Genomic DNA, 69,742 nt, shown 5'->3' with positions numbered 1-69,742 from the left:
AAAAAATCTTTTAAAATCATATAAAACCACAAAGATTTTTTTAGGAAAAGCAGAAGAATTAAAAACCACAAGTAATCAGACACTTACATTGTAATTAAAGGTAGAGATCAGTAGTTTTAACTGTGCGTAACTGAAGCCAGACTTTAAGACCATATTTACTCCCTGAAATAAAATGGCATTGTTCTCAGACAGCTTTCCAAAAACTAACGTGAGGCATCCGGGTTTCAGAATTTTACCTCCATTTTGGCTGCCAAGTCTTCTAGGGAACTCGGATGCTCTTGTCTTTGGAAGTAGGCAAGCAAAGGCTGGTTCAGTTTTTCCATCTAATGGTGAGGTTTTGAATTATCACTCGTTGTTTCCCCCAGAACATGCATTTTCTTGCCTTTTCAGAAGTTTCCGAGAAGTTCATGCGGCTTCTTCAGAAAGCGACCCAAAACCCCAGTGTTCGGGTTCTGCCAACTCTCTCGTTGCCTTTGGCAATACCTTTTTTCCCACGTCACGTGTTTATTCTGGACATTAGTCCCTGTCCAGTGTGTTCCCGCTGGGAGGTATTTACATGAGGATCCTTTCATGGGCACATGTTACAGTGGGAAGAAAGCTGACTGCTCAGTTAAGGTACAGCTGCGTTTGGGAGTTTGAGGATAAAATACTTAGATGTGTGTCTTTCTTTTTAGTCAGTAGAGCCTACTGAACTCCAGTACGAACCTGTGACTGTCGGCGCAGGAACTGTTGATGCATCTGCCCCTGAAAAAGAACCACCACCTGCCAATATCCCTACTGCCATCAAATATCAAGATGACAATTCTTTAGCACATCCAAATGTAAGTGTGTCAATGTTTATCTTTAGAACAAGACAGCCCACGGATAGCAGGTTCACGAGACCTAAGAACCATTTTGCTGTGCTGGTCATCAAATAATCTGTGGCCTGAAGACCATTAACTGCCAGGCCACTCATGGGCTCAGAAAGGATCACGCTCCTTGCATCAACCGACAGAATAATCACAAAAGAAGTCGTTCACCACTGACATAGTTTTAGAGTTAGAAAAAAAAATTATAACAAAGCAGCAGACTAATTTAATGCAGGGGAATCTAAGATCGTGTTCATATAAAAATTCTGGAAAAATTTTGTTCAATAAAAATTCGGAAAAAATTGCTTTTGGTTTGTGTAGTGGGAAACCTGAGGGAAGACTCAAACTTGCCCACCTTGCCAAATCAGAGAGTTTTAAATACATGACAAACTTAAGATAATTTTAAACCATTGTGGCTAAACTTACGCAAGTTCCTTTGTGAGCACTTGTAATTGGAAACAGGAGTACTTACAGTAGTTTTTTTAAGAATTAGCAAGTTAAAAATGACTTGCAGTAAATAAACTGATGCAAGTTCTGTATCACGAACATGCGCTAACAAAGATCAAGACCTGTACAATATGACAAACTTGCTGTTTCAGGAGGAGACTGATGTTGGAATGTCTTGGCTTTCCAATTATTAAAGTCTCTACCTTTACTAACGTGTTTCTTTCACCTTTGTAGTTTAACACCCTGATGCAGCTGGGCCTTTTCTTTGGGCACTGAAATAGACGATACCCATTTCAACAGATTATAACAAATAAAGAGAAGGTTAATGAGTTGTGTTGCTTTTCTTCCTCTCCCCTTTGTCTCTCAGCTGTTTATCGAGAAGGCAGAAGCAGAAGAGAAGTGGTTTCAGAGGCTGATTGCTCTTCGGCAGGAAAGGCTGATGGGCAGTCCGGTGGCCTGAGCGAACCGCCGTGACCATCACAAACCAGTTCTCCACGAATGCTAAGAAATCCTACCATGAAATTGTTTTATTTTTCTCTTTGGAGGGGATTTTAATACTCAGTATGAGTTGTACAGAGAATAAATATTTCATCTGAATAAACAAGAATGTTCTATCCTCCGTTTTTCTCCCAAACTCATTGCTAGGTGACTTGTATCGCTGAGCTACCCGCTGTAGATGGGAAGGCTATCAGGGCAGTGTAATTTTCTTTTTTTGTACTGAATTCCTTTGGGGTGCAAAAAACCTGACAGCCCAAGGAGATGTAATTTTATACCTCCCAATCAAAAAAATATATATAACCATGTAGCAGTTCAAAGATAAATGAAAAAATAAGACTGTCAAAGTTCCGATTTACCAGCGCTCAGACAGTAGGAGTACAAGCGATACCACCCTGGGCTGCTACATCTTCTGCAGCTGGAGGAGGGTTCAGGGCAAATGATATCGCTGTTATCTCTTCTTCCTTCCGTTCCGCGTTGCCGTAGCAGCTTTTGAATCCCAAACATCTGTGGACAGTCTCCTTGCTGAGGGGCTCTTCTAAATTGATGCATTCATCTGCCTGCTCCCGCCTGAGCCTGGTTCCTCACTTCTCGTGGGCTGGAGAGTAAAGAAATGTTTTACATTTCCTTGAACATCTACCCACTACTGTTAGCATCCGGGAGTAGATGTAAGGAAAAAGACATGTTATCCTTTTAAACAAATCTGTAAAGTTTTCAGCAGGTTTCAGGAAATACTATTTTCTGAACAATTTTAAGCACATTAAAATGTTCGATAATCTGGAAAAGACAGCTTTCTATGAACTTTTAATGGGAAATAATATAAATATTATTGTGTGTAATAGTACAGACCTTTGTTGAACAAGACTAATGGCGTACCTATTTCTGTATAGAGCGACTGTCTTCAGTCTGTGAAGCTTCCGTTTGTCCAAGTTTGACTTTAAAATAATAAGATTAGTCCTATTTGAACATATGAGATTTATCCTGAGTATACTTACAAAAAAAAATCTGTCCATCATCCACCTACATGCCAGAGATCCACCAGATAAAATACTAATGTATTCTGAGGCATCTAGCAAAGCTGGGAGAAAACTATTAAATAAGTAGGAGACTAAAATAAGCCCCCCACCTCTGGACACACCTCATGGGGAATTACCTGCATCATTTAGTGTTACTTTCCCTTGTTCTCAGATCTATGGTGAAAAAAATAAGAGGATGATTCTGGAAATGTACTTCAGTTGTCTTTTTTTTTTTTTAAGATCACTGATGTAAAAGGAAAATGTATTAAATTTGCATTCTAACACGTTTTTACTTTTTCTTTAAGAACAGTGTTAGTTTTACTTGGTCCTGCATTAAAATGGCAAGCTGTGTTTCAAGACTACCTTGTCTGCAACAAAAAGTGGAAAAAAAGTTGTTGCCATTGTTTCATTTCAGCATTTTCAAATGGTAAATATTTGAAATTGTTCTGTCTTCTCATCTCCTCCTCTGTTTCTTTCGTAGTAAATAAAAACCATTTAATCTCCCTGTAAGGTACAGGTGTAAATTCCTCTTTTTCACCCATTATGCTGGATAATTTTTGGTATTTTTATTGGATGCAAATGATTCCTTTTATGTAATTCACAACCCTATAGGATAGTAAAAAATTCTACAGACTGATCTATTGTAAGTAAATCAGACCTAGTGGTGATAATAGGGTGTGCTACTATTGCTTATGAATCAATAACTAAATTTGTCCAGCAAGTCCATGCTGGGGGAGAATTGTGAGGAAGATCTCGAAAGAAAATGGAAATAGCATTTAGATAATCTGAACTGAATAGAAATATGTACTGAAATATGCCAAACATAATTTGAAACACGGAGCAAATCATTATAAAGTTGATTTTTATAGTTCCAGTTGCAGATTAGTGATCAGAATTACCAATAAATAATTACTCAGAACTCTGCAGTTTTCATGAAATACATAACTTGTTTATCACCCTGGTCTCTGTTCATTTAAGAATAGAGTTTTTTCTGGTTTAGGCCCTATATTCTGTCACCCTATCTCAGTTCCTGCTTTGAACATTCATTATGCATATTTGAAGTTTATGAAGTTAATGGTGCTGGGAGATGAAGGAATTGTCAGGATGGAGTTTTTGCCTGGATACCATCTGTTACAAATTAGAAAACGTACTATCCTCCTCACAAACCTGCAAGTTCATACAGTAGCGATTTCTAAAGATGCCTAAAGCAAGTCAGTGATGCTCACATGTGCGTCCTGGAGGTGAGAGCTCCTGCGGAGCTGAGCAGCCACCTTAGCAATGCCAGATGTCTTGCGAGTGAGTTTGAACCTTACTGTGGATCCCTCGCTGGGTACAGCTACACCGAAGATTCAAAACACTGGTCATCGAGATGCAAGTGGCCTTTTGGAAGATCCACTTGCAGGGAGGCTCAGTGCTTTCCCAAGCTGAGCCCTATCGAAGGAGCGCTGGATCAGTGCTCTGCCTTGCTGAAAACCTGCTGTCACTGATTCCACAGCCTAAACCTACAGCAAAAATAGACACTGTTCCGCTGCGCTTGCTCCTGCGGAGTACAACAAAGGTTGTATAAGGCCAGTCGTAGGGTTGTAAGTGTCAATGTTTAGACTGCAGCACTCTTGCTTCAAGTTGTGTAAACTATTTTGCTTTTACTTGAATAGCATCCTGTGATAAATTATTCATTTTCCCGTCAAAGGTAGGCAGATGTTTGAGTATCAGAAAGGAAACATGGAAGAAGGCAGCAACATCAGAAATAGACTTCACTCTCTAACCAGCTATGCATGACTGAGGAGAATTTTGACAAACTTATTGACTAAAATTATTTTACAAGACTTGGACGCATTATAAATGGACTGTGTCCAAATACACGTGCACTCCACGGTTCCACGCGTGGGGCCTTTCTGCTTGAGGAAAAGATAGCACGTGCTACCTAATCACCCAGATAGAAATTTAATTAACTATGTCGTAACATGGACATGAAACCCATATCAATGTGTACAAATTAATTGCCACCAACCTGGAAAAATGCACTGCTGACTCTCAACCCACGCTTCTCTTGGTCCAAAAAAGAGTGACACCTTTCGACAGTGATCCTACTTTCTTATTTCTTTTGCTTCTGAGGTCTTCTGATGTTCTTACATTTAGCATTTATGACTCTTGCCTAAGTTTATATGGAAAGTTAATTTTTGTTATATTTTCTCCTTTGCTCTGTGCTCCTGGTGAAAGGGAATGGATTCCTGATTAAGAAAGGGAAAGAAACAGCTGCTTGTTAGTTATCCAACTAAAACATCGGCCTTTCAGTGGTGTTTTGCAGTCTGTAGAGACAGCAGTGGCGTGGGTTTGTCATTCAGGATTCGTGGCGGGGCGTCTCTGATACAATCGGCTCTAACACAAAGTTCCTCCTAATGCCAAACTACCTTAAATCTGACTCAGACAAATGGTGTGTAGGAGTGAAAAGATAATGCTGTAACTTGAGCCATTCAGACTTCTGGTAGTCAGCAAAGACCTCTACCCCTAGAAATTACATTAGCAAACTCATTTCACTTAGCCTGCTGAACAGCCACTGTCAATTAAAATCAAATCAGGCTGATTTTGATTTGATAACTTTTAGGTAGAATGTTCACTAGCCCTTTCTGATTTCTTGAGTCATCCAGCATCTCCACAACTATTTTTTGTTATGGTAATTGCTTGGCAAGGAGCCATGTTTAGTTTTTAAATTATTATTGTTACAACATTTTATAAAGATTTTTGCTACTAAAATGATGGCATCTAAGAAAACACTGCCAGCCGGGAGGTTAAATTTTGCTGCTTGTGCTTCAGTCGCTCTGATGTGAGCGGGACTGAATAATCCCAAAGGCCATTTTTCTATCAGTAACCCAAAACCAACCTTCTCGATGATTACAGTTTTCCATTTGTCAAGTTACAAGAAGGAAGTTATTTTTAGTGGAGATCCTTGAACTCTAGAGACCTGTTTCAGGAGAGACCAGCTTGAACCTATGACTTAATCCACATATGACACAGGGCTGAGGCAACCATTCAGCTTGCAGCAGTAATAAAAAAAGCAATGCTAGAAGTATTATTATTCCAGAATTTAAAATAGTCACCATTTGTAATTTTCACTTAGTGCAGCATTGCCTTACTTCTTTTTTCCTGATTGTTCCCTCCCCTCCTTGTCTCCCTCCTTTGCTAAAACCTCAGAAAAAGAGTAGCAGTGGCTGGGCCGGGTTATGTGACGCTGGGGAGCAACACTTAGACTCTGAGTCACTCTGGAATTGCCACTCCGGGGTGAGATGTGACACGATACATCTAGTCTTTCTGGAAGGGAGCAGGAGTTGAAGCTCAGCCCAGAGAGGGGAGGAGGGAGCTCAGTACTAACATGAGCGCTGAGCTGTGCTTTGCTTCCAGCTGAGCTCCCCCCATCAAGGTGTGCACCTCATGAGCTGGAAAAGGTTACGCCACGATTTAAACCCAGCTGAAAATTAAAATCACTACTTGGCTATCATTTTGCTTCTTCAGAAATACAATATAATATGGGGCTGCATGGTTGCAGGGATAGTAGTGATATGAGAAGTCTTTCGGCCCTTGGGCATCGTTTTTGAACGCACTATTTTGAAAAGGCTGTAGTTTAAAAGGTGTCGTCTCTGCCGAGCTGCCACAGTAAAAATCTCATTCCCACTAGATGTCTCTGCCGTCCCAGAGCTGTTGTCACACTGAACATCAGTGGCTGTCTAGAAAGGCCATAGAAATGAGATGCACGTACTCTGAACTTGCCTTTTTACTTCCTAACCAGAGCTGGAGTTAGGGTAACAAGACAGCAGTATGGCTCGTAGGCTTCTGTTGCCTTACAAGCTACCTTTCCAAATAAAAAAATACAGCTCAAAAAGGGAAGCCCCAAATATTTACTGTCTATGTGGTGCAGTGCCTGGGAGAGTCTATAGGAAGGAAAAGTGGACTCTTCCCCTCCCTCATCAGCAAAATCGGCTGCCGAAGGCCGTGCTGCCCCTCACTCCCCAGCACAGCTGGTTCCTGGAGCCGCCCGCCGGGGAGGGCGGGAAGGACGGGCACCGTCCTCTGGACGCTGCAGGTCCCCACGTCTGCTGGAGGCAGGGGCTGGGTTCCCATGTTACAGTTCTGAAAGGAAGACATAAACAAATCTCATTAATTGTTATTAGTGAAAACTAAATACAGCTAATGTCTGTAAAAATGTCTAATTGCATTTTTTGATACCTTTTCAGTGAATTTCAGAGTATTTTTTCACAAAGTATTGTAATCTTATTTCACTATTTCTACAAGTTATAGAGCCAGGTGACTATGTGAATTGAATATATATTTAAATAAAATATTAATGTAAATGTTATTACACATCTACCTCTAGTCGCTTGCAGTAGAACGATGCTTTTATCTGACATTTACAAACAATTTATAACAAACTGCCTTTGCCAAGGACTCTGCACCGGGCCGGCGATACAGACGAAACGTCATCGGCTTTGTAACAACACTGTCAAAAGGCCACTTCCACTAAAAACACGCTTAGACCTCTGGAAATCACACTGCGTCTTTAAGCCTACCTGTAAAAGAACTTAACCGTAAGAAGGAAGGATACCTCACTTATGCCAATACATTTTAAATTTAAATAGTAACTGCTGATCCTTACAGAACTGACTGGGGATTGAGCACTGATTGTCTGAGTCCTCTCAAATTACCTTCAACCTTGCTTCTGACATTGCTCGACACTCCACGGAAATAGGCTGTGCAGAGCGGATCGGAGCCCGCGACTGTTACCAGTTTTTTCCACAATAGTTCAGGAAAAGGACCTATTTTTAATATGCTGTGCTGATTCTCAAGACTTAGGTAAACAGAGGTAAACACTTTCCTATGCTTTTGGAAGTTAGGGGCTGCAACAAATGTAATTACAAAGTAACTGTGTAATAGGAGTTGGGATTGTGTGCTCAACTAGCAGGATTCATGTTTAGGTGTCGAGACAAACAGCCTAAGGCAGGCAAGACCTTTCGAGTTAGTCCAATTACTTGAACAAACACAGCACTGTCTGAACCGCAGTCACAAAGTTTAAATGGTGGAGAAACTTGGCTTCCCCTGGTGCAAACCACCTGACGCAGGAACGCTTGTTTTTCAGTTTCCTGTAGAAATTGGCACTTGCAGGCACTGGGTAAAGCCAGCAGCTCTTGCTGCCTAGTTGATTCGCAGCCCTGAGTGTGTGTAGCCATACATTGTACAGGGTTTTTTGACTGATTTTACAGCTTGAGGCCATGGCGAAATTCTGAGCTCCATTTTAGCAACTTTCACCATTAACCTGACAAAGATTTTGCCCCAGGAATACCTTTGCTGCAGTTACTCCCTGTTTCCGCAGTTAGTCACTAGCTCTGGTTCTACAAGAAACGCCCCAACGCGCAGCCTGGTAGAACAGGGTCTCCTGGTGCACGGGCTTGCAGAGGGGTCTGTCTCGCCCTGTTACCAGATGCGCTGCTGAGGGAAGCAGCAAAGCAAGTGCCAAGCGGCTTTGCCCCAGTCATCAGAAAACAACTCGTGGGTGCCGTGGTGCTGAGGCTAAAGCACGATTATTTTTTCTCTCCCTCCCAGTGCCAGAGATAAGAGAAGTTGTGGGATTTAAGAAATGAGGGTGGCACCTTATGGAAAACTGTTTACCTTCAGCATCCTCAATATGTCGTCTTTGGTCGTTTGGCCATTGGGAAGCACACAGTGAAATAGCTGCAAATTACTGAAGTAACTCGGGAACAAAACGCTCTCTGCTCCCCAAGGCTTAACGTGTGCTGCCAAAGTTTTTATAAATCGATAGTTACTGTACGTGATGGCAATGGAGCCCATTTAAACAAATATTATTTTTGGATCAAATCCTGGAATCAATGATAAACGCTCCCACCACGACCAGGCCTTGACTTTTTTGTTATGTTGGGGTTTTTTTAAGAATAAGACTATGTATATTTATATGCCTCAGTTTTCACTCTGCTAAACAAAACCAGGAACAGAAGATAGAGGGAAAGGTCACAAAATTAGGGCTGATTAAAAGAAATGCTATTTCCCTTGATGGAAAATTAAACTCAGGAATTAATTGCAACAAGATGTAATTAAAGATAAAAACTTGGAAACTCTCAAATGGATTATTGCTTGTATAGGTGATTTGAAAAGTAGCATCTGAACACTTTTAGAAAGAAACAAAAGCTTGTCCTGCAGGTCTTGGAAATGAGTTCGTATTACAGTGACACAGCAGGCCGAGGGCAGGCTGTGCCACACACGGCTCTTGTGCACTTTCTAGCAGTTTCTTACGAAACATCTAGCCCGGGGAACTCGTAAATAAGACACTGGACACCATGCAGACTTACCAGGTAACCCAATCTGGCCATTCCTACATTGCTTTTACTGGTGTTTTGTAAACAGCTATTAAATAAGTAAATGATATAAACTACTGATTTTTTAAAAGGGAGCCAATCTCTCACGTTTCTGAGAATCTAACAAAATATACTTCGCCAATTCTTTTAGCTGCCTCGAAGAAACACACACACAGAAAAAACCCTCATTCTTTTACTTTGCTGAAGCCTTACAGATCTGGAAGACTTCAAATATACTTGACAGAACATGAGGATCTCTCTTGCAGTCTAAATGATATTTGTTGCCCTGACAACCACACACAAGCATTATTTATTAGTTCATACATTATTGATAATTCTCTAATTTGTGTGTGATGGAAGGAAGTCGGTCTGCGAGTAAGTTATAAATGGAAGGTTATCAACAACTTGTAGAAGTCAGTGACTATTCTATATATAGCTGGTCCCAGCGCACGCCCTGCTGATGCCACAAAATGTGCTTCTTACCCACCAGTGGTGCAAGTACAGGGTGAGGAATCTCCTGCAGCCGTGAGCTTCTACTGCAGCTTATGTAAAATGGTCAATTTTTTAAAAATCATCTTCAAAGACAGAACAGGAGCTTTTAAGGATATTTCCTAGTTATATACAGAGCCCAAAGAGAGGCTCAGAGTGAACACAGAAATGTTTTCCATCACAAATATTTGGGTGGGAAAGTGGAAAGTTTTGGAATAACAGTAGCAAGACAAAAACCTCTTCCTATAAAAAGCAGGACTCAACCTCCCCAGTTTGCATCTCACATAAAATATGGTTCAACTTATCTACTTAATGCTGACAACATACTTCTGAAGAGGTATTCTATATTTCATCAGAGACAAGGACAAAAAGACCTCTGGTAACACCAAGAGATAGTTTTACTTCTGCCTTGCTCCATTTAGCTCATTAGGGTAATTACCCCACTTTTAAACCAGCTGACATTTCATCAGCATCAGACCCGCCATCACTGAGCGCCAATGAGGGACCAAGAGGCTGCCCCATGATTCACATGAGATTTCAATAGAAAGGTCTCTTGCTAATGAACTGAGGAGTATTTTTTCCTTAATTTTTCTTGGTGTTTTCTTTGTGTATGCAAACCGGATATTTCTTTTTAATGTTACATTTAATTTTGATCCGTATTTATTTTTAAAGCAACAGAACCTTCTAATTTAGTTATAATAATGATATATTTTAAAATCTTGCTAGCAATATTGTCCTTTGGTGTACAATCTTAAGATGGGCTCTGGCTCTCACTCTCACTGGGGCTGGCTGGGGCTTTGCCTATTTGAACATGTATGCAGGAATGCAGTTTTCACCAGTTAAGCATCCCTACTGGTTACAAATAACCCATGTAGAGAAACTGTAGCTGATGACTACCTGGATATAAAGGCAGAAATATTTCTGTATTTCTCAGCAACTGCACCAAACATTTTCCACCTATTTTAGTACATTGTACATAGCCATGCTATTCTAAATAAGCTGATCACAATCAGGATCTTTTTCAGCGTCACTAAAATTGATTTGTACTCTGAATGGAACAGAAACAAAAGTGAAATAGCTGTAGAAAAGAGCCACTCAGCATGAAGAGTTAGGATGAACAGAAATGTTACTAGAAAATGTTTGGGGCAGGAACCTAAACAGGTATCTTTGGAATGCAGAGAGAACAGAGAATTATAAATACCAACAAAACGTCAATATGGCAAAATGACCTTTTGTTCTAGATGAATATGTTCAACAAAGCTCTGAAGTCTGAATCAGATTTAAATAGTCATATCACCAAAATGAATAAGAATTAAGAAGGTAAATTAATTCCTTAGGGAAATCACTGTAGATCTCATTAGTTCAGGAACAAGATACCTTGAAACTTTTAATTAAAGATAATATTTACTGCAAATGAATAAGAGTTGGCAGGTTTCAGCAGAAACCATAATCTCATTTATGCAAAGTTTTCTTATATTAAGGCAGACATCATTAATCTCATTGGAGATGCCCTCCAGACTGACAGTGCTGCAGCACCGAGGTGATTTCTTACAGAAGTCTTTTTATCTACACAAAAGAAGTCTAACTCAGGCAGACACAAACCATAAGAAGGCCTGAGCAATTAGAGATATCACTCTGTGCAAATAGAGTACGGACTTTACCGTGTTAGTGAGCCTCTCATAATGAGCTCACTTCTAACGGGGCCCATCTTCCCACTAGCAGCTGAAAAATTAACAATAACTAGAGCTCATATTTCTTAGTTATCTGCACAGTAATCCAGCTCCGGATCTGCTCTGACTTAGAAAGAAATTTTGTCTTTTGGAGTCAGAGTCTGCATAAAATTAAACAGCAAACTGTAGATGATCTGATGGACCCTGCACAGCTGTTGGAAAGCTCCATATTTCTGTTTCATCGTCGTACAGAAGAGGTAATAGGTTTCTTTTTTACACAGCTCTATTCATACAAAGGCCTCCCTGCACTAACCAGGCTAAACTTGTAGTTTTGTTCAGAAACTGTAAATAGATACTGTAAAAAAATACCTAGTTAGGTTTTGGTAGAAGATTGCCAACAAGTTAACCACACCGAAACACACACCTTGAGAAGATGAAGCTGCAGGAGGGTAAGAATTCGCAGGATTTCATATCCAATATGCTAATTATGTTAAAGAAAGCTCACCTTGCTGGTTTGTAGCAAGCAATAAGTGAAAATTCTAGCACACCATGTCATGGATATTAATGAACTGCTGTAATAGCAGGAACCAAATTGATCCAGGGCATCTATTAATCAAAGCATAATGACAAGTAATTAATAAATGAACACTGTATATGACCTAATCACTACGGTGAAGCTACTGTATTTTACATTTCCAGTCTGAATACACTCTAGATTCAGAGGAGTTTTAAAATCTGTGGATTGAAAGACTAACTAGAGTGCAAAGGATGACATTACTAAGTTTGTAATACTTTTGTGTGTGGTTTGAAACACATCTTGAATTCTGTCTCTGAGCAATAAAAAAGTTCTTTGATAACATAATAACCAGCACAAGATTTCGTTATAAAAAGCCCCAAAGCGGCAGAGTTCACTTCCATGACTACCGCCTGATTTGTTTTATTTGCTAATCTTTCATCAGAAATGTACAAACAGTTCACAGACTTCACCTGGATAATCAATGGGTAACCCTTTTTCTATCATGCTTCCCTGCCCACCAGTCAGTCAGTATAAACGTTTTCACTGTAACAACTGCTCAAACTTGGAGTGCATCTTAAGGCTGCAATATCACCACTTGCTAGGATCTAAAGAGAAGTCTACATCAGTAGACAGCAAAATCAATGCTCACCCGATTACAGTTATTTTTCAAAAATATTGCAGGCTCAGTTCATTCATCTTCTATGTCGGTTTTCCACTTTGGGCCAAACACCGGCAGAACTGCTTCTGCAGCATGATGGATCTTAGTGGAACGAAGGATCTACTTTCATGATTGCCATATAAATACTCTGAGGCTCTCTAATCCCACCTGGTTATCCGGGGCATATTTTCTGTTTTTCCCCTAAAAACTGGAATATTGAAAGAGACATGAGGAGAGAAGGGAAGAGCCTTCATCTGCCTCTCAACAGGAGATGCAAGAGAGGACACAACCCCCAGGCTCACAGCTCTGAGAAACTTTGCCATCTAGACCAGGAGAATTTTTCCAAACACATAAACGTTCTTCTCCACAATTCTTTTATGATGGTTGAAGGTGAGATTCCTGTATCTCTGGTTCTTTCAAACTGTCCTCATTCAGAGGTAAGTTTATACATGACCACAGTTCGTGTATGTACACATTCACAACCACTCTGCTCTTCAGGAAACCTAGATAACACTCCCCATGTCTTTGCTCCACTCTTACTGAAACCTTCAAGGACCAGGCCCAGTGGCAGGGTTTGCTGAGGGGCTTCTTTACAACCAGCCGTGTGACTGCTTCTTCCTGCCAGGAAGACAAAGAGCTCTTTTTCCCATTCTGTTTAACCAGTAACCCTACCAGTCTCGCTCCCAAAGCCGGTACAGTTAAGCAATACAGAATGAACTGCTGGCCAGAAGGCAACTACCGTAAAGCCTCAGAAATCGGATATGCCTTGCGAGTGCTTAGCTTGTGCGGGGCGAAAGGTAATCCCGATCCACACACGGCTGCCATGGCCACCCGCAGCCAGGTCGAATACCCTTACTCCGACCCGGCCCCAGTTTTTCCTCATCGCAATTTTTTGCTGGAACAGCTATTTGTGGCTGCTTTCAGCGCAGGCCGTCGGTGCTTTCCACGGGGTGCCCCAGGGCTCCCGCTCAGACGAACGCTCTCTCCCAGCCGCGGGAAAGGCGACGGAGCCCGCCTCGCACCACACGGTCGCTTTATTTTACTGCCACCTACTGGAAAAAATACAACTATTTTTAAAACTGCCGAGGAGCGGTGCCGACAGCACCGACCCGCAAACGCCTGACAGGAGCCGGGCTGACGGCCGGGCCCGCTCCCCGCCGGGGCCTGCACCCCCCCAGCGAGGCCGGGCCGGGCCGGCCCCCGCGGCCTGGCCGGGCAAAGCGCGGCCCCGGGGGAGGCAGCCCGGGGAAGAGCAGCGTGGGGTCCCTACGTGTGGGGCGGCCGCTGGCCCCCGCTCCCCGCCCGGCCCCGCTCCAGAACCTTCGGGCCGGGGCCCAGCGCGGCGGTGCCGGTTACCACGGCAACGGCGGCCCCCGCCGAGCCCCGCCCCCCCGCTCAGTCGTCACGGCGGCGGCAGCCAGTGGCGTCGCGGGACCGTGTCACGTGGGGGAGCGGCGGCGGCGGTGGGGGGCAGGCGCGGCGGGCGGCGCTCACACCGGCGGGGAGCCGCGGCCATGTTCGGTGGGCTGGGGCGCTGCTTCGAGGAGGACCCCTTCTTCCGGTGAGGGGCAACGCCGGGCCCCCCGCGCCCCGGGGCGGGCGGCGGCCTCCGGGGGCCCAGCCTCAGGGCGGGGGTCGGGGTTGTGTGAGGGGGTGGGCGGGAGGCGGCCGGGAGGTCGCAGCGCTCTCCCGCCGCCGCCGCCGCCTGAAGAAGTCCCCCGGGGTTCTTGTCGCTCCGGAGGGCGCGTCTCTGGCCGGCCTTAACGGCCGGTGGGGTTCGGTTCGGTTCGCAGCCGCGCTTCTCCAGCTGTCTGAAGTAGCCGCAGGCGCGGAGCGCCCGTTAAACCGGCGTGCGTGGGGGTTAAAGTGTTGCCGGTGATGTTAAATGGGGACGGCAGGAAGATGTGCCTGGGGGGGTGTAGGCTGGCTATTAGGGAAAGGCTCTTCACCCAGAGAGCGGTGGAGCCCTGGAACAGGCTCCCCAGGGAGGCATCGCGGCACCAGCCTGGCGATATTCAAGAAGCACTTGGACAACGTCCTCAGAGGCATGGTGTGAATATGGGGCTGTCCTGTGCAGGGACAGGAGCGGGACTCAATGATCCCTGCGGGTCCCTTCCAGCTCAGGGCATTCTGAGATTCTATGAAATACCAGAGCCTTGTCTCTTGCTCCCCTCTTCAGCAATGCTTGTAACTTCTGTCACGTAGCGCAGTGAAGAGCTTAATCCTAATTTCATAGTGACAGCAACTGAGAAGGAATCTTCACCTCCGTTGGTTTGAGTTTCTTGATATTTGGGGTTGTTTTTTTTTTCAGTTTCTTAGAAAGTGGGCAGGTGTGGGATGTCCTAGCTTTTCTGGATTTATTTGGGTTTTTTTCACTGTACGCTGTTTCTGAGCTCATTTTGTTAATGCATTTGCTAAAGATAACGTCAGGCATTCCTGCATTAAAACTTACATTCCTGTATTAAAACATTTGTTTTAATGCATTCCTGCATTAAAACAAACACGAAGACCAGTGAAGGCAAACCGTCTGTCTCCTTGTACTGAGTTCCTGAATGGATGTTGATGATTTAGCTCAGCAAAACTTGTGGTTTAGTTTTTCGAAAGTCATGGTACTTCCTATGTAGAGCTTGGTTATAAGCAAAAGTAAGGGGTAGTGCCAGTGGGTGGATGGGGAAGGGTAACATCAGGCCCTGTGCTGTGGGTTTGTTGGCTGTATCCCTTAGCTACAGGATATTCTCCCTGAGGTTGGGTTTGTACCTCTTAAAGGAGAATCTAGCGCTCAGCTGCAAAAGCACGTTCCTAGCAGTGGGATAGTTTCTAAAGCTGTGCAAGATGCATTAGTACGCTTGGTTTCTAGGAATATGCACACTATTATAACAACTCAGTTATATGTAGGATGCACTATGCAGAAAACTTTACTATGCAAATCCTCTGCATGAAATTAAAATAATAATGGAAATTAACTCTTGTTTATAGTAATTTGTAGCGTGCTTTTGAAATATGAATTGCTCTCCTCTTATTTATTCATTTTTGTTTATGCATTTTTATTGTAGCCACTGATGCAGTTTAAAAATCTGAGAAAAAAAAAAGATGGCAGGAGATAGAGGAAGGGAGCGTGTGTGAAAGAGATGAGAGAAAGAGATTGATATTAATTTTCTTGGCACTGTCCCTGTAAATCTGTTTTGCATATAGTTAGGGAAATGAGCTTATTACTTCAGATAAGATTACACTATTCTGGAAACTAATAAGCTTGTGTTGCCTCACAAGGAGAGATTTTGACTGCTGAACTGGAAATAGTGCCTGGCTTAAAAGAAATGGCTCCATCTGTGAGCAGCTGTCCTGGGGAAGCACTGGTCTGTCAGCCAAAGCGCTGCCCTGGCCCAGCTGAGTTTCGTCCCTAGTAGCTTGGACAGGTGCAGAACTTGCATCTCCTCTGCCAAGTGCAGTTGGCCTCTGTTTTTAATTTACCAATACACAGCTTTTCTTTTATTGTTCCAGGTGTTATCTCCAGTGTGATTTTGCATCTTCAGGTTTACATAACTTCCTAACTAAAAAAAAGTGTATCTAATATGAAGTACAGTTTTCAGAAATAATAAACTGAATTTATCGTTCTAGGACACTGATTTTCAGCTGACCAGAAACATACACTGAAGTAAGGAGTAACATTATACTTAAAACACCATAAAGGGCTTCAGCTGGAACATAAAGCCTTAAACTTGGGAGCTTAAGCCTGAATCATACAAGAACTCACCAAGCAAGACACACCTTAGTGAAAATGCTCACTTGCATATGTGGACAACAAATGTACAAATTGTTTGTTCCATCCAGAACTTAATTTTGAAAATGACTTACAGCACTTAATACGTCAAAGGCACAAATTCGGTGTGTAAAACCCTTATAGAACCCCCTTTCTTTTTCCCCATCACTTTTGTGGTATAGTAGCGCAAAGTGTGCAGAAGTTCATGTCTGTCTCATCAAAAATATCTTTCCCCCCAGCTAAAAAAATGTCAGATTTTAAGCCAGATGTGATCAATGGTAATTAAACTGAACTGTTGCTGTCGTATAAAATCTGTGATTTGAATCAAGAACTTAAGATCTTGCATCCTCTACTGGAGAGACTTTGACTTGTTTTATGTGTGTGTGTATATATATACATATTTTGTGTGGGTGACATACTCCTTTTTTAGTTATGGTTTGACTTTCAGTCATCAGAGCCATCAAGGTGGTAGGTTTAATTCCTTGGAAGCCTTGTCTTCCGGACAGATTCCCTGTTGACTTTCTATTGGTTTTGCGCTATTCCAGAACATACTGAAAATGTAGTATTTCTATCAAGGTTTGACAGCACTAGATCTTTGTTTGAATGACTCCTTAGAATGTCCCTAGGAAACTGGGAGACTTCAGTTTTGTTCCTAAATCTGTCACTCCACAGTATGTATCTTACTTCCCTGCTTCTGATAGAAGCTGTATTTCTAAATTGTTTCTTAGACCTTTCTTGTTTAAAAACAAAACAAAAAAAACAACAACAAAAAACCAACAACAACAAACAACCCCAACCCAAACCAAAAAACAAACCCAAAAAATCAGAACCCCATGGTTTTAGATTCAGGTATGAGTTTATCAAATAGATGTACTGGAGGGTGAATGGCCAAGAGAAGTTGCCAGAGAAATTGAAATAAGGCAAAAAGGACAGTTTCACAAGGCATGAAGCATTATTTTATGTCAGGTGAGATGTATGATGGCATATTGAGCACATTAAATTCAACCAGTTTTTCATATCTACATTAAATTTGTGGAATCTTGTTTTGCCTGTGATGTGTTGTAGTTAACTTATGAGGGCCCTACTTCTTTTGAACTGGAAGGGTCTGGGAAGAAATTTTGTTATGCATAAGTTACTGATGGAATACATTCATATTTATTTCTGGTTTGGTAACCAAACCTATCTGAAGTTTGTGGTGTCAAAATAGATTTGATGGAAGTATGCGTATGCTGTGGTAGTGCTTGTGTGCTTCCCTCATCTTGGCTTGCGTGGCAACTTTTTCCATCTGTTCTTCATCCTGTGAAAAGTGAGGGGACGCTTGCTGTGTGTGAGCTGCTTATCACATTAGGACTGAAATTAAAGCTAGCAGTCATGTGAGCAGGGTAGATTAGGGTCTGCTTAATGACAATGTTAAAACTACTTCTGAACTGTGAAGGTCTGTTTGCACGGGAGTGAGTTAAGCATGTGTGCACCTTAAAGGGATATTGTCGTGTTTAAAAAAATATTGTTTGGAAATTAATCCAGTGTTATGTTTGTAACCTTATTTCTTTTTCACTTAAAAAGGAAAAAATAAATGCAACTTTAACACAAGAAGAGACAGTACAAAGTGAAGAGATCAAATTGGCCACGTGGTGCGGCAACTAGTTTTCATGGGGCTGGAGATAAGGGCTGGGGAGAATAGAAAAACTTTCAGGGAACTTGCAAGAGATGATTGGGTCTTGAAGGTCAGAGGAACAACCTGAAGCTTTTCTTCTTGGAGGCATGAGATGTGATGGGAAAGGTTGCGATGTCCTGGAGAGAAGGAGGGTGTGAGGTGTCTGGGGAGTGCCAGGAAATTGATGGGAAGGAAGGTGAGGTGCTATTAAGTCTAAGTAAGCATACCTGAGAAATGACTGTTAATGTTAATAAAATGGCTTTCAGCAGAACAGCAAAGGGGAAGATTAGAGTGGAGATGAAGAGAGGAAACGAAGCATGTTTTTTGTATGAAGTAATAATTTGTAGCTTTGGACTACAGGCAACAGGACTGATGATATGATTTTGTCAGAAGCACGCTATAAATTTGGCTCCTTTTGGCCTCAATTTGAAATCTTTAGTTCCTGGCCAAATCAGAGAATGCAAAGAACTAAGTAATAATGGAGGGCAAGTTTAGCAATGGTTTACCTGCAAGCCAAGCTTTGGAATGAGTGATGGGGTTCTGTAGGTTTTTGGAAGCAGAGGTTGAGTGTCTAGAAAGAGGAGAGAAGAGGAGGGAAAGCTATCAGGAAAGCAAAAAGCTAGTAAGAATCTTTTTTCCAAAGCAGAGAAAAAGGATTTTTAATATCAGGGGTTGGAGGTAGAAGTAGTGATAAATAAAGTACAGGTCAGTTTTATAGTTCCTGGCAGATAGTAAACATAGGCTGGAGTGAAGGATGGCTGCAGAGGATGGAATGTTTTTGGAAAAGATGAGGAAAGAGAAAAAGCATTACTGACACCCATTGCACAGGAGAACAATGAAGGCAGCTGAGAAAAGAACTAAAATGACCGACCAACCTGCAAGATGGGAAGAAAAGTGGAAGAAGTGAGAGTTTGTGAGGAACAGACAATTGCCCAGTTGGGTCCTATTAAAATAAAGAATTTGAATAAAGAACCATATGGAATGATTTTAAAAAATTGAGTTTTAAAAATTTCAGAGCCATTTTACATAGCTTGGAATAAAACATGATGACTTTCTCTGTGAAATATCTCTTTTTCAGCGATCCTTTTGCTGCACACCATGAATATATGCGGCAGATGATGAGAGGATTTTCTGATCCTTTTGGACGAGATCCATTTCTCAGTATAACAGATGGTGGGGAGAGAACAGTAGATCGAAGAGCATGCCAGGACTCTCGGGTTGCACTAAGAGGAAATCGCAGAGTAAGTATTTTCTTAATCTCTGAGGATTGCTACATGGAATTTACACTTACTGGTAATATAGTCGGCTTTACATTTCCATTTCTGTTAAATCTGGTCTGGTGGAAACAGGCTTGGCTCAGCTATTGCAACCTTGGTCAGATTGTTTCATCACTGAGTAAAACATGAATAATCTCTCTCTTGGTTCCTTAATGGCCTATTGTTTAAGCATTTATTACTGAACACTGATAAACTTGTTTCTGTTAGGACTAGTAGGAAATTTTTATGTTATTGAACACTGCATGGACAATATTTAATGAAACAAGCCAAACATATTTATCAAGAGTTTGGTTTAATAAATGTTTTGTATTAAATGTTTCTATTGCAGAAAGGCATTAAAAATGTCCAAAGACAGAGCCTTCTTTGAACACTAAATTCCTTTTTTTATGCTAACTTGACTTAAAAAGATACCTTTTTATGTTTATGCCTCTGCTCTGCACTTTGGTATCTTGTGTCAAGTACGTTGAAGTTTTATTTAGGCCTAACCTGTGTTTCAGCCACCTAAATTTATCTACACAAATATTTTAAACCCTGCTTCAACTTTGCAACTGTGAATAAAGGCTTCGCGTTCTGCATTTAATCTGATTCTTAATCTTTTCTCTAGATACAAGACACTAAGAATTAAAGATCAAGGAAATTGATATGAAACCTAGCATTTCTGTAAATTATCAGCTGAAACAGACGTTGGCAATGATTTATGTTTTACATAAAGTATCTTTTCAACTCTCTCGGCATGCAGGACAATTATATCTTACACTTCTGTAGTTAAACTTTATCTAATTGCTGTATTTATAAAGGTTATACATTTGAAGTTGGTTCCTTTCCCTCCACCAGGCTAAATATTTTTGCAACGGAATGACCTCTTACTTTAACGAGTTGCATTTGATTTAAAAAAAAACAGTTGGAAGACAAAACAGATTACAAGGGCTTGTGGAACTCAGCCAGATTTGTTGGTGGTTGTTCAAACCTAGATAGTTAGAGCTTAATAAACATAGCTGAAACACAGACTGTCACCTACAAGTCAAAAGGGTAACTGTCAGATTCCTTCCTCCGTGCTCGTACATTGCCAGTTAGTGTCAAATATAGATGTTGCTGGATCTAATTGGGGCATGATCTTTCCTCTACTGAAGCAGATTCTTAGGCCTTGGTTCACTAGATGCCTAAAAACAGATCAGACTTCTTTTTCTAAAGGAAAAAGAATATGTCAAACCATACCCTAATATCTTGGGGGTTTGTATCCCTTGTTCTTGGCAGGGAGGGATAAATGTGAGGCATAGAAAACCTTTATCTATGGTTACAGAAAGGAGTTAAAGGTGCAAGAGTGCTGCATTATTTTGATAAGCACAAAAGAATTCCACACCTGCTAAAATCTTTCCAGTATCTTTTAATGTTCCTAATGTTTCACCTAAGAGTTGCCAGATGTCACAGAAGACTCAGTACTGATTATTTGAGCCTTGTCACAGTCTCAAACTGCTTTTACTGGCTTCCCTCCAGAAATTATTCAAACACTTAAAATAATTAGATTTTTATGTGGGAAAGGATGGATATCTTTACTACCATGGAAAATACGCTTTGTTAAAATTACCCATACCGATTACTGATATTATAATTCTATGTTTAAGTAAACTATAGCATACCTAAAACTGCTTTACAAGGCACAGACTTTGTTGCAACAAGTCAATGTGCATCAATATAGCATTCAAATTTGAAAATGCTTTTCTTAAGCAGGTTTGCAGTGTCAGTTTTTAGTCTCTTGGAGGGAGGGAGGGGAGGATGAGCAGGAGGAATGGGGTAAAACATCTTAAGAGATACTGTAATTTGGGTTTGGTTGGATATCTGATTGTCCTATATATTAGGCAACTATTTAACAGCTTTTAGTATGTATTATAAAACAAAGAGTTTATAAACTTTTTATGACTAACAACTTTATTTCTGAGGATATCCTTTTGCACAACATATATATAAAAAAAAGTATTTTATTATTTTCTGTCACTACATATTAGACAGAACTGCAGTCAGAAGGAGTTCCTAAAGGTATTCAAGAATTGGATAATTCCTTCCTTTTGTACTTAAAGTTATTGTAAAGTGTTTGGTACTTCTGTCTAACCAACTTTCTTTAGGTGGGCTTTTATATAACTCTCTGAGCTTGGTTTCCTGGAAACATCAATTTGTTTTCTAGCATCTCATTGCCCTGTCATATAGGGATATTCAATATCAGTTCGTCAAACAGGAACTGTATTTGCCGGTGTTTATAGCTACATCTATTTATACAACTACAGAAGAATATAATTTGCTTGTGGGGATTTGTCTTTGGGTGGTTCTGTATATGATGATAGATTTACCTAGAACTTTTTTTGCCATGACCTTTGAAACTGCTGACAAGTTAAACTTCATTTGTTTATTGCAAGGAATATATGGCTATTTCAAATAAATACCTTTATATTTACATTAATCTCTTGTAATACATAAAGAGTGCTTGTGAACAGGTCAGCTGCATCACTTAATTTTTTTAAGCTCTAAAATTGCATGTCAACCTTCTGAAATTTAATTACATAAATTTACCTTAAGAGGACTATTGATTTGTTGATTTTAATCAACTTTCAGTGATGGGGTTCTACTGCATGACTAGAATAAAGTGTTTTCAGAGAACTGGTTGAGGCCTGAAGCAGTGTGCCACATTTTAAATAATTGTAGTACAAAGGTTGCTACGGTACACAAATGTTTCTCAACTTCTAGCTTTAAGTGCTTCTAGAACATACATATTCATATGACTTATTAAATGTGGTGACAGCTATTGCTTTCCAGTATCATTAGTTTAAATATATTACTTCTATATATTCAGAGATTACTTCATGTTATATTGTTGTAGCATACCATAAATGACCACGGTCCTCTTGAATGACTGGTTTTTTTGATCAGAAATGTTTAATATCACCTGCTGTATACAAAAGTGCACTAGATACTTCTGCTGCATCTGATAACAGGTACAATAACTAAAAGATGCTGGTCCTTTTTCTTCCAGGCAACAACCTGTTCCCTCATGCCCTTTGCAGGCTTTGGTAGAGTGGTTAGTATCCCAGGAGCTCTTGCTAATACTTGTAGCTCTTGCTTATATGTGCATACTGTCAGCATAACTAAAGCATGGACAAAGGCTAGTTTCAGTGTGCTTGCAAACTGCTTCTATTGGTGTCTAGATACATAGAACAATGTAATTAAAGAAAGGTGTTTTTTTTAAATTATTCTTTCCTTATTAAATGAAAATGTGGAGGTAGACTAAATATGCTGATATCAAGATTGGAAAAGTTACTGCTTGGCAGCTGGCTTTTCTGCTTGGCAATGTATCCGTTGGTGCTTGATCTCTGATAGATATGAGTGAAATAATCCCTGGAGAGAGACTCCGAACTCTGAGTGCTGCCTGTAGATGGATGCTAGTGGCTTGGAGTGTGTTTGTGGGTGTGGATACCAACAAGACCTGTAGCACTGGTCACAGCTAAGACAGGCCAGCTTCTGGAGACAGAATTTCCACTGGAACAGGGCTTGGAAGGTTTTTCAGCTGTAGTTTGTTTGGGCTCTGGAATACCTTGTACAATATCTGTACAAAGTACCTGAGGAAAAACAAGTTCATTGTTATGACCCTCATGGAGGTTTTTGCTTCCTTTGGAAGGCTTTAATTAGTCCTCAGATTGAAAACCAGTAGCTTAGAGAGTGAGTGGCTCTCACTTGTAGAGCGGGTAAAAATGGGCATGGGTCTTCGAATTTTCAAATTTTAAAGTTTTACTTACTTAATTATCTTTTGCAGAAGCACAAATTGGCAACTTTCTGTATGCAAAACATGTATTAGCTAATCAAAGTTCTTTTGTTATTAACTGCACAGGCTCTGGTTTTATTCCTCCCACCACAATCTGTGGCATATAATTCCAGAGGTACAGCTGATTGCTATGTGATGTCATTGGTCAGTGTCCAGGCTTCTATCTGTAGAAGGCAGTTTTCTGGAGTTACTGACACTTGCAATGATTTGATGCCCTAAATTGTCTATAATTATTGCCCAGAGGTTTTGATAGCCCTTAGGGAGTCAGATTTCTTGCTAGTCAAGAAAACTGAAGAGTTTCTACACCCTAACTTTACGTAGTTTTGTGCTTAAACTGCAGATTTTATTTTTAAATACATAGCTATTTACAGGAAAGTAAATAAATTTAATTCTATGTATTTCTAGGAGTTGGAGGAACGTGGGGTGTTTGCTCTTGTCATTAACATCCTGGTGTTTCATAGCCCCTTAGCTGCGCGAAGGGCCGCTACGCGCAGCCCGGCAGCCTGCCTCTTGCTGAAGCTGCTGCATTTTGCAGAGCCCCTGGGAGCCGTTTTCCCTGCTCTCCCCACAGCTTTCACCCCTGTGGAGCAGGGCGTAGTGGTGGCACAGCGGCCATCCTGGGAAGCAGCTAGGCCTGTGTGAGCCTAGAAGCTCACTGACCAACTGCTATGTGGTGTTTGCTCTTAACTAGCTTACTCAACCAGAGCCGCTCATTTCAGAAACCAGGCAGCCCAGTAGGGAGTTTGAACAGGTCCTGAGGAAAAGTTCATAGTAGGAAAGGAAAGGCATAGTGAAAATCATCTTTATCATCACTACCTGCTGTCCTGGAGAGGAGCCCAGAGGAGGATGCTCGTTTGGGACAGCTTTGCTGTCTTCCCAGATGGTTGCTTAGGAGGGTTCACCCTTTCCCTACTTTATCTCCCTGTCTCTGTATCCGTTTTGTGTTTGTTTTCTTCCAAAGGTAGCTTTCATCAGTATGGCCGGTATAGGCCACCACCTACAGATCCTATGAATAAAATTCTGCGCGTGTAAATCTGTCTTAGTATCTATCCTTTGTGCAACGCTGGATCTTCTGCTTTCATTTAAAAATAACAAATCAATGTTTTGTTGAATATACCTATAGCATCGAGTACTTAAGCTGCTATTAAAATACCAAATTATGGTTCTCTGATTTTTCCACACTGTCCTTTTATGAGTAATGTATACTACTTCTGCAAAGGAACAGCTACGTCTGTTGGGTTGGACTTTCAGTGTGATTCCATATGCATTAAGGATTTGCATAACAGAGATAGTTTGATCTTCAATAGATCACAACACATGGAGGGTCATATAGTACTTTTTACAGCAGAGGCTATTTAGGTTAGATGGTACATGAAAATAGTTCTTGTAAATTGGCCACAGTATGAGCTTATTTTGACATTTGAGTGACAAATCTTTCACTTCTGCCTTTCTACTATCTCCAGCTTAACAATCAAGCTCCCCATGCTAGCTTTCAATTTTTCATTTGAAAAGGTGCATTTTGGCTTGTCTATGTCTATGAATTGCAGTCCGTGAAAACCTTTTTGATGGTGTGATTTGCATTAAAAAATGCATGTAAAAGAACCAGCTTCAGAACTTGAAAGTCAGAAGACTTTGTTTTAATTTTAATGTCTTTTCTTTTAGCAGGATGCAGATTTTGGGGAACCTTTTTTTGCAATGGACAGGATGATGTCAAATATGAGAAACAGTATGCTGGAAATGCAAAGAAAATTTGTAAGTTTTTAAAAATTTGTTCTAAAAGTAATTGTATTGGAGAATGAAAGTTGTTTAAAATATTACTCAAAGCCCTGCCAAGAAAAAGGCTACTAGTATCAAGCACATAGTAAGAATTTTTTTTTTCCCCTGGACTATATCATGGTTATAATTCTCTGTGCTGTCACTGATTATTTGCTAACAACAGTGCTTTAAATGTATGCTTGGTTCCCTAGGGGTTAGAACTGTTATAAATTATCTGGTCTCTGGTTGTTGCCAGAGCTGACACCTTAAGTGAAGGAGCAGTCTAAAGTGTTACTGTATACTTAAGAACAACAAAATTACAAACACCTAAATGCCACCCTGCATACAGCCTTTCCTCTGATTTTTTTTTTTTTTCAGTGCTGCTGCTTCTTTCTTCACAGCCTTTGAAGATAAAGCTGATACCCATTAAATGTTGCTGAGTATATTTAGTGTGTTTTACCAGCCTTGTAAAATGGCTCGTAACCATTGTTGCTCAAGTCCTGTTTCACCTGAACTCTTTCCACACCTTATATACTGTATGTGGCAAGACTGATGTTACAGGTTATATCTTCATTACTGAAGTAAGCAATGCCAGGGCAAATGCTTGAGCAGTTGCATATTGCTGCCTGTGCATTTCATTTGTTGTCGTGTTTCCTGGCGTGGGGAGACCTGTGGCCAGACAAGGCTAGGACAAGAGTGAGGGCATATCAAGTGCCAAGGTCTCTTCCCAACAGGCCATACCTATGCTGCCAGGTCTGAGGGTTAATTTTTCAGAGGGGTATTCTTGTTCATAATAAGGTAGTTTCAGGATGTAACAAGTACCTTTTGTCCACAAGTTTTAACTTTTATTAATAAAATAAGTCTACATTGCTTGTAGGATGACCTGTCCATCCATCCAGATGCACACACATTCAGCTCCTCCTCTGTGATGACATACTCCAAAATAGGAGATGAACCACCAAAAGTTTTCCAGGCTTCAGCTCAGACACGCACAGCTCCAGGAGGTGTAAGTAGTCCCGAGATGCAGCAAAAAGGTGGTATGTAATTGTCGGAATTGAAGTTCATCTATACCAAACCACAGTTTCCTTCAGGTTCTTTTTACTGGAGACAGTTACTCTTATAATTTAGAAAAATATATGTCTGTTTAAATATTGCTCTGTATTAAAGGCTTCTTAAGCTAAAGTGCTGTTTTCTTCCTTGTAATTTGTGTGCTTCTAAGTATACATCTAAATAAATTGTATGCCAGTCAAAGACTGGAAAAATTGAGTGCCAGACAGCTGATTCTTCAAGGCGGTCTCCAGTGTCTTTGTCTTTGCTATAATTAATCCTTCTTTTGTACATTTAAAATTCTGTCTAAAATACAGCGAGAGGCAGTCTACTTATGCAAAACGTGGCTTCAAATCATCCCCTTTACTCAAGCACTTTTAAATGCTTACGTAACGCTTCACATGAAGATGCCCTTTCATTGACTTCCTTGCAGCTGTTGCATCTAATTCTGCTAAGAAATTTGAATTTGAACCCTGAAGCAAGGTTCATGAAAGACTATATGCGAGCAGTAAAGGCCGTTGAGCATGATTGGCTGTGGGATATGTTCAAGCTCAAGCAGACACTCAGTTATCAAAAAAGTTCTAATAATATACCTATGAACACAGTGATAAGTGGTTGCCTGGGTTTCAAGCCAGTCAACATGACAACCTAGTAATTAGTTGACCCTTCATGCTGAGAATATTGGCATCGGCTGTTATTCATTCTGTCGTCAAGGAGATTGTTGAAGAGTTGTCTGCATGTAGTATATTTAGACTAGACTTTTTTTTTCCCCCCAACAGTTAATATCCAGTATGTATATTACTTAAGAAGCTTTAGGTGTTTTTCTTTAATCTTCCTCTCTGTTGGCAGAAGGAAAATAGACTTGATCTGTGCTTTGTTAGTGTAGTTTCAGCCAACACAGTAAAAGAGACAATTGGAAAAGTCTGTAAAATCTAACTTTTTCAAAAGTAAGATATAAAAACTTAAGGGAAGAAAATGTGATTAAAAACATTATTTTACCTTCTTTTTTTTTGTTGGAAGAACACTTATTTCCCTTTTTATTTTTTTTACAGGTTAAGGAGACAAGAAAAGCACTTAAGGATTCTGAAAGTGGACTGGAAAAAATGGCTATTGGTCATCATATTCATGATCGTGCCCATGTCATTAAAAAATCAAAGAACAGCAAGACTGGTGATGAAGAATTGAACCAAGAATTCATCAACCTGGATGAGGGTATGGGTTTTTTATGCAGTTCTCTAATGGACTTTTTGCTGTTGTTTCACAACCACTTTTGAAGTTCCAGCTTGAGACATCTTAAAAGGGACTGTTTTTCAGAAAGTGCTAAGTCTGCAAATCAAGTTTCCTTAGTTGATGTCAGTTTGGACAACCTAAGTTCAAGTAACCAGTTAGACTTAAAATGTTGTGTTGCAATGCAGTTGGCACTGTTGGCTTGGACAACAGCTGCTCATATTTGAAAGTAATTTTAATGATATTTTATGGTTTCAAACAAACTTAGTTTGTAGCTAATGGAAAATAACATATTTAAGAGATACCTGGTTAAAATGTGCATATACTTTTACAACATAGTGACTTACAGGCTTTTTTTTAATTTTTATCTTCCAAACATAAGCCTACTGCAGTAAGCTTTTAGTAGTCTTTTACAGATCCCCTAGAAATAGCTTGCAGGCCACGTGGAGAGTTGTGGACCACAAGTTTAAAAAACACTGTTCAGAAAACCTAACTTTCATTACATGTCTCTTCCGACCTTGCTTGCATTTATTAAAAATAAAGCGAACTTTAACTGTTTTTCAGCTGAGGCCCAGACCTTTGATGAAGAGTGGCAGAAAGAGATTATGAAGTTCAAGCCATCTAGAACTAGATGCAATTTAGAAGCTCCAAAATACAGAAGTATTCATCACATACCCAGGGAAGATGGATTAAGAAGGTAAAAACAGTTTCCTACCAGAATAAGGATATATAAGCAGCGGAATGAAAATTCAATTCCGAAGCATTGTTTGCTCGTGAACAGATTGCTTACTGGCAATCTGAGGAGACGTAGCGTGTTCTATTCCTCCTTTTTTCACGATGCCACAAAAAAACAGTGTAAGGCAGTATTTTGAAGAAATTCAGTGTATTTGACTCTGAAAATTAATTGATACACTAAAATGGTAAGTGAGTTTTCTGGAGCAATATGCCAGTGCTCTTAGCTCAACTATGTACAAATGTTGTAGCTGCCCCCACAGTCATTAAACCGGGTTAGTTGCATTAAGGTATAATCCTTCTCGAGGGCTAGGTTGATCTGTTCTCTTGAGTAAAAGGAAAGACACCTTCCATATAGTTGGAGACAGACATACCTCTCTCTTCAGGGTTAGATTTCAAATGAGGCCTAATCCCAAGACCAGGAAGTCTGTACAGGAATGAGGACTTCATCTGTAAATGCAGGAGCCCCCCTGCCTAGACTGCTGTCTACCAAGCTTTGGAGGGGTGCCTTCCCCTCCTGTTGACATAGTTTCTGTGGAAGTTGTGATGCCTTTATCATTGCATGTATGGTAGCGAATGCTACAGAAGGGAAACACTCCTCTTCTGTAAACTACACAGAGCACTTTCCCTCTGGCACCTCTTCAGTCCTAGAGGTTTATTACGGAGGCTACTTTACCTTCAATTTCAACTTTCAAACTAAGCTGTTTGTTTCTTCTCATCGAGTGTGCAAGGTGAGGAAACAGTCCAACCCTATGGTGGTGTCAATGGAAGTAGTTTTGGAGGGAGAGTCAAATCTGTTTTACAACTAAAATAACTGTATCTCCACATAAGTAATACCAGAATGTATATTCCCTGACCCCTGTATCATATGGTGGTTATGATTTTTGTTGTTTGTTTCAGAGAGAAACCGCTTGCAGTTGCGGGTCCCAGGGAGCCCAGAGCGTCTTTGGAGAATCTCAATGTGAAAGGAACGCATGTCCCCATCAAAAGCAGCAAAAAATAAATTGCTTCCATTCTCCATTTGAATGGAGTTTCTTCAGAGAAGACAATGGTGCTGCATTGCTTATGTTCATATAAGTATACACATATATATGACCAATCTCTGTTTTTTGTTTTAGTAAGTATTAGTGTGCCTTGCTACTCCCATCTTTTGACAACTGAATGTTCTTTAAAACTTTAGATCCTTGGTTAAACCATCTAGTTTCAGTAAATTAAAACCAACAAATTTCTGCTTAAAAGCACTTTAATGGATTGTCACTAATTCTGTTTAAAAAAAAAAAAAAGCTTTGATTTGCAAGATTTTGCTGCTCCAACTGCACCAGTCTCAGACTTTATATTAGACCCAGTAATGACACTACTTTTCCCCCCACTCTGTAACTTGCACAGGAAGGAAATTCTCTTTTTATTTTGTGTGGCTGAAGTAATAATCAATTTTCTAGGTGATATAGCAATTTGAATACACTATAGCCACTATATATATATATATATATATCTTTAAAATCATATTGTAAATTGTTACAGAATCCCCAGATTCACCTTGATTTAACATAAAGAACACTGAAATATAACACGAGGAATACTGAAATGAAATGGCAAATACTTCAAGTAAATTTTAGTTTATCAGCGTTCTTATGTTCCTAAGTTGTGCTTGCATCTATTATTTTCTGTGCCTAGGCTGTCAGTTTGGTATTTCTTGTCCTTGCTATGTTTCCTTTGGAGGTGGCCCATTATTTTAATTCTTGAGGATCCTCTGTAGTAGCTTTTAATTATTCTGTAATAATACCACTGTGTCCTAAAACTCTGCTGTAACTATTAGTTATTAATCAGAAAAATATGTGGGAGAAACTGGTTGAGTAGGCAGTAGTTTAACTGGATAATGAATGATTACATCATTTTTTATGTTCTAAAAAGCTACAAGAGCCTGCATACAGGGAACCATCTCCCCCCGCAGCCGAGGTGAGATGTGTTTATATTCTTTTGTGTCCTGTTTTAGTGGATGTGGAATGATCCTAAGTCTAACACATGATCTCCCTTGACGTTGTTGTTGTTGTTGTTTGGTTAGTCTGATGCTCTAGAGGAAAGCCAGCTGTGTGACTGAGAACAGCAGAGGTCTTTGTATTAGCAGTGTTAAGTTCTTGTGCTCTTATGCAGAACTGATCCCCGTGTTATAGCGTAAATAACCTCGGTAGACTTTAACATTACAGCGTTAGCACTACAGCTTATATTTCAAGGCTAAAGCATTAATAGTGTAGCCTCAAAAAAAGGCACTATTTATATGATTTAAAAAAAACAGGTTTAGTAAGTCAAGATTAATATTTGGCCAAAAAAGAAGTGGCCTTTAAATCCTTCCTTTCTGCAGATTCCCCAGCTTATTTAATTCTGTGTTTATTTAATGTACAAAAATAATCAAAAGTACTTTTGTTGGACTCTGACAAGGGAAGGACTACTGTTTACTTGCTTATATAATGCAATGGTCTCTTCCTATTAGAGCAAACGCTACTGGCAATAAGTTTATGCTACTGAACCATTCCACGAGCAGTCAAGGTAAGTGGGTGGTAAGGGGGTGGCAACCTCTGACAGAAGGGCAGGCTGAAATGGTGTGATATCAGAGTCATGCTTGCCAGAGACGTCTGCCAGAACCCTGAAGCTAAAGGAGGCTTTTACTCTCCTTAAAAAGTACAACTCCAGGGCCTGATCTTCATACACTGAAAAGAACATCAATTTTGCAATTAACATCATTGAGAATATAAGGCTGTGGAGGCATTTTCCAGTTATGTCACTTAAATTTCCCCCTCATAAACAGCAGAAAAGTTTTTCACATCGTGACTTCAGAAGAAATCTTTGAGATGCTGCTGTTTGACAGAAAATATTATTCATCTGGCAACTTACATTTTTGTCTATGCTTTACTGAGATAAAACCATGATATGTATATGTAATCAACAAAACAAGTACATACTTTGGTTTTAAAATTATAGTGGAAAGAGGCTAATATTCATTACAGACTACTTTGTTATGCAAAACAATGTTCTAAAAGGTAATGCAATACAAATTGTTCTATGTAGAAACATCTGAAACTGTAATTCTTTAATAAAGGCATTTCTTATTTACCGTTATTGCTTGGCGTACTCCACACCACAAAATGACCTGTGCATTATTTGTTTTGGGCTGCTTTGAAACTTTCTTATATGCGATGCCAGTAGCGATGCGGTGAGGGAAGGTAAGCCCCTCACCTTCCAGAAGGAATGTGTGCACTTACCACAAAAAAGTTTGCTCGAAGGAAACTGATGAAGGTGGGACTTGAGTATGGCGATGGCCAGGCTCTTCCTCTGCTTCAGAAGAGCTCTTGGAGTCTTCTCTGGTATGAAAGACTGTTCTGGTGTAATCATAATAGCAGGGGCTTTTTTTATATGTATATTTGAGAATACAGGTACACACTGTTGCTTCCTTGAGCTATAACCTGAACCTTGGTATGCCACCTAGTCTAACAGCTATTGTATGTATGCTCTGAATTCTAAATGCAAGAATCTCTTTCAGCATGGTGTTTACCTGGGCGAAGTCACGCAGAGTAATTGCATCAAATCTGTCAGGTGTAAGCTGGGCTATCTGTAATGCTGACTGAACTGAAACCTCCCTGTAACACAACATTCAGCATCCTCTGAGGGATCTTGAGGCTGTATTTCCCTTTTCCAGGCAGCACTGCCATACAGTTGTTCTTCCGACAAGGAGCCCAGCTCTTCAGTTGTCCCTAATAAGCAAATTTCACCTCAACGCCCCTGTGAGCGGTAACCCTGTACTTGGGGCCGGGCTCCGGCCCTGTCCCTTTTTTGTAAAATCAGCCAGTGTTGCTCTGCAGTAGGAGTATTGCTCGATGGCTGCAAGCGTTGTCATCCGTGAGCTTCGTAAGTCGCTGTGTCAAGGTCACTAATTTAGATCCTAAACGGGACCGGTCCCAAACGACGCGCAGGCGCTGCGCCCGCAGGAGCCTTCCCCCTCGCCCCTTCCCGCCACCGCGGCCGGGTGCCGGCCTGTCTCTGAGGGCCCCGCCTCGGGGGGAGCCGAGGGCCCTGCCGGAAGGCGGCGGTTCCCGCCCGGCTGCCGGTGCCGCTGATGGCGGGGCACACCGTTGACCACGGGGAGGGCGGCCCGGCCCCGCTCCGCATGCGCGGCGCCCCGGAAGCAGCGGCGGCGGCCTGACCTCGGCGGGGGCGGTGGGAGGGAAGGAGCCATGCTGCGGGTGCTGCGGGCCGGCCTGCCCCGGGGGCGCCTGCAGCGGCAGCTCCGGCAGCGGCAGGTACCGGCCGCGGCCATTTCGGGGAGGGGGGGGGGGCGGTGGCTGCCGCGGGGCGGGGCCGTGTCGGCCTCCCGCGTTACCGAGGGGGCGGTAGGGCCGGGCGGCCGATGGGGAGAAGGGGTGGTGGCGGGGAGAGGCAGAGCTCCGCTGGGGAGGGCCTGGGAGTGCTGGTGGGCAGCAAGCTGACCCTGAGCCAGCACCGTGCCCATGTGGCCAAGGCGGCCAGCGGTGTCCTGGGGTGCATTGAAAGGAGTGTGGGCAGCAGGGCGAGGGGGCTCTCCTCCCCCTCTAATCCGCCCTGGTGAAGCCGCACCTGGAGTGCTGCGTCCAGTTCTGGGCTCCCCGGTTCAAGAAAGACAGGGAACTGATGGAGAGAGCCCAGCGGAGAGCTGCCAAGGTGATCAGGGGGCTGCAGCATCTCCCTTGTGAGGAAAGGCTGAGAGACCTGGGTTTGTTCAGCCTGGAGAAGAGAAGGCTGCGGGGGGACCTTGTCAATGCTTATAAATATCTGAAGGGCGGGTGTCAAGAGGATGGGGCCAGACTCTTTTCAGTGGTGCACAACTGAAGCAGGACAAGGAGCAATGGGCACAGGTTGGAACACGGGAAGTTCCACCTCAACATGAGGAAAAAACCCTTCCCTGTGCAGGTGCCAGAGCAGTGTCACAGGCTGCCCAGAGAGGCTGTGGGGTCCCTTCCCTGGAGACATTCACACCCCGCCTGGACGCGGTCCTGTGCCCCCTGCTCTGGGTGTGCCTGCTCATGCAGGGGGTTGGATGAGGTGATCTCCAGAGGTCCCTTCCAACCCCCACCATTCTGTGATTCTGTGAAAGCACCGCATCAGCTGCAGGGAATGTGCAGCGACTCCGTCAAATGAACAGGAGCCAAAGCAAGAAAGGCTGGGAACATAATGGCGGGATTTGAAGGGCGAGACTGGCAAAGCCAGACTTAGCAAGGAGGGGTTGCTTGGTTTCTTCAAGTGCTTTGAGTTGACCCTGCTGCACCTAACTGAAACAGCGATCTTCCTTTGCCTTTCAGTTTCTCTTGAACTCTTGCAGACACTGTTCTTCAGGAGTCCTTCCCAATGAGAGGATCCGCAACATTGGGATCTCAGCCCACATCGACTCAGGGAAGACGACGTTAACAGAGCGAATCCTCTTCTATACAGGCAGGATAGCACAAATGCATGAGGTCAGTTTTCAGAGGACTCCAGAGCAGATCTGCTCTTTGTGGGCTGAGCGTGCTGGGTGCCCTTGCAACGCTGCTGTGACTTGTTCATTCGCGCGGTGTGGTGTGTGGGGTGAGGGAGCTATGCTTGTTAGGCCCAGTGAGGCTCTTCAGGGCAAGCTGGAAAAAGAGTCCTAAAAATCTCCTGGTTTCCCCAGTACCCCTTTAAAAATAAGTAGAGGGCGAGATAATAGAAAGTAAGCCCTCCTTTACTGCATTGTTCTCCCTCTTTCAGAATACTTCAAATTTTATTTCAAGACTGACTTACTTTTTGGTTTTTTAAGCTACCCTAACCATCTCTGTGGTAAACATACAATGGAAGATATATATTTCTTTTGATACAGTCAAAGGTGACTGAGAGAGCAGAGAACACAGGGATGTAATTTTTAACTTCAGGATTCTTATCTTGTTAAATTCACAGTGAAGCATAATTTCCTGCAGATTTCCAGTAACTATTTTCAGGAACGATCCTCAGGAGAGCCAAGTACATTCAAGTTGCAGATGAAGCTGCAAAAAAAAATCAAATTTGTTTGTAGTTCAAGAATTATAAACGATTCTGCCATGCCTGCTTCTCTTCACTGCATGAAAGATGATGCTCAGTATATAAAGCATTACTTCTGCACATGCAGAATTCTTAGTAAACTCCTTTGGACTGAATTTTTTCTATTTGGGTGTTTCCCCCCCCCCCCCCCCAAGGTGAGAGGTAAGGATGGAGTTGGAGCTATCATGGATTCAATGGAGCTAGAGCGACAGCGTGGAATCACAATTCAGTCTGCAGCAACATACACCATGTGGAAGGACACCAACATCAACATCATAGACACACCAGGTAATGACAGTTCTGAATGCATTAAGATTGGTGTTCCTTCATGCATACAAAGAGCATGTGCCACCTTTGTGTTCATTAGTCACTCAGGTTGAGCTAGTGTGACTCTATCTGTATAGCTGGAGACTGATTCTTTGGCTGCTGCTGTTTTCTGCATGTATGAGAAAACAATTTCTCATTACCTTTTATCGCCTCTGAATAATGGGGTTTTTGTTGTTAAGGACACGTGGACTTCACAATTGAAGTGGAGAGATCTTTGAGAGTTCTTGATGGAGCTGTTCTGGTTCTCTGTGCTGTTGGAGGAGTTCAGTGCCAGACCATAACTGTGAACAGACAAATGAAACGTTACAGTGTGCCATTTTTAACGTTCATCAATAAACTGGACAGACTGGGCTCTAGTCCAACCAGAGCAGTACAACAACTGAGGTATTTAAAATTTACAATTATTTGTGAAAGAATTCTGAACTATTTACATAGCAGGTTAATACTAAGAATATTGAAGAGTTCACTTGTGGGATCTGTAGCTGAAGTTTTGAGGATAATACCTGGCTTGAAGTTAAATCTTAATCTGACCTATAACAAGTCTTCATTTGCTTAAGAAAAACAAATGTTAGCGTCAGCCCAGGCTTGCAATGAACGAGTTGGGGTTTTGATATTTATGTTGTTAATGGAACTGTATTTGGAGCCACTTTGAAAACAGCCTTTTAATTTTTCCTAGATCTGGTGGCAAACACGCTGTAGCTTACAGCAGGGAGATCACATAGGGTTGGGCAGTTTCTAGTTCAGGTACCAGAAGTCCTGCTTGCTCCTTACCTGCAGTCTTTCTGTGCCTAATTTGATCTATGAGATACATGCATTAATAGGCATTAAGGGAGAAGCAGCTCCCATAATCAAGTAATTAATCTGAAACCAGTTTGCGCTGCCTTCTTTCCCATGAAAGTTGCTCACTGTACCTGTTGGGATATAGAGGGCCGGCAGTCGCTCAGGTTAAAATGCAACGAGGTGTTTTGCATCAGTATCGGTAGATTTTTGGCATTGTCCAAAGAACAAAAGGCAGTGATTTCATAGGAGTGGGATGTTGTTCAAAGACCATCTGGAGCACATATATAGAAACTACTTTTTTTTTTTTTTTTGGAACTAATTTATATTTGCTCACTTTTTCAGATCCAAGTTAAAACACAATGCAGCTTTTGTTCAGATTCCAATTGGGCTGGAGGGAAACTTTAAAGGAATTATAGATCTTATTGAAGAAAAAGCTATATATTTTGATGGTGAACTTGGGTAAGTTTTAAACTTGCATGTTTCTTAGTTGGAGCTAGTCTTTCTATGAGGAACTATTCATAGCTTCCCTTCAGATATGAAAAAGCCTGCTGTTTGGACATTAGGGATGTGGCTTGTGCTAGGGCTGATGTATCACTGTTGAGCTCTCCGAGTTACAGCAGAATGATTCTGTGGGGTCAGCATTAGCAATGGGTAGCTGTGGCATGAATTGTTTGCTAACTGCAGTAGTGTGAAGCGGTGGTAGCCGCGCTTGTCACCCTGAGAAACTAGAGACTTGCTTCATAACGGGAACTGATAGTGCATGGTTGGCACAAGCTTACTGGGATGAAGATAAGATGTGGGTGAGGTTGCTGAACAGGTTATTCTGCATCCTTGCAAACTCATACCATGAGTGGGAAGAAACGTCCTGCTAAGGTATCAGAGATAACATGTTGATATTCTTACGTGATTTTTTTTTTCAATATCCATGTCAACGGTGAATTTTTCTTGGTCGGGCTGGTCATCACAATGATCGGTGATTGAAAGTTTGATTCATGTGGTATTCCTTTAGAGTGGTTATGTTATTTATGTGTGTTTAGCCAGATTCTTCGGTATGATGAAATTCCAGCTGAGTTTAGAGCTGAGGCTGCAGAGAGACGACGGGAGTTGATCGAATGTGTTGCTAACTCTGATGATCAACTTGGGGAGCTGTTTTTGGAAGAAAAGGTTCCTACAGCTGCCGAGTTAAAGGTAACTTCATTGTGGTTCTTCTTCCTGTAGCACTGTTATCTTGTTCTTTTATGTCCCTGTCCCCTCTCCCCGCCGTCACCCCCGAATAAAAATTTCCTGAAGTCCTGAAGAAATTTTGTTTGCTTAAATTCTCTGGTACAAGTGTCACCTCCCACAGGTGGACTCCCACTCCAGTCCCTGTTGAGATCCCACTCCAAGTTTGTTTTTTGATTTGCATTGGAAAGTCTGAGCTTGCACGTGCCCTTTAGGGACCAGCAAATGTCTCAAAGGTACATCTAGTCGTTTTTGTCATTCTGTTGCTGCCATGTTACAGCTTGATGGCTGTGACTTGCTTCATGTCCTGCAGTAAGTCAGTTGCTGAGATGCTGTAAGTTGTCTTTGTGCCTAGGAAATCCTGCCTTGTTTTGTATTTGCACTGATTACATCTGAAGTGGAAAGAGCAGTACACTAGAAGGGAACTGGAATGACTTGACTTGGAGACTCCAGGGGAAAAGAATCCAGGTCAAAATACAGCTTTCAAAAAAAAAAATTGCGTTTCTTGAAAGAGGGGAAAAAAATTGATACATGATATATTTTATTAAGCACTTCAGATAGCAAATGGCAAACATGCCAACATAGAAAGGTGCTCACAGAAGAAATCAGATGGCTGTAGACTGAAAATTATTTGTTGTCGTGACAGTTTGGTATCAGTGTTTCTTCAAGCACGTCTGCATAACAAAAGGTGGTAGGGAGGCCTGGGGAGATCAGCTGCAGTTGTACGGTCTTTATGCAAGTCCTGCCACTGTTCACACCAGGATGAGATCTGCTTGTGTGGTTCCGGGGAGGCTGGACAGCAGACTGATGTGTATTCCTTCTTTTAGACTGTTTTATGTCAGACTTGGCAATCTACATGTACCATAGTGAATTGTTACTTGGCATGGCAGCCCCTTCTTTAAGATTTCTAGTTGACTAATGATGCCTCTTGAGTTACTGTGATATTAGCTTTAGTCAGGACAGGTGCAAAGGCTTGGCTATCCTGGTGTGAGGATGAGAGAGCCCGCGCCGCACGTGGACCTGCTTCTGCTCTGCCGTGAGCATAAAGGTAACGTGAGGACACTTGCCCTTAGAGAAGTGCTGAGCTGGTGTGCGTTTACTGCACAGCCCCACGGGGTAGTTGTGTAACTCAAGACACCAACATGTAGCTGTTGACACACAGCAGTCTGCTGGGCTTTGTGTCTTGACAGGCGGTCGTGTAAGGGAACCACGCTGAGGGATTTATGGTTTGCAGGCCTGATCTCAACATGGTTGGTTTTTGCCCTTAATGCACGCTCCGTGCAAGGATTTTTGTGATGCATCTTGCTGTTTGCCACGACCTCTTGCTGATGTTGGAAGTTAACTTGACCAGTTATCTTCTAGTGCCTGCTGTTAATAGCTATTAATTAGTCAGACATCGAAACTGCTACAGGAAACCAGTTGCTTAATGTGTTCAAACACAAAAGTGAGGTCTGAAAAGCATGTTGCAGTGGGAGAAGCCTTGCAGACAGACTGCTTTTTCTAAGAGAGCTGCTCTTGCAGCTAGAACAGCTTGTCTTTGAGTGGTGGTGTTGCACCAGGAGCCTCCCTGGGGCCTGAAGCCTGCCTGACATGGCACTAGCTACCTCCTTTTGCTTTTCTTTGCCTGCAGCTGGGTGTTTCAGTTGTTAGCTGAAGAAGACAAGCGGAATTGAGATGTAAATGTTAACAGCAGGAGCTTTTTCTCTGAGTGGAGCCCGCTAGGCCAGCTACGTTTGAGTCAGACGTGATCACTGAGGTTGCTACTTTAAATGCAGTTTTGATATTTAGGTCCTCTTCTGAGTATTTGGCCCATTAGCAATACCTGTTCGCCTCTGCAGTAGTCCTTCTTCCCCTGTTAGGGTTTGTGCTGCTTGCTTTCCTGGAAGTTGCCCACTCTTGGGATACGGAGGACTGGCAGTCCTTGAAAGCTGGTGTATGTTGCAAGTCCCCTTAAGGATGGTTTATTTGAATCTTTCTGACTCCTAAATTTTGATTGCTTTTAACTTTGCTATAGACCTTGGGTTTGGAGTTGTCTTTTTTTTTAAATTGCTTTGGCTGTTTGGGTGGTTTACTGGTGATGAAGACTGTGCAGGAATCTGTGTATCCCAACTTGGCTTGAGACAAAAGCACAAACGTTTTTTTTTGAAGGTACCAAGCAGATGGATCTCTTATTGATAACCAGGCATTTAGTTATTCCAGTAATAAAATACCATTTTATGAAGCCTGAGCTATTCCTGTTACAAAGCAGCACTTCTTGCTTTGATAAAGGAAGAAATGTAATCACAATTTTAGAGACCTGTAAGGATCTGTCCCTCACCTGGCAGAGGGAGTGGTACCAATATGAATACACTGTGTTGCTGTAAGAGGCGAGAGATTTTTAGCAAGAAGCTTTTTTTGATAGCTCCTGCTGGGAGGGAAATCTGTTACCAAGACAAATTTGTCTATTCAGCATGCCTCTGCTTCCCACTTCTGAAAGCCAATTAATTACAGCTCTAATGGTTATAGTATTGCAGATGCAGGTTAATTTGTACTAATATGTCCCTGAAGATGGATTTTCTTTCAGTGGCCAGCAGCCAAGTTTCCACTGAAAATATCTTTTTGTGGAAATGATGCTAAGTATCACTCCTGGATGCCACAGTCATAGCATACGATGTTTGCTGCAGATCAGCTGCTTAAACATCACCTAATCTGCTGCTATCGATAACGCTGTACTCGAGGAACTGATGTGCACCAGATGCTCAGTGACAATAATCTTTATGGGAAAATAAAATTACCTTATTCCCCCAGATAATTGTTAATGAGGATAAATCGCAGTCGTGTTGCTTCATTTGAAAATGTGGCCAAATGAAAACACCGGGCATCAGCACAGTTGTATTTCCAGTGCTCTGGTATATAAGAACAGGCATGGGCTAGATGAACAGAAATGCTGATGTAGGATTTTTATCTTGTATTGTATTTGTGAAGTCATTACATCAACAAATTTAAGGAACCGCTGTTCTGTCTGTTAATTATGAAGATAGCTTAACCGTCTGTACTCCAAATAACTCCCAGATTAGATGATGTGGTTAACTATCACGGCTATCAAGGAGAATTCAATTCTTTTAGCACATCAAAGATGACAGGAGCTGATTTCGGTTGGAGCGAGGGCCTCAGTAAGAGTAGGGAGATGGCATCCTCTAGTGGCAGGGAGAGGTGAGACCCAGGTGGCGATGGTGGCTTCAGTAATTAATTGCAGGGTGGGGAGGGGGCAAATAACTTCTTTCTGTCCACCTGGAAGATGGCTGTGATCACTGTTATGGAAGCTGTTGGTGCTCAGTTATGCTTTGCAACATCGTGTGATGCTTGGGTGAAAGGTACTGAAGAAGCGTGAGATTACCATGCAGTTAGTTTGTCTTGCTTAGATGGCTAGGACGTCCTGGAAGGATTCCCGAGACAGTTGGTGCAACTGTCTGTAGGTGAATGTGAATAGCTTCTTCTATGGTGCCTTTACAACATTCTTCATCAAAAAATTATGATTCATTGAGCATGACACTTACCCAAATATCTCTTCCCTAACTAACTTCCTCTTTCAAAAGAATTTTTCCGTAGTCCAGAGATATTGAAGCATCTCATCTTACTTTCACAAATTTAAGTGTGTTTTGTTTCCCTACATAACTAAATAGGGGGTATAAAGAATCCTGACTTTACCAGCAGAGAATCAAGAAACTTTTTCTGAGTATTTTGGGGTTATTATATTTATCTTAGGCATTTTCATTTTTAAGTTGAATTTAAGATGAGGGAAAAAAATTTCTCACTTCTGTAGAATTCTGGTGAGCAAGTGTTAAGGGAGGCTCTTGTGTAGGGGGTTGTACAGGAGACTCTGCGGGAGCGGCTGCTTCAGGAGTAGAGATGACCACCGAAACGAGAGAGAGAATCTAGACTGCTGCTTGGTTGCTACTGCTTCAGACTCCTGAAGTTGTTGCAGGAGAGTAATGCACTGATACTTTTCAGCTTGCAATCAGAAGAGCAACACTGAAGAAGTCCTTTACCCCAGTACTTCTGGGAAGTGCTTTAAGGAACAAAGGAGTACAGCCGTTGCTGGATGCTGTCCTGGAATACCTTCCCAATCCCTCGGAGGTTGAGAACTATGGTATTCTTAATAAGGGGTAAGTATATTCAAGAGCATATTAAATGGTGTTGGAATCAGGTTTCAAAGCAGTGTAATATGTAGCAGGAAACATTACTAACAAAATACAGGATCATTCACCATTTATATTAAATAATGCCACCATAATTTTGCACAACTTCCAAAACTAAGAAAGCCCATCTCCCATTTTAGGTTGATGTTTATACTGGTATTTTTAACACATACTAAATATTAAATTTGAAAAATTATTATCTGATGAGATAGTTCTCTAGAAATTAATGGCAATCCTTAAAACCATGCCTGCAGTAGAGGAGAGAGTGCATCTGAGATGCATAAACAACATTTTATTCTTTGGACGTGTTTGTTGAAGTAGATGTGCCTTTACGATTAAGAAGCATGAAACACAATATTAGAGTCAATAAATAGCCCTTAACATTCCAGTCATGGCTTAGGGGTGGCTGTCACGTTGCCTTGACATGCTTCAATTGTTCAGACGATATAATCACAGCTAAACAGAAGTGATGCTAACAAATAGGGTATGACTTTTTCTCCAAGGGGTTACCTGATGCTGTGACTCCTCGCTGCTGCTGTGCCTCTTGCTGCCCCTAACGCCTGCCTACTAAGATAGACTAAAACTTCTCACGTGGCTCGTGAGCACTGTCAGAAGAGTTACTGCAAAGTCTCTTTCTTCACTCTGAAACTGGACTTGCTCATGAGTTGTGTCTGAGAGTATGATTAATTGCTTTCATGGCAAAATAGTTGCATTATATGAAGGACTAGTGATACTTGTCACAGTTTCAACCTCCTTTCTGGGATCTGCTGCAGTTTTCTCTGAGATACTGTCTGAGCTACATATGTGAGCATCTTTAAGTCTCTACTATAAACCAGTGAAACTGAAGGCCTATGGGACTTTCTAAGGTTGGGCTTGTGTTTAGAGGAGGCTGCCATGTTTGCTTCATAACATAGACTCCCTTTCCACCCCTGTTTTTAAGGGATTCTGAAGGTAAAACCAAGTTCCTACTGAACTCTGCTCGAGACAATTCCCAGCCTTTTATAGGCCTTGCTTTTAAACTGGAGGTAAGTTGTTAATGTTTTCCTTCCTCATGCAGCAAAACCAGTAGAGAGGCAGGGCATTTCCTGCAAGAATTGTTGGTGTACGCAAGTCCTACTTGCGCTGAGCTATTGGTGGCTTGTCATTGATGCCTGGGAAATGCCTTTTGTTTGGGGGAAAAAGCACACATTTAAAGCTTTGTGTTTTCAGCATATCTATTTTTGCATGTGACGGCTTTTTTTACTTGGTCACTGTGTATATGGCAAAGCTAAACTGAAAATTTCTGGAGAACGGATGCCTGGAACATTACCTAGCTGACTTTATTCAGTTGCTCGCAAGTTTCCCATGCTACCAGTATCTGACCTCTGCAGAGGGACTTCAAAGTTGTACTCACATTGTGTTAACCCTGAAGGAGGAAGGAAGGTATCCAGCTTCATTGTGATTTGAGTAGAAAACAGAGCGAGCCCAAACAGATGGTACTACCAAAAATTATGTGGAACAAATTTTAAAATAAATTTGTTTAAATTCAATTTAAATTTAACTGCTTTAAAAAAACTAGTTTCAACCATACAACCCACAAATGTATGAAACATCGCCAAACTTGGAAGTTTTAAAGTAGGTTATGTACCTCAGATTATTAATTATTTTCTTAATTTAAACCAGGGGGAGTTTCTTAGCTTATTTGAAATACTTTCAGAGAAAAATCCTGCTTGTTTGATGTGGAAAACAGTGGAACATGAGAGGGTTGGAGAGGAAAAGTACTCAGTTTTAACCAAACAAGGTGTTTGCTACCTAAAGAGCAGCAGTTCAGATTTTCATATGGAAAGTGGCCCAATTGCTAGTTAACGTATGCCTCTGATGGGAAGGTTTAGGACTGGTAAAATTGGTGAAATAAAGAAAATTGCCAGAAAATGGCCAAGTTCCATTCCAGAGCCAAGTGAAGGCTGAGACTACGTTAAAAAAAAAAGCTCTGTTTACATGTCTAATGCATAAATTCAAAACAGCAACATTTGGATCAGTTGGTGCAGATCATGCTTTGAATAATAGTGTTCTTGACTCCCAGAATGATTATATCTCATTTTTACTGAATTCTGATTCCAGGCTGGCCGTTTTGGGCAGTTAACCTATATTCGAGTTTATCAGGGGATGCTGAAGAAATCTGATTATATCTATAACACCAGGACTGGGAAGAAAGTGCGTGTACAAAGACTTGTCCGTATGCATTCAGACAACATGGAGGTGAGCGTGAGAGGGACCATCCACACGGATTGCCTTTTGAACCACTCTTACCAAACAAGCTTCTCGCTTTTCAGCTACCTCTGAATAATGCAATAAGTCAAATTTCTGCATTTGTTGTTAATTCGTACTTGCCTGTAGCACTTATCAGAGCTCTACAAACTACTGCAGTGATCTCTGTGTGTTGTTTCCACTGAAGTGGAAGAATCTTTGCCCAAGAAGCATTATAAAATGGCTGTGAGGTGATAGCTAAAGAAAGCTATATATGTGGTATTATCCCTGTATTCCATACTTCTGGGAGAGGGGAAATAGGATTGGCAAAATATGCAAAAATTTTTCTTCCATGTGATGACTGAATACAATTCTTAAACTAAAAATTGATTCTCAGACTGCTGCAAATACTACCTGCTCCTGTTTAAGATTCCTGAACTCTATAGCTGGTTCAGGAGTGCCTGAAACATAGTGTGTTGCTTGCTTTACCTCCTTAAACTAGAATAAATCAGCATCCAAGCTGATGTCTCCTTTCTGTGCTTTGAATAAAGAGATAGAAGATTTACAGAGCATCTTATCAAAGCTGGAATTTTCAAAGGAGCTTAAATTGAAGCTTTTAAACACAGTATTTATGTGTCTCCTTAAAAGCACATGTAGTTTGTAATATATCTTTCAGTGTTATCTAAATAGTAAACTTTTCTTTCTTAAGGATGTAAATGAAGTTTATGCAGGAGACATATGTGCATTGTTTGGAATTGATTGTGCTAATGGGGATACGTTCACTGATAAAACTAGTACTGACATTTCTATGGTGAGTACACCTTTTCATCTGTATGCCTCATGCATTGGTATTTACCAGGACTTGGTTGTAAAAGTCTGTAAACATTTGTTCAATTTAAATATTTTTTTGAGGTATATACAACTGCAAATATTTTTTTGTGATTATTTGTTATATCTCAAGGAGCCTGAATATATAGAAGTACGGTATGTGCAAGAGAGACACACACCTGTTTACTATACTTGACATCAAATATATTACTTCAGTGTTAGCAAACTGTTCCGGGTTGTTAGGAGTGGGTGTCGTTACCCCAAAACAATAAGCTATGTATTTGTTTATGTATTTAAATACATCGGTTTTATTTATATATATATATATATATTTACAAAATCTGATAGGAGCAGTGTCTTCTAACTAGTGTGAAATCTAAACAGAGATCAACTTGCATCTAGGAACCTGTGTTGGGAATGCTGTGGTATGGCATGTGTTACGTTATAGCCTTGTAGTAATCCTCAGGAGAGGTACGTAATTCTGTTACGCCATGACATTAGGTAGGAGCTAGATAAGTAAGTTTGTAACCCAGAGTTCTTGTGACCAAACTGTTCTGGAGAGATAACATCACCAGGTGCAGTGTAAATTGATTGTACGATCTCTTCCTTGGTGGCCATTGCAGGAATCGATTCACATCCCTGATCCTGTCATTTCAGTAGCTATGAAGCCTTCCAACAAGGTAGGAACCCTGTGAATCAACCTTTTTCTGACAGAGTTACTTTCCTTTGCAGCTTTTGTAATTTCTTGCAGGTTAGTAGTTAAATACGGAACCACAGAGTAAAATGAGCAGTGTCTTAAAATGTTCTATCTGAAGTACTTAAGAAGATACTTTTCAGGTAACTCAGCATGTGCCTGTGTTAGCTGGTATCACTTAGCCATAAAGATGCATGACTCTGACCTGGGTAAATGCAGACTTGAAGTAACTGGAGGGATAAATACAGTTAAAAATGGATACCTGTGTTTCAGAAAATAACCTCGTGAGAGTAGAAGTGCTAAGCAGTTGATAGGAAAGTTTGAGGCCTTTTTGTTGTGTGACTTCTGGATGTTTAGTTTGTGTTTTCTTGTGCGTGTAATTGTTTTTTCAGAATGACTTTGATAAATTTTCAAAAGGCCTGAACCGCTTTACAAGGGAAGATCCCACTTTTAGAATCCATTTTGATGATGAGAGCAAAGAGACCATTGTTTCTGGAATGGGGGAACTGCACTTGGAAATCTATGCCCAGGTAATTTGGAAAGCAGACTCCATGAGCTCTGCTTTTGGCTGTTTTCCCAACCAAGAATTCTCCTTTGCTGGCTGAGACCAAAATCTGTCTGCAGATGGGCTAATGGAGGCAAGCCTTTACACCCAGTTTTGTAGTTGGGTGCCTAAGCGCACATCGAGTTTACAAGAAGTTTGGAGGGGTACAACTCCACTTCTTTAGTGTCAATCAGGGTTATCATGTGACAACCGTTTTGAGATCTTCCTAGCAGAAAGCACTGTGGCATGAATGTGAACAATGCTAGCTGCTCAGGGAAGAGCTTAACTTCTTAGTCCGCCTTTGAAGATTCTTTCTCTCCAGTGGTTCTGTTTTGAAGGCTTGTAATCTATTTAATTTAAACTTCTGCCTGGAATATTTTTACTTTTGGGTTCAAATCCGTAAAAAATGTTGTATTAAGCACTGCGCTTTGCTTTTAGCAGCTTTTGCTTTTTGCTTATACTGAACTTTACCATTAGCCATTTCCTACAGGAGAGAGAAATATTCTGTGTTTTTAAATGTATCATTCCATAATAAGAGATGATGCAGCCAGGAGGGAATAATTACTTAGTGATGCATTTGTTTCTTTCAAGTTGATGTCTATACTTTAGTCTAGCACAATAGATGTATCTGAAATGTTGACAGAATGAAGAAAAGATGGCTTTTTTCTTGAAAAACTTAAACTTGAGTAAAATAATTAATGCTGTTCCCTTTTCCTGTTTCTAAAGCTATAGGCCCTAAACAAGGTAGACTGCAGAACCACAGTGAATAATTAGTAACATTTAAAAAAAACAAAACAAAAAAAACCCCAAGACCCCAAAAATGAATCCAACCCCAAAACAAAAAACTGGTTAACCCTGATTAAGCTTCTCATTTCAGAAAGATCTGTAAATAAAATAATTTACAATCTGTTGTTCCAGTGGAACAACTCTGTATTTCATTCTGGATTTTTTTTCCTGCAGCGAATGGAAAGGGAATATGGTTGCCCTTGCACCATGGGAAAGCCAAAAGTTGCCTTTAGGGAGAACATCTCCGCACCTGTGCCGTAAGTACTTGTTCTGGCAACAGAGGCTTTTTACATTTATTTTGATGCAGAATTTGATTATGTAGCTGGCAAAGTGCCTTTTGGATTATCAGATCAAAGCAAAACGTACAGGAAAAGTTTAATTGATGAAGGACTTTTTTTCTTCATACCTTTATTGCATATCCATTCTCATCAACTTATCTGCCCTCCCTTCAAATGCTTATTGTAGCATTTGAGCTTCTTCCGTTGCAGTATCAGGTGGTCCGTTACTCAGCTGCATGTTTTGGCTGACAGCTGTCCTGTGTGACTTGAACACCATGCTGTGGGTGCCAGAGAACTGTCATTTGCCAGGGAATGATCTCCTGTGGGTAGAAAATAAAACTGTAGATGTTGAGAAGGTATTTTCTTTGAACAGTACTGAACATGAAGCGACTGCTGTGATACAGCCATACTTGGGCGGACTATAAGTAGGTTGATCAAGCACCAGTAACAGTGCAGGGTAAGCACTATAGCACACAGTCCTGCTGAGCTGTCCAAATACCTGAGGTTCTCCTGCAAGCTTTTTTCAGCCTGTGTTGTGCTCCATGCTGCTGCATGGAGCTTTCATTTAGGCAAGTTTTTCAGCTCAAGCATGTCTGTGTTCAATTACCCCTCTTACTGTTAGTGTTATTGATATTTTGGGACACCTGCCCTTCACCAAACAGAGTACAATGAAGAACGTATGCTTTGTCCTGCAATTAGTTAGCTACTACTTTTCATTAATTTTTCTTCATAGAAAACTTGGGAACTAAAACCGCTATAGATGTCCCAACTTAACTGAGAGTGCAGTGGGGCAGGGAGCAGTGGAGCTAGAAGTGGGAGTAAGATCTCTGATTGTTGTCAGCAGGATGATTTATTACAGGAGGTTGCACAACTGAGAACTTCTCTTTCAAATTTTCTGCATTTTTCTTATGAAAACACTTGCTCAGATCGCAAAATTGTGATGGAGGATAGCACACAATGTAAATACTGTTCTGGGAGCCAAAGCTTCTGCTGCTTTCTTGTGTGAGCTGCTAGGGTAGACGATGCCTCTGTACTGGTCCGCCACTGCTGTCCTCTAGTGTAGAAGCGCTCTGCAGCTCCAGCTGGAATGCAGTTAAGCAGTCCAGGATGCTGGCAGCTGCTTCTTCCCTTTATCCCTGGCCAGTTCGGCAATAGTATCTCCTAAGAGGAGAGAGCTGTGAATGACCAGTAAGTTGAACCTCTGTCGTTCCCAAGAAGGGCCCAGAAATAGCTGAAAATTACTGTCTGCTGACACAAGTTAGATAGCTGTTGTCTGCTGCCTGCATAGGGGCAGGAGCCAATAACGTTGAGACAGATTGTTGCCCTAACCTCATCCTGTTTGCTAACTGACCTGCAGGCATCAGCTCTGTGAACGCCTCACCATCTGCGTGTCTGAGTTGGAGGTTACACAGTTGGCAGTCTTAAAACAAAAAAAGGCTTTTTAGAAATAAGACTCTACCTGGGACACCATTTCGTGAAGTAGAATCATGTAGTCAAATTCAAGATATTCGTCACTTCTTTTCTGGAAAGAAGATAAAAAGGGCTGAATTTGGGGCTTCCCCCCACCTTAAAAGAAGTGAATCAGTTCTCTTTGGTTATCATAAAAATTCTCATTTATTTCAGATGAAACTGGCAGTTTATGTTAACAGATAAAGCAGATGGAGTGTAGTCACTATAACAAAACAAAAAGATACTGTTTTGTACTTCTGTGATCTCCAAAATTGCATTTGAGAGACTGAATGTGAAACTTAAAACTCTGCCAAGTTCTCCCTTAACAAAGCTAGGTATATCTCAGCATCAGGAACTCATTTGGGAAGGGAACACCTGACTGTACAAGGTGTCAATTTAACCCAAATAATCCTAAATAAAGCAGTTGATAGGATAAGTCTTGGAATGCATTCCAGAGGTCTTATAGCGGATAATGAGTTCTCAGTGATTGTGTGAGCGACAGAATACCCAGTGGCCTTTAGATTCTTTATATATCTATTCTTGAGGGAGAAGGAACAAAATTAACGAAAGGGAGATGACAGCTGGTTTAGTTTAATAGTCTTCTGTCTGCCTTATCCTTAAATTCATCTGGTTTGTTAAAGATTTCAAAATCTCGCTTCTGCACATCCCTGCAGCATCTGTGAACTGCTTTCAGATAGCCATCAGAGGGAGCAAAACTGTAACAAATCGTGCTCCCAGAATGGGTTTCTGGCTTTCCTTCATACCCAGAACTTCGTGGGAGTTCGCTGGCTGGTCTGAGTGGCCAAACATTTGGGCTCTGAAAGTCTCTTCTGAAGACTCGTGATATATTTGGTTTTCTAAATACTAAGTCCTGCTTCTTTGTTCTAGCTTGCAAGCTAAATTTCCTTGAATTTAAAGTTGACCATCCCTTTAGGAGTTATTCTTAACTCATGGGATATTTTCTCCAAATAGAACAGTTCTCTGTGGGAGAACTGGGAGAATCTATAGAATTCTATTTAATTTAAAAACAAAACCAAAAACTTTGCTCTGATAATAACTTTTCTGAAAGCAAGTTGCTTTATCAGTTAAGCCTATTCCAGGTAGGAAGTCTGCAAGGTCTGTTGATGGTGATGGCTAACGACTCAATTAATTTGAATAGCTATAGTGAGATTTGACAGTCGTATTTATTTCTTAGCTTAGGGCAGATCCAGATCTGCTCAAGATAAACACAACACTTGTAACTGCTCGGAAATAAGTGAAAATAGACAATATTTTGTTCTGAAGTACTCTTTTCCCTTTCTTTGTGACACATCTCCCTGAATTCGATTTTCTTACCATAAACGTAATTGATGTTCGTCATGCTAATATACGTGTAAAAGCATGGCTCCAATTGACTGATTTTTTTCGGATCCGGTAGAAAGCTATCACTGAAGTAAGTGTTACTGTTAAGCGGGTCATTGAAAAAAAAATCTAGAGAGCGCTTCTGCAATATGAATGTCTCAACTAAAAATTGATTTTAGGGTTTCTTCTTCCCCCCCCACCCCCAAAAAAATTAAGTTCAGGAAAAACAAGGTAGAAAAGCTAGTACTGAGAGTGGAATTAAATCAATATTTTCTTCCTTGATTAGCATTTTGAGGTGACCTAGCAAAATGGATAGTTTGCAGTACTGCAAACAAAAGCAATGTAGACGGCGTTTTACTGAATTTGAGGTGTAACTATTGCTATTTGGCTAGACATGGCTATCGCAGAGGTGCAGAGCAGTATTATTGTGACTGATTGCTAGATCATGGTGTAGATCAAGAGATAAAGGACAATATTCCAATGTCTGCTATGCAGATGCAATACTGTCAGCTGGGCTTACACTACAGATGAAAGGGAGGAAAGTAATATAAAACTATAATCAGCATGATTACCTCCAAGTGGAAGAGTCAATTTTCATAACTAAATAAGCGTAGAATACTACTCTTGCCAAGAAGACACAGTTTCTATAGGCAAAATTTATGAAGCAGAGTAGTGATCTAAAATAAACACTCAGGCCATCAGTGAAAGCCATCATGATTTCCTAGAGAAAAGGGGCAGGTGGAACAAAAAGCAAACAAACACTGACTTAAAAATGAACCGGACCAAGAAGTTCAGACACAATTGAGGCTTCTTGCATAAGAACGTAGCTTCAGCTGTAGTCTGGTACATGCACAACTGCTTAGCTCCTAAATACTGTTGTTATTGCAGGACATTGATGGCAACTTACCACTTGCTTCACATGTTTAATTTGGGCAAGCTGGAACTTAGTGTTTTCAGTTGAGTTCTGCCATATCACGTAGCCAGAGGCGGCCCACGCTAGCAGGTGGACGGGCTCCATTTCTGGGGACACGTTGCCGTGGCTGTCTGCCAAACAAAATCAATAATACACATTAAGGAAGATTCATGAAATTGCAGCCACGAACAGAGCCTACCACCTAATAGTAGGGTTTGGTGCTAAAGTCACTCACTTAACATTCCTTGCTGTGTCAGAGACCCTCCATATAATCTTGGGATAACAGCTACATCACCACTGTCTCTGTTTTTGCCCCACTTCTTCCTCTTAACACATATTCTATAAGGTCTTCAAGGCTGGGGTTGCTCTAAAGTAAGAGCAGACCCTAGTACTACAGTCAGGGTGTCTGACGTGCTGTGCCAAGGACAGCCACAAACAGTGAGCAGGATGCTGGTAAAGGAAGAGGTAATGGTAGCAGGCGGTTTTCAAGAACAATCACATGCAAATCACATATCAGTTCTGGATTTCAGAAGTGATGAATAAATTTAGTAGTTGTACCTGGTATGTTCTCTGCCACAAGCTCTTTTTCCAGGCTCTTGATTCGATTGTAGAATATGTTATCTGCTTCATCTGTGTTCTTAAGTTCTCCTTCAATTGTGAATTGCACATCTGGAGCAATGTTTTTGTTGTCCAGATGGTAAAGAACCTCAGCAGTGCAGTTGAAAGTACTATCCTGTTACAGAGTTAATTATATGTATTAATATTTGATGAAATGCTTGTATAATATTGGTAATTTGCGCTTCTAAAAAGTTTTTTTTTCTTTGTTTAGTTGCTGTTTTCTCTTGAGTCTGGCCAGTAGGGATTTGTGGTTATTTAAGACAAGGTTAAATTCATAGTATTTCTGTGACCGTGTTGTAAGGGTGTTTTTGTTTCTGCAGTGATAGAAAGGGCAATGTTTGTGGTGCAGAATGTCAGTTGTGCTTTTCAGTTGGAGTAATGGGTTCAAATAACTTCAGTTTGAATTTGAATGACACTGAAATGTCGTAGTCATCCCTCAAGGATTTTCCTGTGTCATAGTGATGGGCACCAGGTATTTGTGGCTTTTATGGTGTAGAAAATGGGGGTTCCCTTTTGGTAAAGTTAAGCCCCTCTTTTTTTTTTTTTTCACCCCTGGTTTGTGGTGTACAAGACTCAATACCCAAGTTTGATTAACTGGTGTGTCCGCTAGCCTCAGCTAGGACCATCAGCATAAAGCTTTTTATTACGCATCAGTAGTGCCAACTTCTGCTCACAGAATGTATTAATTAAATAAATCTGAACTCACTGTGTCAAGGACGTCTTCTAACACCAGTTCCAGATGGTACTTACGCCCAACACCATCGATGTCCTAAATAAGAAAAACATTAAGAACATTTATTTTGTAAATTGTTGACTGACTTTGCAGTGTGGAAAAGATTCTGGTTATTGTGAAACGCTGCAGTAGGGCCCATACAGAGCTAGGATGTTCTCTTATTTCTTCCTGCCGTGTTAAGATCGCTCATTTAATACACACTTGGTGTAGCATCTGATGAGTGCCCCCTCGTCCGTTCCTAGTCTTGCAGGCTACTTAAGTGCTGTATTTGGGCTCCCCATATGACTCTGCCCAATAACGTGCTGCTTGGTTAAATCTGAGGTAAGAGTCCTAATTGGATTCCTTATATTAAGTTCATTTTGCATTATGAATTGTATCAGGTCATATATTTTTGGATATCTACAATAATGACTTAAGCAAGCAGGTTAGTTTTGCTGTAATGCCTGTTGTAGCAGGTTCACCAGCAAATCCCAAACAGGTCAGTGGCGAGGTCTGTCCTGGTAGTCACAGAAAGAGCATACCCCTCCTAAGCGAGTTTGCCTGGGGGGTTCAGTAGGTGCCGATGCCTTGATTTAATACAGGGGGTCTGGCGCAGGGCACAGTTCCTGCAGCAGTGTTGTCCAAACGAGCGAGAACGCAAAGCGTATTTCGCAGTGTAGGCGGTGCGGATCTGCCCTACTGTTAATGAACAACCTGAGGGCGACTGCCGTAAACAGGGCTCCTTCCTACACCCGTCCCAAGACCTGCAACACTGCAAAGAGCGTTGCGTGGGCCAGCAGAGCCGGTTTTTCACCCGCAAGATCAGACGCTGCGGCAAAGAGACGGAACAGCTAGAAGACCCTGCTGCGGGATGTGCCGCCGCAGGCTCTTCGAGGCAGCCTTGCCCTCATCGTTCCCTGCCCGTTTGACCCTCCAAGGAGGGAAGCGAAGCTGCGGGCTGCCGTTCGGGATGCGGACAACCAGCGAAGGGGCCTGGCCGCTGCCTCACCTGCCCGCTGGCGTGGCGGACGGCCCGCAGCCCCAGCCCGCGCCCGGGGCTCCCCTGCCGGTAACAGGCGTAGCTGACGGCCAGCGCTGCTGCCCGAGTGATGCGGTGGTGGCTCGGTGGCAGCTCCATGGCGGCGGGAACCGCTTCCTTGTCCCACAGGAAGCGACCGGGGCGGAGCGGGGCTGGCCTCCCCCCCCGCCCCGTCCCGCCCAGAGCTGCTCGGCCGAGGCCGCTGCGGGGAGCCTGCGGGGGGGACGGGCTGCAGGGAGACCTCAGATCCTTCCAGTTTCCCTTAAAAAGTATTTAACAGTTCATATCCGCAAGTTTTTCCCCTGATTATCCCCTTCTTCAGTGTCTGCGCTTAACATCAAAGCACCCTCTGGGTGGAAACGGTAGGTATGTGCAGAAACAACAAAAAAACGCCTTTGTTATTCAGTCAACCAAAAGCACAAGGCTAAAGGTAAGCAGGCTTTATCAGCATTGCTTACCGCACAGAGAAGAATCTTGTTTTTGTAGGGTTTCTTTTTTTTGACAGATTAAACTCCTCGCAGTCACTTGGCTTCCTGCTTGTGAGGTGAATGGTGCTCCCTCCCCGGGCGTTAAATATTCTCGGCTGTTGTTTCAGCCGCTGTTCTGGCATTTAACCATTTTGGTTACACGTAAGCAAATGGAATAAAGCAAAATACAGGATGGGAACTTTTCCCTTAGAAAACTGTGGTTAGAACATGGTTTGTGTAATGAGTAACGTGGTATTCGGGGGGGATTTGTTTGTTCTTAGGTTTGAATATACTCACAAGAAACAGACGGGTGGAGCAGGCCAGTATGGCAAAGTTATAGGCGTTCTTGAGCCCCTGGATCCGGAGGACTACACAAAATTAGAGTTTGAAGACAGAACAGTTGGCACAAATATTCCAAAACAATTCGTGCCCGCTGTTGAAAAGGTACAAAGCGTTTTATGTGTGCGTATGATACAAGAAATGCTGATTCTTCTTGTTTTCCTGCTATACCATCCATGTACTGTGGCTGCCTTGCCCCAGGCAAGGAGGCTTTTCCCATTACTTCAGTGGAAGCAGAATCAAATTTGTGTGGCTTTGCTTAATATCTTGCATTCCTAGGTTTTCCACTTAATTTAGAAGCTGCTGTTTGTTTTCTTTGGTAGTGTGTGCTTGCTCTATTCCCATAGCAGGGCTGCAGTGCAAAAGGTAGGCTTCCCTTCCTTACAGTCAAACAAGCCTCCTTCTGTGGAATCTGCTTTTTAACGGCCCTCTTCTGCTTTTGGCTGTGGCCACACGATTCTCATCCCTAACCTCGAAATGTGTAACTTCTTTTGTGACTTCTCGGAGGCCAGTTATGTAGGAAACTGTAATTAAACTAGATTTCCTGCATGAGTTACCAAGTGTGCTTTCCTTTTAATCTCTTCTGTAGGATTTCTCTGTGTCTGTCTCTCTGTAACTGTATAATGCATTGTGTAGTACTTTAAGTAGTACCTACCATGATCTTTGAATTCCTATAATAACAGATCAACCTAAAATCATTCCTTCATTATTCCATGATGCAACGCTTAAAAGATTTTTGCCAAATCCTGGAAAAAGCATGCAGTCTTTAAAGTCTTGCTCTTCAGTCAAGCGGTTAGAGTAGCTCTTTCCACATAGAGCATTCTTTCAGTTTTTGATCATACAGTCCCTTAACAACGCAAAATCCTGAGTTACATTCCTTTTTCTTGTCCTTAGATTGTTACATGATTTCTATTTTGAAAAAATACCAGTAGCAAACTAAGGTGCCAAAGAATGACAGTACAACTTTGCAAACCCTTGGGAGTGAAAAGTTTTCCCCACTGTTATTTTCTTCTTTTCGAGCAAGAAGGTCCATTGGGTAGATACAGGATTGTTGTTAAAAATTGTCACAGGGTTTGAGGTTTTTTGGTGGTGTTTTCATTTGTAAGTTTAATGTCTTTTATAGGCTGATGTTAATGCTACTGTCTTTTAAGCTTCATTTTGCTCTATAAACTGCTAACTTCTAGATGTTATTTGGCAGGGATTCCGAGAAGCATGTGAGAAAGGTCTGGTGTCAGGGCACAGGATATCTGGAGTCCGGTTCGTCCTGGATGATGGTGCACATCACATGGTGGACTCCAACGAAATCTCTTTCATCAGAGCAGGAGAAGGAGCCCTTAAGCAAGGTATAAAGCTAGTCATTTGAACGTGTAGTCCTGCTGGCTTTTTTATTGTTGGAGCTACTTAATCGCCCCCTTGCTGTAGGTTTGTTTGCTGCCTTGTGTATCCGTACATACATTTAAAGTTTGGCCAGAATAGAATAGTAAAGCAGAATATATGCAAGAGCTTATAGAACTTTTGAGGGAGGCACAATAATTCCTTTAGCTGTATGAAGGAAATCTTGTTTTCCTAGTGTAAACAAACGGCAATGGCTTCATCCTTCCAAAGGTATGAAAAGAACATTCTGTCAAACTGTGTGCCTCCCAGCATTATGGTCGTGGGAATAAAGGGCAGGAGAGCTGGAATTCCACATAACTGATTGTTGCTTTTCCCTAGTGATGTAAGAAACGCTCAGGATTAATCATAAAATGCTTCTTTGCTGTGTGTAGGGGTATCTTGAATTATACCAGGCTTGTTCTTCAATCTTTGATTATTTAATTAAATTTTTTTTCTCCAGCTATGGAAAATGCCACTGTGCGTATACTTGAACCCATTATGGCAGTGGAGGTGATGGCGCCCACTGAATTCCAAGGAGTCGTGATAGCTGGAATTAATCGCCGTCACGGAGTGATCACAGGACAAGACGGCATAGAGGGTTACTTCACTCTCTATGCAGAGGTTTGTGCGGTTCACTGATTCCTGACCTTTTTTCCTGCCTTGCCTTTTGACTCCATTACTGTTTTACATATTGACTACTGTGCATTAACTTGTAGCCAGGTTTTTCAGTGGATAAGCATAACGTTAATTTTCACCTTGTGGCAGTGTGTTGTGCAGTATGAGTGAACCTATTCTAAATCTGCCTTGCTCCGGAGAAGGGGGCTTACTAACCTAAAATCACATGGTGGCAGAGAAAGGAACAGAACTCTGCTTTCTCGAGGTGGGCTGGCCGTGCTACCTCAGAGTCAAACCAGCCCGTGCAGCAATGCAGGCGCACAGGGCTCCGGGGGAAGATCTTGTCGGCTCTCTTCCTTCAGCTGTTACCTGCATTGACTGTAATAAATGACTTGTCTTCAGCGTTCCTTCTTTTATGTCCCTTCTGAAAACGTATTTGTTCTCATGTTAGGTCATATAGAAGCATCCGTCTAACAGTGGTGGTAGGGTAAATCATCTCAGCAAAGCCTTAGCTAGTGGCAAACCCCACTGCTGTGTCACTTGGCTTCATAAATTGTGTTTAGAGCTGCAGTCTTGAGATATTTCAAACGCTATGATCTCTGCCTGGCAACACAGATTACTGAATTCGGGGTATGCCGGTATCTGGTGCATTCAGACTCTGAGATTTTGGGGTTTTCCTGCTGAAAACACGTTGTGAATATAAATTAGCTGAAATAAGAGGTACTTTACAAAAATAGGTAATTAGGTCGGTACTGTTTACGAAGAGCACCAGATTTTACTGACTCTATATCGTAATAGAGATCAATTGTATGATAACCCGAAGTTGATGGAAAAATGTCTTGTTTTTACAAGAATAGCATGCTTGAATTTTAGGTACCGCTGAATGACATGTTTGGATATGCCACCGAGCTGAGGTCTTGCACAGAGGTAAGTATTCTCGGTACTTTTTTCTAGAACTTGTTTATTTCTGTAAATCAAGCGTGCTGATTTGCATCATTGTATACGTAGCATATGTCGCAGTAAAAGCAATAAAAATCAAAAGAGATGCACAATAGGAAAATAACCTTAGAGTTTTTACTCTTACTTTAACGGCTTTTTAATTAACATAGCTGTCATTAGCTGTTGCCATTTCTGGCCAAAAAATTCTTTCATACTTTGAGGTGGGAAGAGATTCAAAGTCAGAAGTGATACAAAATGATAGGTGTCAGTAAAGGTATTAAATTCACAGGCTGGAAAAGTTGAGGGGTGCTGCTTAAGTTGCGAATGTCTGTAAGTAGAAGAGATTTTTGACAGCAGTGCTCACGTTATTAAGATGGCCTTTTTTAATAATATGTTTGTGCCTGTACTTACACACACAAACTCACCTGAATCAAATGCATTCCGTGAGCGATATGTAAGATTTGCTATTCCATGCGTGGTGACGCGCGAGTGCCCGCGTTGCTGTTAACACCGTGATTGTTGCCAGTGTTTAAGCAGAACGTCACGCTCCTGAGACGGGAGCCACGGGCAATCTTGTGTCAAAGAAACAACGTTCAGACACTGTTTGTGTGTCTGCACCTCACATCTGCGCGCCTCAGTACGCGGCGTTGGTACGCTTAATTGTAAATGATTATTGCGTGTTATTTCACAGATGAGGGTGTGGCGTTCTGCTAAATAGGATTATTCATTTAGCATCCTCGCTTTGACTATTCTTCTCCAACTCTACAGGGAAAGGGTGAATATACAATGGAATACTGCAGGTACCAACCATGTTTGCCCAGCACTCAAGAAGAAATAATTAACAAATACCTGGAAGCGACAGGGCGTCTTCCTGCAAAAAAGGGCAAAGCCAAGAGCTGACTACTTTTCCTCCTGAGTACATTGAACGGTTTTTCACAATCTTCTCTAAAAATTCGGTTGCCCAAGCGACAGAAGCAGTCAAGGCCAGCTGATAAGTGCAGGCTGCAGTGGGACTTGGGCTCATAATTTCATCATAATAGCTTTCCTCTGTGGTGTTCTCAGAAGCCACCGGGAGATTACAACAGAATTGTCCACGTGTAAATGCTCCTCAATAACGAAATACATAAATGTTACAACACTGATAATAATTTGTCTTGAAATTTGTCTTAATTCATCTGTATTAAAAAAAATTTGTTTTATTTACTTTTGTCATTAGGCTAGTTACTGTTTCTTTGTTTTGGAAGTTTAAAAATGTTAGTTCAGGAGACTAAACCTAACATGAACCGCTGGACAGGCACGAGGTGAATCAGCGGCCAGTACTGAGCAGTTTTCACGTATGTTCCCCAAGTGCAGATCCTTCAGCTCCTGCGCTTACCGCACGCAGGCCAGAGATGGAGTGCCAGGTGTCCCTCCCCATCCTCCAGGAACAACGCTAGGAGCCTCCAAAGGCCTAACGACCCGGGCAAGCCACCTGTCAGCGCAGCTTGCTTATCACCACATCTGCTTATCGCTGATGGCACAGGACATTTGAAATGAGTTGGTAATAATAAATGCAGAAGTTAACTCTTTCCAAAACTATGAACAACATCTATTTTAGGGGCTTGCTTTCTTGGCTTCTTGTTGGAAACCAAAGACTCCTTTTCCCAGACTCTTACAAGCACAAGGGCACATTGCTGTTGATGCTCAGCTTGGGATTCGGTTGAATAGATCTTGCTCACGCAGGGGAGAGAGATAAAACAAGGGAGTTGTAGCTGGGTGAGAAAGAAAAGATACCATCATCAATATTATTTTTTAATCACTACCAGAAGATCCGTGCTGAATTCCCTTTGCGTGCTCTCTATTCCTGACCCGCTCAGCCTAACAGCATTTTTGCAGACTTCCTGTAAACAGAGAATAAAGTTCCAGTTCAAAACCAGCTACATTCCTGGCATGGGATTGCGGTTGATGTTTACCAGACGCAGACAGAACTGCAGTGGCTGGGCTGCTTCTCCTCAGCCTTCACAGAAAGACAGTGAAAATTACTTATTTTAACCTTGAAAAAAGGGGCAGTGTCAGAGATTTGTCGGGGGCGTGTGAATGGTAACTAAACCCAGGCATAACGTTGTGAATGCGTATGGCGTTGCTTCGGGCGACGTCCTCGATTCCCTTACATTCAGAGCTTTATTTCTGTGAAAATACTCAGCTGGAATTCATTTCAAGGAAAGCCTTGCAGGTTCTCTGACATTTGGAGATTTTCTTAAACAAGTAAACGGCACATTTACCAAAAAATCAAACATGTCTTTTAAAAGCACTGTGAATGCAAGAAATAAATGGGGTGGTTATTATTTTATTTGTGGCTTTTATGTTACGCTTAATAGAGGCCAGTCATGATGTGGGTTCCTGGCTAATGGGTCCTGCCGGATGGGTGCTGGTTCTCCGCAAACCTGACGCAGCCGGTGAGAGCACGGCCTCGGGTAGCAGAGGGGAGGGACGGCTGGGGCACAGCGGGGTCTCCTCAACTTAAAGGCGAAGGGGGAAATCTGCGGCTCGGGGGGGGCGAACGGACAGTGGGGGCAGCGGAAGGAGGACAGAAGCACTGGCAAGAGCCTAATTTTGGGGCGCCCTGGATTTTGTTCCTGTGTGCGTGATGGGGGTTTTTCCTTCAATCAGATTTCAGATAGCACTCGTAGTGTATCTGCCTTGGCTGAACAACTCCTCGCAGCAACGGCGGAGAACTATTCCTCTTGTCTGTATGACCTCCTACAGGTAGGCTCTGCGTGTGGGTTTTTTAATGTGAGGAATTCACTGGGAACCCATCTGAGCCTCGACTTGGTTAACATCTGTGAAGATGTAACCAAAAATTTTGCTTGAGTAAAAACTGTATGGTTCTAGGTTCTGATCCACTGACTGAAAGCATGGCCCTAAAGAAGCTGGTGGAAATTATACCTTTGAACTTCAACAGGTTTGCTGCTTGCCCAGAAGTTACTGTTGCGCAGTTTCTTAACTGACCTAAGTTTGTGTTGCTTGTTTGGAGTCAGTTACACCGATCTGGTAAGTTGGAAGTGCCCAATCCTCTGCTCTAGGTCCGGAGAGTGGCAGCAAAAACAAGGTAAGGAAACTAAACTTGTGGTTGAATGCATTGCTAAAGTAGAACCCCAGAGTGCAAAATCCATACTATTTTCTTGTTTTAATTCTAAGAAAATATTTTCGTCACCAATTTCTTTAAGAAGTGTTGCCATTATAAGCAGTGATTTCATGCTTTTGATGATGGGAAATGTTTTAGCAGCACAAAAGAAAACACCAAGAGTATGTGAAATGCTGCTTCGCTGAATTTATTGTAATGCCTCTCACGTGCTGACATAAAAAGCTTCAGTCAGTAAAAGTATATCAGACTCATACACTTGTGTAAAATGCCTGAATCTAGGGGGTTAACAGATCTCCCAGCCTAATTATGCCCCCGTTAAACCTTTCATGTTGATTACCTTAATCATCGTTACCAATTACAGATCAACGATAGCGCAATACACCACAAGTTACAATGAACAGAACCAGCCCAGAAGGCAGCGACCATCGCCTCTTCTCCTCAGTAAGGTGTACTTATTGATACGGAGTTACTTTAACCCGGCAGAAAACTTGCTAATGGGGGGGAAAAAAATGACGCACTCGAGACAGTTTGGCCCCGTCTCAGAGAGCAAAGGCGGGAGGGTGGGCCTGCTGTAAACCCAAATGGAGAATTCGGTGTGAAAGGAGAAAAAGTCGTCCTTGCGGTAGGACTTTGTTGTGCTTAGGGATGGGTTCAAGGCACGGCAGTCACTATGGGAGCGTTTGATGGGGCATTCTGGCGGCGCGCTGTTCCCCGCCAAGCCCAAGTGTGGAAATTCTCTGTACAGAACATTCCTGTCTTCCTGTCCAGTTCTGTCTGGTTTTGTTCAAGGTAAAATAGCAAGAACTGTGCCGTGCTGCAAATAGACTAAGACAACATCCTCAGTTTCCGCCCGACAAACACTGCCTTGCAGTGTTCTGTGCCGGTGACAGTGGGGAGACAACAAAACATGTTTTCCTTATATCGATATTTTTGGAGTTGCCCTCACAAATACAAGAGAAGAAACTTCCCGTCAGCTCGCGCCGCAGGGAGCAGCGGTGCGTCACCGGGGCTGGGGCCGCGCAGACGCTGGTTACCGGCTTCCGCAGGGCCTTGCGGGGGGACCCTGCGCCCATCCACGTCCTCTGAAAGGCCAGACCCTGGGAGGAGACGGGCAGCTGGGTCAAACAGCAGCGTCCTGAAAGAAAACCCAACCTCGACCCTGCGTAATGGTCTGTTTTATCGGAGATGTAAGTTAAAAATCAGCATGTATCTATCCCAAAAAATGAAAAAAAAAAAAATTAGTAGACATACTTCTTAGTGACAGATTAATACTTTTCTCGAGATTTTTATCCAAATATATTAACTTTGTTTACAACCTATGTTACTCTAAGTAACAGTGACATAAAACCAACTTGTGTATGGTCATCTGGGTATATATGGAGTAGCAAAGTTTCTAGGTAGAACTCTAGAACATGAGTCTTGCAGCATAAAACATTACAGGAATTAATTTTGGAACAAAACAGACTAGTGAAAGCATTCAAATTCACTGCTCGACTTGTGTAGTAGAAAAATTATCACAACTCCAGGTCCATTAACACAAGGATTTTCTCATTTAATACATATACATAAAGCTGACAATCTCTGCTAAAAATTTGCTCCACTTTCATGTAAAATCCCAGCAGCTGATCCAGATTCCATCCCAGATCCATCTTCGAGCCCCTGATTCTCTGAAGCACAGAAGTATTTCACTTTCAGAGGGCGACCAGGAAACCAAGTGAGGCGCATGTGACATGAAATAATTTCCTGGAGAACAGATTTAAAACACACATCTTTTATGATCTTTATACTGTTCCTCTGTTGAGGAAAGGAGGTACTACACGCATGTGCTTTCTTACCTGCGTTGGAAGTTCATGGAGTAGGACAGTGTAGTCAAACTCAACGAAATCATCTTTCCTTATCTGGGCATGTATCAAAAAGAAAAAAATGATCAAGAACACAAGTTATATTGTTGAAGTTTAGACGCTACTCTGATGACTGCCTTTAGCTTGCTTAGGGAGCGAGACGAATAGGGCTCGAGATGGCTGCGGTTGGCTGGAGTGAGACGGGTTTTGTATGTGGAGAGACGGGGAATGGGGAGCACTTCCTGCATAAAAGCTGTGAAGGCACTAAGTGCAGCGTGGCTCTGCAGTCTGACTGTTCTCTGACATGAACCAGGCTGACTCAATGCTAATTAATTGAGTTTAACCTCAAGTAAATCTGAGAATCTTACCTATTAATCTCTCCTTCAGAGAAATCTCATTCTAAGTAACTAGGGAGTAAAATCCAAACAGTCTATTGATCACAGATGACCTCTACAGGTCTCTTCCGACCCAAACCATTCTATGATTCTATGACTGATGGAAATAAAGCATCGGGAACTCCTACTCTACGTGCTGCAGGTGTAAGGTATGTTCCCCAGAGCATATGTCAGGTATGAGACTGATGCTCCCTTCGAGCTTGGCTACAAGGGCAAAGAGTCCTAGGAGCGATTTAGCATGGGGCTGATGAACTGCAGGACTGTACGTTCAAATCTCCCAATTAAACCTGCAGAACCCAACAGATCCGCTCGTGCAAACAAGGAAAACCAAATTTTGTCCAAATGAGTAAAATTTTTCCACCAAAACCTGGACAAAATACTTGTCCAGAGGCAGAGGTACTTGTATGGAGAAGCCACTGTGATTTTGGGAGAATCACACCCATTACAGAGAACGCGGGCCGCTGATGGGTGTTTTGTGCTCTGCTGCTCCGTAGACTCCGTTAGCTTCTGTAACGCAGACGTGTAATTTCCGCTTCACTTACCCACTGCTTCACAGACTTGACTTGTGCCATGAAGTAACCCAAGTTCTCCGTTGACTTTTCCCACATTATGTAACTGCTGCCAGCAACAGCCAAGGCCCACGCAGGCTCCAGGGCAGGTTCAATATTTCCATAGCTGTCTGCAAGGGAGAAAAGACGAACATAAAAATGATTAATTCTGGCTGTTCAGCAGAAAAATTATAAACCACAAAACACTTTTGCCTGGCGTAGCACTATGCCTGGGAAGTGACTCTTCCCTCAGACGTGTTACAGTCTTAAGCGGGGAGGAGGGTGATGCTAACCCTGCAGACAAAGTAAAAGTATGAAAGCGACACTATTGACAGGGTCCCCACAAGGAGGTGAGAAACCCAGTATCCACGATAAAGAAGGTCCTTGCCTAGCCGGGAGGAAAACAGGGACCAGAGTGCTCTGTTTCCAGGATGGAAAAATTCTGTTAGTCATCCCTTGTGGATTTCCACCCGCAGCTGGGGAAGGTGTGTGGGTTAAGGCAGTTGTTATTACTTGAGGACATTTTGCATTTACTTTAATAAAAAATTACACCGGCTTGCTTTTAAATCCCAAACACCTTCACACCATTGTGCTGACCACCACTGTTGCTAAACGCAGCAGGTTTTTTTTTTTCTCCCCAAGAACCACTGGCAAGGTGGAATTGTTTTGATGGTTAGCTCTATGGTTTTAGGGTGCTACTGTAAATACATGTGTCTGCTTTTTAAAATGCATGTACGTTTTCTTGTGTTATTAAAAGTGCCCAGATTCTTGGAGAGAAAATGAAATGCAGTTGATTATTTGAAGAAATGTACCTGGAATATTGTTTCCAATTATTGCTTTGGTTTGTTGCCTAATTTTCTGGTAAATTTTGTTGTCCTCTTCTTGGATTTGCTTCTGGTCTTTGGTGTGCATGCACTTGATACTGACAACAGGCGGAGCCTTTGTCTTTGGGTACAACACTGTAGCAAGGCAGCTCCCAGCATTTTCCTGTAAAGGTAGAATTTAAAGCTGTTACCTTCAATCAAGATTTTATTTATCAGCAACACATTCTTAAAAAAAGCTCTTGGCATTAACATGTGCAGTATACATGTGGAGCATGCACCTGTCTTTATGAGATGCTTTGTATGAAGCTGTGCAGGGGCAAGAAAGTCTTTAGATGGATATAGATTTTTTTCCAGGGAAGTACATAGGTTAAAACCACAAAGCTAAAATAATTTAACAGAAGTTTTTAATTAAAAGTGTAGCAAAAATGCACTTAGTCATCTCAGAAATATGCTTGAGAATTCTCAAGAAATGACATTAATTGGTAACAGGGAATTTCACTGTACGATACTTCGGCCTTAAAAACGAAAAAAATCTAATGATTCACACTAAATTCTGAAAATAATCCGAATTTCATAAAATGTGCGTGTAATGGAAAAGCAGATGCTTACAGTGAAATTGCTAATGACAACTGTCTGACAGAATGAATGGGGGGTTATAATTAAAAAGAACACACAACTGTCAACTCTTTAGTCTCATTTTGGTGTGTGGACACAGCAGGAGATACAGCTGGATAATGAGGACCATACTGTCACACTGAGTTTGGAGCATTGCAAAGTTTCACTCAAGAGCTTGGTTGCCTGACATGACTTAAACGGGACCACCTCTTCAGGCACTGAGCAAAGCAGGTAACTGCGGTGCTCGCACCACCCGGACCCCAGCAGAGGCAGGGGACCGATTAGATGCAATACTCAGGTGATGCTACACGCAAAAGGTGCCCCATGCGGGATGGGCAGGTAGAAGCATAAAGGTAAACTTTTCCATCGTGAAAGATCATTTACAAAAGCAATTAAATGTACCCTGCTTTGGAGATGTTGGTGTTCACTTAACACACACTGTCAGAAGAAATATGGTGGACCGTAAACTCACCCCACTTTTGTAGTCTTCGGTAGTGAACTGCAGGTAGTACTTGTGACCAGAGTCGGGGATGCTCTGGAAGAGAGAAGGATTCAGCTGTCAGTGTAACTATAGCCTTACGTGCCGTAACGTGCTGAGGTGTTGTGGGCGCTGAGGAGGGAAAACAAGGGCACCGTGGCTACCTCGCGGCCTTGTAGCATCGGGAAATCGGTCAGATGAGATGCACTGAGATGATCCTAGCAGCAGACACAAAGGGTCTTAACACCACCAATAAATAACATTTATGTTATGGGATGTTTTAAAGCCTTTCTTCAAAGAGATATGCAAGCAGAAAAATGCAGCTCAAAGTCCTTCACAGAACAGGCTGACACTGAGTAACTTTAAAAATAATAACATTACAAAGCAGTGTTCAGCTTCCGAGGAGGTATTTTTCACACAGGCTGTCACAGTGCCCTTGAATATATAAATGAATCAAATCCTGCTGACTGAATCACAGCTGAACAGGAATTACACAGGCTAATTTAATCTTAGGGATGCTAACCTTCTAGGTTTTTTTTCTACTGTGACTGGAAAGAGACTAATTTCACTTCACAGCATGTCGGAGCAGGGTGTTGATCTGTCTGCTCTCTTTTGCCTTGAAAATACCTGTCATTAAGTTGCCCAATCAACTATTTGAGATTCTGCTTCTTAAGGAAAAAGAATACTCCTTGCTGATGGGAAGCAGCCGGTAGCATCTCCTGTAGCACAAAACATCAGAGAAGCCTTAGAAAATTACACTTGAAATACGTAATTTTCTTGGAATTGGGGTGTTTTCAGTTTGTTTTGGTTTTTTTTTTTCCCTGTGGTTGACAGAAATGGTTCAGTTAATAAACTGTATTTTTGGTGTGGGATATCACAGTCTGTCCTGGCCCCAAGCATGCCGAGACAGAAATGAGCTTTTAGTGTTGGCCACAAAAGATATTAATCACTCTGAAGCAGGCTCAATGTCTCATTTAATAGTGTAAGAGCAGAGCCTAATAAAAAGTATTTGCAATAGCTGCTCTTTACTTTGTTAGTCAGTCTCATATTTTCCTACCAATTTGTATATTCACTTTTGAGATTTCTATATTTATTTTTGAGTGGGGAGTCCGAGTAACAAATAGCATGGAAAACTATATTTTTCAACTAATTCCTTGTAAAGTGACATTATGTGTCATTTTACTCTTTGGTACATTTCCAAGCCTTTCCTTTGATTAAATCAGCCAGAAATAAATGAAAGAAAATAAGTCTTTTTGTATGCTACGCTGTGATTTGTTAGACAAGCTTTCTGATACAGAAGACATGTCACTTCTGTGTCTGAAAGTTTGTTCCTTTTGCATATATTACCTGGTTTAATAGGAGACATTCTCCCTTCTGTTAAACCTCTTCTTGCTACTGGTGTAGGATAAGTTGTCACATAGGTTTTACTCTGTGTGGCATGTGTGATGTAGTGTGTAGAAAATGTATTTTACCGGGGAACGCAAGCTGCCTTTTAAAGCGTACATTGAAGTCAAATTGCTGTATTCCGGGAACAGCACTGATCTGTTAGTCTTACATGGTTTTTAAATACAATACTCTTCAGATAAACAGGAGGGGAAGTCTGGCTGTTTGCACAGTTTTGAAGATTAGAACCCAAAGCAAATGTTTTATCTAAACTTGGGCCTTTGTGTTCCAATCCTACTTTCTTCCAGGAAGCCATTAATAACACAGTGTTAGCAAAGTTTCATTGCCAGGGCAAGGCTGTCAGCCCAGCACCTGCCTTCAGTACACACTCGGGGTTACACGCTGCAGATAAGAGGGCAAATTGGTTTAGTCACTTGCTCTACTTTTATGAAATCCCTCTTGAAGCTTTACGACAAGGCATGTCTGGAGCTGGACCCAGCTGACACTGTGGAGGGAATGGAGGGAATGGAGAGAGGATGAGTTCAGACTTACAACCTCTTCTCTGCCTCCTCATTCTCCCCTTCTCTCCTGCCTGTTTTGTGGATCAGCTAAAATCTTGTCCTCAGAATGACAGAGATTATGACATGAACAGACACTCGTAGCGCTGCAAAATGGTAAACGCTAGCTTTCTGAAATGCAGGTTTACAAAAGAATCAGTAATTCATGGCGCTGAAAGAAGGGTCTAATCTTTCATGATAATCACTGCTGTTAAGTCCGAGTTTCTAATTTTTGAAAGCTACCCAAGAGGTATTATCTCTGTTGTTTCTGACATTCTTCATTTGACCACGTATGGGCATTTTTTAAGCACAGTGACCCTAGCTTATTCCTTTTCTTGTCATCAGTAGCACAGATGAGAGAACCTGAAACAGAGTCAGCTGGACTACAACGTCACTGAAGCAGGAGACACTTAAGCTTTGATTTAACAGATGATGGTTGATGGGGTTTCCTGCTCAACCTCTTCCTCAAGGGACACAGTACAACAGCCTGACTGCACGATCTCAGGTACATCAGGGTCCTGAACCCTGTAACAGAGGCTCTTTTACAGTTAAGCCAGATCCTTTCTATCCAGCATGTTCGGTCATTTAGAATGTGTTGAACTTTTCTTCCAATATTTATTTGTTCTTGCATTGGTGTCACCTGTTCTGTCTGCTAAAGAAAAATCATCTTTATAGCTGTGATAAGTTTGAGAATAGTAATCAGATTCTGACAAGATATCTCAGCAGTTTCATTGCATTTGCCTGATATTGAGCACTAGCGAAGAAAACAAAATAAACTGGAACTTTTTATAAACTAATTATTCAGTCTCTGATTCTTCTCAATAGAAGGATACTGAAAAGCTTCATGACTAATAACTTGGTAAATACTCACTTTAAAAAGAATACATAATTCTGTGCTTAAGTGGTTTTTGAGGTAGATAATTCTCTCTTCCTTTGCAACAACTCCACTGTAGCAGTAGCACCTAGGTGAGCAGCACCTAGGAAGCTTTCAAGTGGTGCTATGCAGCTAAATACATGTTCAGTTTGGGTATGCATACCAGAGAGCTTCTCTGATCTTAGCAGGGAGAGGGAGAAGGTACATTTGGCATGAAATAATTTTAACTTTTACAAAAGAATTCCTAGTTTCAAGGAAAAACATCACTTATATTATTTTCCACTATCATCTGAAAATGCATCACTGTAAACCATCCCATAGTGCACGTTAAATAGGAGTTCGGGAATATTTGACATCACACAGTGATGGCTGGCTGAAAGCAACTAAATAAAAGGTGTCCAAAAGAGAAAAAAACAAGTGAGTAATTCATTTTTCCACTGAATATCTGGGTCATGGGATTGTTTTATTTCTGGGCTCAAAAATAATGCAACTGTCATGACAGATTCTTAGTACTGTAAAAGCTAGAATAGCAGTTTAAGAGCAGTTTCATTCCAGGTCCCAGAGGAGGGAGGCAATTTCGCAATTAGTTTACACTGCTCTAACTTCCCTCTGGCATGGAAAGGGGTGATCTCCCTCTCACCCCTTACTGCAGGTTTCCATCTCGTCTCCTGTGTTTCCCCACCAGCATTTCTTCCCTGGGACCAGTTTTTGGTCGCTGCATCAGAGAGGGCTGACCTGATCACTAAGTACATAGAAGCTGGCACTGCTGAGAGAGGAGCGAGAGATGTGTCCCCTGGGGGTCTTGCCTTGGGGAATTCCCACCTCACAGCCCTGCACGGTCCCTGCAAGCCAGCTCAGGTGGCCTGTGGCTTCTGGAGGTGCCAGAGGTGTCTGAGCCACAAGCAAACAGGTGAGCTCACAGGCTGCCCCAGGCAGGAAGGAAAAGCCAGCAGAGATGGCTATTTTCTCTACCTCTCTGTATCTAGCTTTCCCTAGGCAATTTACCTGCCCTGTCACCGATTTTACCTTTCTCACCCTAATGTGGAGTCCTGACTGCTGGAAATAAGTAGAAACCTTTTAACTGACTTCTCATATTAGGACCATAGTCCTGATATTACAGTTTTGTGTCAAAATGAGCTTGTGAAAAGAAATACCCATAAAATTCTATTTTGTAGTCCAGTTTAAGCAAATGTTGCAGTTTAGCCAAGCGATTACCTAGCTTTACCTTTAGACTTCGCCTCCTGCTTCACCTACCTACTGCTCAGTTATGATTTCCAGGACAGCTTGGTATGGGAGACTGTTACGTCACTGTTTTGAAAGTTTCTCTCTTGAATTCTAGGATCTTCAGCTGGCACATGCTAATGCTTCTCTTCTCAAAAATGTATTTTAAAGTGCAGCTGTCAACAATTCCATGAGATGCATGCTGCTGTTTCCTAGAAGATACTCACTTAAGAAAAAACCCACATCAGTGAGAAGGGACAACAAAAAGTGCATCCAATGGCAAGGTAGGAATTATTATATTTTTAGCATATCTCTACTATTTGTTGCTAGGAGAAAAAAGCACTGAAGTCTCATTTTACCTCAACTTGAAAAATCCTTCACATCTATTAGAGTTACCGTACCAGTGACTGTCTCCAGTCCTGTTTCTAATTACCACAGCTTCACTGGCTAGTGGGCTAATAACATTAGTTTGAAAGCAAAATGCTCATGATTAAATTCCATTATAAAATTATCTCATTTTTACTAGGTCTAGTAATATACTAAACAATAGGAAAATAGCCTTCTTAAAAAAAATAAATTAAAAAACCCAAACCACAAACAAACAAACCAACCAAACAAAAAACCCCAACATGTCCGTCTCTTGCATTCACATAATATAACACATTCCTTCCAGGAAATTCTTTTCATTTTTTTACACTGGAGGACAGGAAAGAAGGAAGTGGCTACGTCTAGTACATTTTGTTTTCACAGAGTGTGCAAAGAAAAAGGGGAAATAAACTGCAGAAAGGGGTTACAGGGAGCTGCTACAGCATCAGTACTGTAGGGAAATAATGAGGCACTTCTCTGTAATGAACCAATTCTTTTCTTTCCTATATTAAAAAGCAGGTGGCTGATCCCTTCCTCTCCCTGCAACCAACGCTACCTTGCAAATATTAAGTTATGCTGGGGTTGGAAAGAAGATCTGCACCAACTCCCTACTTCTCATACGGCTCTTTAGTAGGCAAGTGCACTGCTTCCAGCAATGCACGCTGCTCCCAAAGGCTATGTTGTTGTGCTTAAAAGAGGCACAAGCATTTATATATATAAATATATACATATGAACGCTACCCAGTAAAGTAGCCAGTAAATACAGAAGGAGCACTTGTATGTTTCGAGAGAAGTATCAAATATCATAGTAAATTTCTGTCACAGGTGTCTACAGCAATTTCATAGGAAGAATTAAGGAAGGACTAGCATGTCCATGCTCAGCTCCTCTTAAACTATATGTTTAATGATGTGTTTGGGAATGATGATGAGAACAGTTACCTAAAGGGTATGGTCTCAGATAAATCTATAGCAGGAGCTCATGTTTGCATTCCCAGACAGGTAGGAAGCATGACTAACGCTATCTTTCAGCTTTGCATTACACAAAGTAACACACAAATTCTGAATTGTTATGCAGTAGTTCATGTTTTGTCAAATGTAATTGGAAATTATTCTGGTTTGTTAAATATTGTGTGCAATTCAAACAGGCTTCAAATTGGTTTTGAACCACTATCAACTGGGATATATGTGAAAGACTGAGGCTCAAGTTCAGTGTTGTAAGGACCACAGTAGTACATCCTAAGCACTTTTAGCTGGCTTGGAACTTCTTTCTTGAAAGGGAAGATTTTACACTACACCATCTTATTCTCAGTTTTAGGAGTGAGGGCCTGGATTGAACAAGCTGTGCAGATGCTGAAGGACAAATGTAAGATCTCCTTTTCAGATGCCAGAGCCAAGAAAAGGATCCAGTGCAATCCAGTGCTGCATTTGGCACTTCAGACTGGGAATCCAAAACAGCCAGCCTTGCTACAGGGAGCTGCTCAGCACTAGCCTGGCGAGAAAGACTAAATGAGAGGGCTGGTTTTAAATCCCATCCACTGCGATAGCTTAGACTCTCCTCAGCTTTCCCGGAAGGCAATGCTTTCCTTCCAGGATCTACAGTCATGGACAAATCCTCCCCAGAAGATTTTGCCTGTTCTTACTTTCAGAAACCCAGTAGGCTTTTTAAAAAAAAAGAAAAAAAAACAAACCCAAACCTGAGGCCAAAGGAAGAGAAGGGCTGCGTGGCAGGTGCCTGTGGGCAGCGGCGGGGGCCCTGACGGTCGGGATAGGCTGTGGAACCTATGCTCGGTGTGCCCTGGGCACCTCCTCGAGCATCTCTGACAAAGCTCTCCTTGACATGAAAGCTCTGCCCCTGTAGCTGCTCCTATCTAGGACTCCCACCTCCATTTGGCATGTTTTTTTGGAATGTACAGGCATGTTTTCTGATGGGAACTGCATTGCCTTTAGTTGAGCTCTTGGTCTCCATAGATGGAAAGCCAAAGCCCTTTCCGTCCCTACTCACACAAAGTCGATGATCACTCCAGAAGCAATTCTG

At 41.8% G+C, this 69,742-nt stretch overlaps 5 protein-coding genes across 10 annotated transcripts in view; 3 read left to right on the top strand and 2 right to left on the bottom strand.

The window, feature by feature from the left end:
* Positions 1-1,914, top strand: part of RSRC1 (arginine and serine rich coiled-coil 1) — a 175,338-nt gene extending 173,424 nt beyond the window's left edge. For both annotated transcript variants that reach the window (XM_075098600.1, XM_075098599.1), the window contains 2 exons: positions 675-821; positions 1,663-1,914. In XM_075098600.1, coding sequence (XP_074954701.1) covers positions 675-821; positions 1,663-1,755 — 240 coding nt within the window. In that variant the 3' untranslated portion in view covers positions 1,756-1,914. The remainder of the gene's footprint in view (positions 1-674; positions 822-1,662) is intronic.
* A 12,013-nt stretch (positions 1,915-13,927) lies between these two features.
* On the top strand, positions 13,928-30,870 carry MLF1 (myeloid leukemia factor 1). 4 transcript variants are annotated; one of them, XM_075098593.1, is made up of 8 exons: positions 13,928-14,060; positions 18,989-19,151; positions 22,210-22,254; positions 24,658-24,747; positions 25,628-25,756; positions 26,850-27,009; positions 27,589-27,721; positions 28,657-30,870. In XM_075098593.1, the coding sequence occupies exons 1-8, from the start codon at positions 14,014-14,016 to the stop codon at positions 28,757-28,759; spliced, it is 870 nt and encodes a 289-aa protein (XP_074954694.1). In that variant the 5' UTR covers positions 13,928-14,013; the 3' UTR covers positions 28,760-30,870. The 4 variants fall into 4 exon arrangements, with proteins under 4 accessions (XP_074954694.1, XP_074954696.1, XP_074954695.1 ...); XM_075098594.1 differs by having other exon boundaries at positions 13,951-14,060; positions 24,661-24,747; XM_075098595.1 differs by lacking the exon at positions 22,210-22,254 and having other exon boundaries at positions 13,934-14,060.
* Positions 30,871-31,890: 1,020 nt separating this feature from the next.
* Positions 31,891-56,684, top strand: GFM1 (G elongation factor mitochondrial 1). 2 transcript variants are annotated; one of them, XM_075098591.1, is made up of 18 exons: positions 31,891-32,048; positions 33,084-33,236; positions 33,969-34,101; positions 34,320-34,524; positions 35,263-35,379; positions 35,958-36,108; positions 40,132-40,286; positions 41,260-41,344; positions 42,420-42,557; positions 43,255-43,356; positions 43,997-44,053; positions 44,460-44,597; positions 45,572-45,654; positions 52,496-52,658; positions 53,752-53,896; positions 54,388-54,548; positions 55,416-55,469; positions 56,250-56,684. In XM_075098591.1, exons 1-18 carry the CDS (start codon positions 31,983-31,985, stop codon positions 56,379-56,381), a joined length of 2,238 nt encoding a protein of 745 aa, XP_074954692.1. In that variant the 5' UTR covers positions 31,891-31,982; the 3' UTR covers positions 56,382-56,684. The 2 variants fall into 2 exon arrangements, with proteins under 2 accessions (XP_074954692.1, XP_074954693.1); XM_075098592.1 differs by having other exon boundaries at positions 31,951-32,048; positions 33,104-33,236.
* On the bottom strand, positions 45,768-51,887 carry LXN (latexin). Its single transcript, XM_075098598.1, has 6 exons — positions 51,718-51,887; positions 50,703-50,765; positions 49,937-50,111; positions 49,373-49,509; positions 47,135-47,197; positions 45,768-45,995 (listed from the first exon to the last, which is right to left on the bottom strand). Exons 1-6 carry the CDS (start codon positions 51,844-51,846, stop codon positions 45,900-45,902), a joined length of 663 nt encoding a protein of 220 aa, XP_074954699.1. The 5' UTR covers positions 51,847-51,887; the 3' UTR covers positions 45,768-45,899.
* A 2,092-nt stretch (positions 56,685-58,776) lies between the features above and the next one.
* Positions 58,777-69,742, bottom strand: part of LOC142059684 (ovocalyxin-32-like) — an 11,801-nt gene continuing 835 nt past the window's right edge. Inside the window, exons 2-6 of the mRNA XM_075098597.1 lie at positions 63,301-63,363; positions 62,202-62,376; positions 61,384-61,520; positions 60,441-60,503; positions 58,777-60,348 (exon numbers count right to left, since the gene is read on the bottom strand). Coding sequence (XP_074954698.1) covers positions 60,190-60,348; positions 60,441-60,503; positions 61,384-61,520; positions 62,202-62,376; positions 63,301-63,363 — 597 coding nt within the window. The 3' untranslated portion in view covers positions 58,777-60,189. The remainder of the gene's footprint in view (positions 60,349-60,440; positions 60,504-61,383; positions 61,521-62,201; positions 62,377-63,300; positions 63,364-69,742) is intronic.

This window comes from Phalacrocorax aristotelis, chromosome 7, assembly GCF_949628215.1.
Source record: "Phalacrocorax aristotelis chromosome 7, bGulAri2.1, whole genome shotgun sequence".
Lineage (NCBI taxonomy): Eukaryota > Metazoa > Chordata > Aves > Suliformes > Phalacrocoracidae > Phalacrocorax > Phalacrocorax aristotelis.
Note: the sequence above shows the minus strand (reverse complement) of the source record. Positions and strands in the feature narration are given on the sequence as shown.

Excerpts from the sequence above, each read along its gene's own strand:
- MLF1 (XM_075098593.1), top strand. The coding sequence starts at position 14,014 with ATGTTCGGTGGGCTGGGGCGCTGCTTCGAGGAGGACCCCTTCTTCCG. Across the intron at positions 19,152-22,209 it reads CACTAAGAGGAAATCGCAGA|GCAACAACCTGTTCCCTCAT; the intron begins GTAAGTATTTTC and ends TTTTTCTTCCAG. Across the intron at positions 25,757-26,849 it reads CACGCACAGCTCCAGGAGGT|GTTAAGGAGACAAGAAAAGC; the intron begins GTAAGTAGTCCC and ends TTTTTTTTACAG.
- LXN (XM_075098598.1), bottom strand. The coding sequence starts at position 51,846 with ATGGAGCTGCCACCGAGCCACCACCGCATCACTCGGGCAGCAGCGCTG. Across the intron at positions 49,510-49,936 it reads TGTGGCAGAGAACATACCAG|ACAGCCACGGCAACGTGTCC; the intron begins GTACAACTACTA and ends TTTGTTTGGCAG. Across the intron at positions 47,198-49,372 it reads TTAAACATGTGAAGCAAGTG|AAAAGAAGTGACGAATATCT; the intron begins GTAAGTTGCCAT and ends TCTTCTTTCCAG.
- GFM1 (XM_075098591.1), top strand. The coding sequence starts at position 31,983 with ATGCTGCGGGTGCTGCGGGCCGGCCTGCCCCGGGGGCGCCTGCAGCGG. Across the intron at positions 32,049-33,083 it reads GGCAGCTCCGGCAGCGGCAG|TTTCTCTTGAACTCTTGCAG; the intron begins GTACCGGCCGCG and ends TTTGCCTTTCAG. Across the intron at positions 42,558-43,254 it reads TGCATTCAGACAACATGGAG|GATGTAAATGAAGTTTATGC; the intron begins GTGAGCGTGAGA and ends TTCTTTCTTAAG.